The sequence below is a fragment of the Phocoena phocoena genome, chromosome 16 (genome assembly GCF_963924675.1).
Source record: "Phocoena phocoena chromosome 16, mPhoPho1.1, whole genome shotgun sequence".
Taxonomy (NCBI): domain Eukaryota; kingdom Metazoa; phylum Chordata; class Mammalia; order Artiodactyla; family Phocoenidae; genus Phocoena; species Phocoena phocoena.
Window position 1 is genome coordinate 11,081,874 of NC_089234.1, and position 60,948 is coordinate 11,142,821.

A 60,948-nucleotide genomic window follows, 5' to 3' on the forward strand; every position below is an offset into this window, starting at 1 on the left:
TAATGACTTGATACCTTATGGAAGACTGAAAATCCTTAGAACAACTCTGACTACCTAACCGAAAGATAGCATTCCCTGCACAAACAGGATGTTGTCACAAATAAGAAGGGGTCAAAATAAACAACTGACCACGCTAGATAAGGACTAACCAAAGGACTAAACATCAACCCTCCCAAAGTTAACCTTATTTTTTCTCATCAAAATCATTTATTGAGCACCAACTGGATATATGACACATTGGTCACCAAGATGTGACCCTTGCCCTCACAATTTCTTTTAATTGAGATATAATTCACACAGCATAAAATTCACTGTGCTGCCTCCCAATTTAACTATAACTGTTATACTAACTAACTTGGACAGTGAATTTACTCATTGAGTTCCCTAAGGACATACTTTGCAATTAAGTCATTTTAAAGAAGATACAAACAAGATACAATGCTTAAAGTTGTAGACAACCAAGACTGTCTTGTGTCCTGCTAAGGTCTCCTCCGCCAGGCCTCCACTGCCTCTCAGCCTCATCTCACGCCTCCCCACACAGCTCCTGGGCTCCGGCCACACAGGTCTGTCCTCAGTGCCTTCACCATCGAGCCCTTCCTGGCTCCATCCGTGCTCTTGTCATTGCTTCTTCCTGAAGGCTCTTCTCCCAGACCTTTGCAAGGTCAGTGTCTTGTTCAGTGCACAACCTAAGCGTTCCCTCCTCAGAAGGGCCTCCTCACCTCATCTCATCTTCCTCCGTCCAAGCCCTTAGCGCAGCTTGTAATTATCATTTTATTTATTCATTCATTTACGTCAATGCTCTCCATCTTCCATCCACCAGAAAGCAAGCTCCATGAAGGTAAGGAGTTTGCCTTTACCATTAACACTTAGCACAGCACAGGACCTCAAAAATGCATACACTGCATAGATCTGCTTTAAAGGCTTTCCTAGCTAAGACTGACATAAAATTTTGGGCCTTTACTCACCCATTATCCAGGTGTTAGAACACATCCTGAATTGCTTTCTAAGGAAAAATTTGGCCCTGCTGACAGGTACTTCTGTGACCCACCTCCGTGGGCAGGTGGACCAGCCCCAACTCAGGCACATGTCCTGGTCAGACTCTCAGTTTTCTTAAGAGGATGCCCACCCCATCTCCAGTCCAGGAATCTGCCCTTGAAGGATGACTTGGTCGATGCTATGTCACTACTTGTCAGAGGACAGACCATCAAACTCACTGCTAGCCTATACTTAGCGACTCTAACTTAATTGCAAGAAATAATATTGATGAAGGACTGCTTAGAGAACACACTGTCCATTCGTTCCTTTAATTTTAAATGCAACCTTTTGAGTCAGCCAGACCCTTAGAGAGAATAATTGAACCATTTTTGCTTCCCATATACAAGTTTTTACTAAACTATACTTTTCCACTATATTTGACTGACGTTGAAAGATACCGTGAGAAACAACCCTGGGAAGCGCATTATTATATATTATTATATATTCTAGCTGAATGTTTTTGAGGATATTATCTGCTACATCACACTGGGTCTCCTACTGAAGACCCACAGGAGAAATGTCTCAGCTCTCGGTAACAAAAGTAGCTGCACTTCTCCGAACCACTGGTTTGTTTTTAATCTTTTACCTGCCGTGAATCTTGTTTATTCCTGAGCTTTGGAGGCTAAGAAGCACGGCCACACACTTGGGATCATAACAAAGGGCACTTTATGTGCTAACCTCACCTTGGGCTTCGTCATATCTTTCATACCCTTATTTTCCTTTGACCTCAATTTCTTAACTCATCTTTTTTTTTTTAAATCTTGTTAAACTAAATGTATTATTATAAAGGTTCTAGTATCTTTTCTGGAATAAGGCAGGGAGTCTACACTTTAAAAGTTAAGATTTTGGCAGTTTGCTACCATGTTATACAAAAACAGTGATACGGGGGCACATTTGGGTGGCGTGACTTAAAATAGCATTCGTAGCATTCCTAGGGTTTGGTTATGAGGTTCCTAGGGTCACCCCCCCAAGACTACTGAGACTCAACCCCAGCAAGAAGTCCATGGGGTGATCTGTTGTAAAAGATGTTCCCTGAGGACTCCCCTGGCGGTCCAGGGGTTAAGACTCCGCACTTCCACTGCGGGGGGGTTACGGGTTCAATCCCTGGTCAGGGAACTAAGATCCCACATGCCACGTGGCCTGGGCAAAAAAAACACAGATATTCCATGATGCCACGAACACAAAAAACACACAGTGGCTTCTAACATGAGGTCCAAGTCAAACTTATTAGGTTGGAGGCTATAAGTTGCAGCTGTCGCTTTGTAAAAGGGCTGCTTCTTACACGGGCAACTCTGTGTTTAGCAGAGGCTCCATGTAAGTTTCTACATTCTGCTCCATGCACCCGCCTCAACTCTCCATCCCTCACCTCACTGCCCTCCAGAACCCTGCTTCTCACGTCCATTATCAACACACCCCTAAATCCCTCAGCCTCTTCTCGGAACATTTCCTTCTTGTTCCTCGGGGAATCTGATGGCCTCTAATCATATCCCTTCCCTGAAGCCAAGCCCACCATTTGAGAAAGTTCAGAGGGTGCCATTCATAGAGATGACAATGTGGTACGATGATGGTTCCACGTGACCCTAAGGAGGTAGCCCTGTCTGCAGCCATCTCAAGTGGAGGCCACTTTTCCTCTGCACTTCACATCCCACAAAGCCCGGAGGTGCTGAAGCTCTTGGGAATAGAGCGTCCATTATCAGACTTTACTTTTCCTTATGGCTTTCACCTACCAACCTCCAGGTCGATCCTCCCCATTCTCTGATGACTTGGGCATTTGCCTCACGCCCTTTCTCCTCCTCCTACTGTTACAATTATTCTCAGTGACTTCAACATCTATCTGGATGACCCACCCCACACTCTGACCACCCAGTTTCCTTTTTAACCTTAGTTTCAATCATCTTTTCCTCTACTGCATCGCAGCCTCACAACTGGAATCATCACCAATAATGGTGCCCCCACCAAAATCTCAATGTAACATCCAAACTCTTTGACCATCCCCTCTTATCCTTCCCCTCACCTTCTCTAGCGCTCCCTCTTTAGCAAAGACCTCGGGCAGTCCATTCAGCTGACCATTTTTTTCCCTATCCAGAACGCTCATCCTACCCTCACTTCCTTGCCCAGGCTAAATTCCACAGTCCAGCAGTAGAAACACTTCCTTGCAAATACCCTTAACTCCCTGGTTGCTCTTTCCTTCCGTTGTACTCCTCTCGCAAAACCCCAACCCTGTTTAACCCAAGTATACAGTGGGACATTTCTGGAGAGACTCACGTGGCTGGGATGACCGGACTCACTCCAAATTTTTATGACCGCAAATATCAAAAGTGCAGTCAACAGTGACAGGCACACACCTACACTTCTCAGGTAAATGCGCTTTCCCACCCTCTGCGGTTACGTAAACTAAGACAATTCAGGCTATAACTGAGCATCACTTGCCAGGCTGCCCAGGCTCTGGCTGGCCACCAGTGGGGTCCAATTACAATATTCACTCAGATTTTGCAGGCTAGCGTGGGACCTCAGACTCTTCTGCATTTCTGGGGCTCCCTAGGGGTATCTCACGTGTGCTCTTGTTTAGTCCTTGTAACATCATCTTCTGCACCCTCCCGTCATTGATATCTGCTCTCCAAAAGCCCCTTGAGGTAGCTCCTCCCTAGGGCGGGCCATTGATAGGACGCCCTTCAGGATAATGCTGTAGTGGAAATGTGTGTCTTGTCTGCTCAAGGCCCTTCCCCCATTCCCTATCGTGCTGGTAGAATTTCAGTCACAGCCACAAGACGGGGCACACTCCCTGGACTCAGCCAACCACAGATCCCATTCCCCGGCAACAATGATTGGTCCAAAAGTGGGCACAGCTCCAACCTGGCCACTCAGAGTTCTTCTCCACAAATAACGGGAGAGAAAAGGTAACTTTCCACTGAGTTTTTTTACCCTGGAAGGATGTTCACCTGAGCACAGCATGCTTCCTTAAAGGTGGATAAAGCCTTCATTAACGAGGCCAATCCTCAGAGAGATGGAGAGCCCAAGGGTCATCATTTGAACGTCTTCATCCATCCAGGCCCAAAGATCTGTCCTGGACTCGACAGATGCAGGCACCGGTTAGTCCCCTTTTGTGCTGGAGCCAGTCTGATGGGGTCTCTTCCGTTTGTAACCAAATCCAGCTAATGGAGTTAGTTGTCAATATGCCAAGAGTGCCATCACCTGGTGCTCTCAGTCCTGTGTCCCTGGAGGCGTCAAATCTGCTTGAAGGTCCTGGGGGTCTTCACCACATCCACGCCACGCTGTTCCATGCAGGAGAGGGAAGTGCATCACACACTGAAGTGCAACTTGCACCCCAGGGCCTCACTAGTTCCTACAGCTTCTGCCGGCAGCCATACTCTCTACGGGGCTGAGACTAAGTTCTTGATTCTGAACTGGAGGCAAATCTGCAAGGTGTGAGCCTTGCTGTCCTCCTCAACCCAAGCTCTCCCTCTGCTCCAATGCAAAAATCTCTCCTCCCCCCACTTCCAGTCTATAGCCCTCTGCCCACCCATTATCACACATGCTCAGATATGTCTGAACACCAGGTTCAGCTCAGTCTGCAAACACACACACACACACACACACACACACACACACACACAGATGCATGTACTTCTAAATTTAAAGTAATGAGAAAAATCCAAGGGAAAGGATTGTAGAATTTTTTGACTGGAAGGGTCAAGGGAAAGGAGATCCATGCAAAGAAAATGAAGAGAAGATAAATATCAATATAATAACTTGAATGACTTTCACAAGACTCAGTAGGGCAACAAGTTCTTCTTTTCAAATGACGATGACAACAACAAAATTCCAGCCTCCATTTAAAAACATAGCCAAACTATACTTTCGTGTGGTCAAATTCATTGGTTTCTGCCCAGTGCCATTCTTGAGGGATTGCCCCCTCCTCTCTATCCATAGGCTTGCAGTGGGAATGGTCATGTTGACACAGAATGACCTCTCTCCCATTCCCCAACCACAGACCAAAAGCCTCTACCCCAGGGATTGGGAGGAAGACCAAGAGAGGCCGCTCAGCCTTACTAGGGTGGGCGTGGGGAGTTATAAATTGCAGGAGATGTCGGCAGCAACCTGGCTGTAGTCTCTGCTGAGACCCCATCATGTCCCTGTTCTTGGGTTGGTTCTGCCACAGGCCCCAACGCCCTTCCAAAGAATTCTGCCTGCTGAAACCAGCTCAAGTGATTTTTGTTACTTGCAGCCAAAAGAGTGTTAATTAGAAGACATCTAATGAGCCAAAGATGATTATGAGAAGACTGTTAAAGGAAAAGAGCAAAGGATCCTAAATAAATAAATGACAGATAGATAGATGATAGATAGATAGGTGATAGATAGATAGATAGATAGATGATAGATAGATAGATAGATAGATAGATGATGGATAGATAGATAGATAAACCAAATCTGTGTCTAGAAGGAAGCAGAGATGCTGGAGGACCATGGGCACAGAATTCTCCCCAAAAGCTAGAAATGTCAAGATGACAGAAAGGTGCAGTTACCGTAAGAAAGGAAACCAGCACTTGACAAGTGTCCTGGGAACATGCAGAAAGGGGTCAATTTTTAAAACTGAGGCTTGGGAAGGAATTAATAACTTCCTTATAGTAAGTGACCTGCTTCTAGGAAAGCAAAGAGTCAAATGAATGACATTTGATCTTGTGTCTACTCCAGTCAACGGCACTGTCCCAGGGGTGGCCTCCCTTACTTATACCTCAAAAGCTCATTCCCAAATCTCTCAGCTAACAGCACTGTTCCTGGGAGGAGCCCATGGCGCAGCAGATGGGAAGTTGCTTTGCAAAGCTGCAATCACTCATGCAGTGCAAGGGAGAGAAATCAACAGTTAATTTTCATCACCCCATTTTCTTACTGAACATGTAGAAGGACAAAGAGAGAGAGGGAAACTGATGAAAGAGAAGCAATTTTCTAAAATTGAAGCAAAAAATTAACAGTGTCCAGAAATCTGACCCCATTGTTCCTGTGCGTAAAGCTTTTCTATGATTTCCTGTCACCTACGGATAGAGTTCAGGATTTGAACCTGTGGTCCCTGCCACTTGGCCCGCTTCCACTGTCACCACCCCAGCCTACCCTCCCTGTGCACCAGCAACACCAAATGCGCGAGGTTCACCTACTCACCACGATGGTCTTCGCCTCTGTTCCCGGTGGTCAGCCTCCAGCACATCTCCCTCCTTGGTGATGCAGATTTGGTTTTCTTGCCTTTTTCTCTTTTTTTTTTTTTGAGCACTTTGTTCTTTTCACTTCAAGGTCCTCGAACAATCAACTTTTCCTCTTTGGATGTCTCTTCTAATTAATACTCTTTTGGCTGCAACTAACAAAAACTGCTGAGCTCCCTTCAGCAGACAGAGAATCCACTGGAAGGATCCTGCCTCTCCAACCCCCCGGCTTATTCACCTGCTTCTTTTCTTCAACCCTCAGCTCACGGGTACTGTGGGAGCCCAGAGCAGGCTGCCCCAAAATGTGCCTCGTGACATATCGATTATTTTGAATGAAAGTGGCTTAAGAAACAGCCAGTGCAAGAGGGACACACTGACCCTCCTCTCTGTCTCCCTGAAATGAGGAAATAAATCTCTCATGTGAAAGGGACACTCGCTGCATCTGGAAGTAGAAGGACACTCTTATTGCCAGAGATAGGGAATTCGGGCTGAGAAGCCTATATAAACAAATAAACAAACCTTGTTACTTCTTTTCATTTCCTACCTCAAGGCCAAATTCTGTTTAAATTCATCACTAATTGAGCACCCAAAACCTAAGTTTTTGTGTCCTGTCAATTCCTCTCAAATTTACCGTTTCTTTATCTAAAACACATAGAAGCTGCCTGCTCTGGCCACTTCTTAGGTCCTATTTCTATAAAACCTCCATGCTCATGAATGAAAAAGGTTCTTTTTCCCCCATTAATCTGTCTTGTGTCAATTTTATCATTAGTGCAGCTATAAGAACTCAACAGGGGTAGAGGGGAAATCTCCCCCTTCCCTATGGTACCCTGCCTCAGGTAGCCATCAAGGCCCTGCAGGGTTATGTGTACCACCGCTCTGCTCCAGATGTGTTCTGCACAAAGTCAGATCACGAGCTCCTTGAGGACAGGGACTCTGCTCCCCAGTGTCAGCACTTGGCATGGCTGGTCTTGGGAATTCAATAAATGTCTGCTGGACACATATATGAATTATCAAAAAGGTAAATTCCTGCTGGTAACCTACGTAATGGCTATTGATCATCGTCAACCATATATTTTTAAAATTCCTGAGCAGTTGCTCTTGCCCATGGAATCCTATTTCTCAGCAGTCAATTTCAGTCAATTTCACACACATTCATCCTGCTTAGAATCTCTGGCACCCTCTCCTCCAGCAAAGCAGATTTTCCATTTGAATGTGGGATTGCTCCATTTATCAACATTATGTTGCTCTGGAATATAAAGCTACACTCATTGTCATGGTCTTGATGTCACCTGGTAACACGAACGCTTAATTGTAAACCATCTCATGTGTTTCAGATGCACATTTTTCTCAAAGAACTGAAGTTGAGTGACATGTTTGGCGTTTACTTGAATAACAATAACATGGACCTTTTTACTGTACCTTGTTCAATAGCTAGGACAGGGCTAAGCATTTCACATATACGATCTCACTTAATCCTCACAATAACCCCTAGGGATTACTGCCACTTTATAGATAAGGAGGTTGCTGTTTCGAGCGGTCAAGTAACTTGCCCAATGTGACGCAGGTGGTAAGTGGTAGAGCTCGGAACCAAGGACATCAGATTCAAAATCACCCACGGTCCCTATCGATGGGCGCCTAAGAAAAAGATGGACTGAGAATGGGTGTGATGAGGACCCAAAAGGATGGTGAGAAAACTGACTAAAAACAAGTGACTACATTTCATTGTGTTCCCATGCACATTTTTAATTGCTCTAAGAATATCTGTTTCTTTCCTTATTCTCTTGTTACCTGTCATAAAACTGGAAACTGGAACCCGAGGCTAAGAGTGATTGGGAGAGCATTATTCCTCTTTTCTCCACTGGAATTTGACATGAGACCATATATCTAAGACCATATTAGGAACCTCTTGAAAGCAATAACTTTGCAAACTAGATTACCAGCAGCAAAGCAAACCACTTTGGGGTTCATGAGATCTGTGTTCTCTGAGACTAGAATGCAAACTATAAATCACCAAGACTTAGGAAGATAAAGAAGATTCCTTGGGGGCTCCCTCTGGAGCCGTAGACAGAAACACTGTTCTATGCAACCCCACCAGGGATTCCTATGGACACATCCCTAAAAATTCCTATGGACACATCCCTAAAAATTCCTATGGACACATCCCTAAAAATTACAGTAAAAATTACATCCCTAAAAATTATGCTCTAACAAATGGCCAGTGAAGATTTCCTTCAGATTAACTGACAAAGATTGGTAAAAAAGCAAAAACAACACCACGTCTGAGTCTGACCATGCAATCTGCTTGACTGGTTCTTACCGAGGTGGATTTCTCCATTGGGTCAGAAAAGGAAAATTTCTATGTATCTTAAATGAATCAAGAGAGTGTATCAAAATTTGACAGCAGAAAATAGGCCAGCTCCTATATTTCTTTTTCAAGGAAAAGTTCTCAGTGGTAAGGTCTTGGAATATGCCACACACTGAAAAATCTTGCCATTAGAGGAATTAAAACTGAAGCCTAAGGGTTCCTCCATCTTCGACTTTCTGTCTCCATAAGTGACAGGAAATGTGGTTTATTTGTAGAATTTCACCGTGGATTGTTTGAGGAAAGCTGACTTGAAAAAAATCTTGAAATAAAGACAAATGTTTTGTGGCAGGCAAATATACAAATGAAAAGAAATGTTTAAGTTCTACTGAACTTTTTTTAAAATGGTAACTGTGAAGCAAGGCAGGGCTGGAAATATTGCTAATTAGTGTATATTATGCCTTGTCTAATCAATCTTGAGAACCAGGGTAAATCAGGGGTGATAAAGCAGAGCCATTCCAGTCTCCATCATGGACTAGACAATTACCAGGAACTTTCTTCTCTTTCTGTCTCCTATAGAATTATCATTTCTCCCTTGCTATGTGTACCATGGAGTGACTCTTCCATCAAAGAATCTTGCCACCATATGAGTTGCCACTTAGTGTCCTATGCTCTGGTGTCTAATTCCAAAACAAAGCATTCAACCAAAGGTGGGAACAGCCCAAATGTCCATGAACGGATGAATGGATAAACCGAATGCGGCAGATCCACACAATGGAATATTCTTCAGCCATCAAAAGGAATGGAGTTCTGATACATGCCACAACGTGGATAAACCTTGAAAATATTATTCTAAGTGAAGGAAGCAACCTAAAAGGCCACATATTATATGATTTCATTTATATGAAATGTCAGAAGAGATAAATCCATAGAGACAGAATGCAGATTGCTGGCTGCCAGGATTCTAGGTAGAGGGGGGAATAGAAAGTAACTGCTTAATGGGTCCAGTGTTTCCTTATGGGGTGATGAAAATGTTTGGAACTAGACAGAGGTGGTGATTGTGCAACACTGTGAATATACTAAATCCACTGAATTTTTCACTTTAAAATGCTTAATTTTATGTCCTGTGATTTTCACTTCAATAAAAAAAATTGCAATAAGACAAAGCTTTTACTTTATGTCTTTTAAAAATGCCATGTGGAAATTTTAATACAAAAGTAAGAGTTACGACAGTGTGATAAATGCTTCTAATAAAAACAAAATTATGAGAGCAGGCTTTCTGTCCTCCCCAGCACTCAAAAGTGAAGCATAAAGCCTTCCGGATGGGTCATAATCTTCTGAGGAGATATGGATTTAATCAAAGAACTATGGCTTTAGTTGAGCAGGAAAACTCCCAGCCACAATATTCTACCCACCACCTACTATGCAAAAAAATAATAATAATTGCAAATGGCAATACTTCCGAGAAGGTTCTTTCTCTGCTATGTCTGTCTCTTGTTGAGCCAGTTGGCAGTGGGAGATCAAAGCTGTCCCCTCACCCCAGATGGCTCTTCTGGTTCTTGGAAGCACTGGGTACCATAGCACTCACAAGTTCATCTTAAGGCATAAACCTGGCTCTGTACTCAGGGTCCAACTTCCCCACAGAGAGAAACCTGACCTTTAACAAATCAGGGAATCTGAGAACCTGGAAAGTTCACTTTGTGCTGTTTCAGGCTTCATAAGATTTGCTTTATAGCATGCCTGCACAAAATCCTACTCTAAGGAAAGGGTCTATACAAGAGAGGTGCATCGATTATGAATCCCAAGCTACTACTCCCATCTCTTCTCTCCCCACAAAGTAATACCCTGCAGTGCGAAACTGCTTGACTTGTAAATTGATTTATCAGGACTTTAATATAACTGCTGACCATGATCAGAATAGCAACAAATTGGCTTAAGCAGGTTCAAAGCTGAATCAGTGGAAGAAACAATGGGTGTGTTTTCTAGTGGAATTCTTCCCACATGGAATGATCTGGGAGTGTTATCCAAACATGCGGCCATTCCTTATACACATACTCTTTTCAAGTCAAATATTTGCATGGGACAGTGGCTGGCAAATAGACATATCTGAGAGTACATACAAAGTAATCCGTAAGTAATTATACAAAGTTGAAAGCAGGAATGCAAACCTGAAAGCTACCAGGGAAGTCCGTGCACTTAGTTTCTTAAACAGAGATGGACCACCTGAGTTTATAAACTCTCTGGAAATTCTTTACAAATTGTCGTGTTTAACTGCAACATTTAAAAAGAGGGTCAGGGGGGCTTCCCTGGTGGCGCAGTGGTTGAGAGTCCGCCTGCTGATGCAGGGGACACGGGTTCCTGTCCCAGTCCGGGAAGATCCCACATGCCACAGAGCGGCTAGGCCCATGAGCCATGGCCGCTGAGCCTGCGTGTCCAGAGCCTGTGCTCTGCAATGGGAGAGGCCACAACAGTGAGAGGCCCACGTACTGCAAAAAAGAAAAAAAGAAAAAATATATAAATAAATAAATAAAATAAAAAGAGGGTCAGGACTTCCCTGGTGGTACAGTGGTTAAGAATCTACCTGCCAAGGCAGGGGACACGGGTTCGAGCCCTGGTCCGGGAAGATCCCACATGCTGTGGAACAACTAAGCCCATGTGCCACAACTCCTGAGCCTGCGCTCTAGAGCCCGTGAGCCACAACTACCGAGCCCTCGTGCCACAACTACTGAAGCCTGCATGCCTAGAGCCGTGCTCGGCAACAAGAGAAGCCACCTCACAGCAACGAAGACCCAACGCAGCCAAAAATAAATAAATAAAATTAATTAATTAATTTAAAAAAAAAACAAAAAGCTTTCCATTTTGCACAACCTTCTCCGAGTATCCTTCTAGCTGGTAGAATGGATGCTGCCCGATTCATCAGTCACTTAATAAACTCAATTAGATCTTCAAATTTACTCACTTGAATTTTGTTTTTTAACACTTCACAGATAGATATAGCATTGTGAGAAGGTTAGAACTTAAATTTACATCACATGTATGCAGACACTCACAAAACTAAATTCAGTCATTAACATATGGTGGTTTCCCAAGACGCTAGTCCTACATACAGTTAGTTTTTTGACAAGCTACTGTTGATCTGTCTCACATGATTCCAAGCAGAACCAGTTCTGTTCTCTAGAATCTGCTCTGGCTAGTTTCTGTTTTATCCACACAAACCCAGAAAGCATGAGTCAGATCTACATGGGCATAGTTTATAAAATCATGTTCCAGCATGGAGAATTCAGGTCTCAGTCCTCAGCATGTAGGTCCCATAGAGATCTCTCCCCATCCTCCAACCCCAGTGTGTTTCTCTCATTCGCTGCTGAGAGATTTTCTAGGCTTGGAGATGCTCAAGTTCACACAGAAAGCATCAGAGCTGGACGGGAATGCCAGCAGTGCTGCAGCTGCAAAACCCACATTTCTAGCCCTATGCCATCCTAGAAAGCTGCCGTCCCATTTTACAGTTAGGAAAACAGAGGTACATATTTGTCCATAAAATGACTTAGCCACTCATAGGCCAGTTCTTCCCATTCCTCCATAACTGTTAGCCATAATAATGAGTCAACCCCAAGGCAAAATTTCCAGGTAAGCCCCAGGCAAGACAGTGAGCCTGCCCACCTTTGGCTTTTCTCCCCCTCACCCCGTCCAGTCCCTCCCCTTTCTTCTTCTTCCCAACGCCGCCCCCCTTAACAAGTCACCAGAAGCCCATTCTTTAAGCAGATCCTCTGGGCTCTGAAAATTGCCCCAGCCCCTGGTATGTCCTGACTAGGGTTCCTTGGGGCATATTCTCTGTCACTTCATGGGAAGCAGAGATGTCCTCCACAACCGGCCCTTTTCCCTCTCTCTCCCCAAGTAAAATGTGTGCATCTTCACCATGACCTTGGAGGCCAAGCCAGCAGAGCAGGGCGGCAAATCCCCTCCATGCATCTAAGCCACTGGCTCCAATCTCGCTCCTGCCATCCTTCCCTCTGCCAAGTTCCACACTAGGTATTAGCTTCTTTCCTCTGCCTTAAACCCTGAGGGAACGGTCAATGAATGGAGAACTGCCCAGAGAGCGTCAGCCACAGGCGGGGGAGAGACAGGAGCTGGAGGACTTCCAAAGGGAACAGGCTCCACCGGGCACCTGAAGAGGTGACACTTCCAGGGCCAGTGTGGGGCAGGGCCAACTGCCTGACGGCCCGAGGCTGTGACACTGTTGGCAGGCACATGACTGAGTTTTGCATCTTACCAAGACAGTTTCTTGGCCAGAAATGTAGGTGGTAAAAATTAACTATAATCCATGTAAGTTTCCACTCCCAACACCATGCTCTTCAAAGGCTCCCTGAAAGATAGCTGTACTCCCACGGGGGCTGTGTATTCCCCAAGAGGCTCTAGGCAATGGCCAGGATTAGAGTGAGGTGTTCAAACCGAGTCCCCCCTAAAGCCGCGTTTATGATGAACCTCTGTATCTAAAACTTTATATTCCCTTTCTTGTCCCCTCTGACCTCAACCCTGGGCTAACTGAACACTAATCCACAAGTCAGATGACTAAAACTGCTGCTGTCGATAGTCATTATTGTACGAAAATCGCTGTTGTCAATAACATCGTTAATATGTGCTAAAATTGCTGTTTAGATATCACCCTTAACTACAAATTCAGGTTGTTTCTCCAGGGCAAGATGAACTAACAGACCCCCAAGCCATGGACCACCCCGCCAGAGAATCGTAAACCACAGACGTCTTTACTCCAAAACCTCAAATAAGGAATGTCAAAGAAATGTCACAGGACATGATTAATCCCAGCCTCTTTGTTTTTTCCCTTTTAAAAAAAACCCCTAACTCAAAGAACAAGTTGGAGTGGATCTGAGGCTTGTCTCCCACTCCCTTGCTCGGCGCCCTGCAATAAACCCTTACTTTGCTGCAAACTTACTTTGTAGCTGCCACGGGCATACAAGCTGTAGCCTGGTTACAGGGTCAGAATCACTCCGTGCCTTCCCAGGTGGGAATGAGGCTGCCTGGATTCAAATCTAGCTCTGGCGCCATCTGCTGGCCGCTCTGTGTGCATGGTCTCTGTACCTGTAAATGGGATGACTGTTAACAGCAGCCCTCTGTTGGATGAGTCCCGTGCTTAGAGCAGCGTCTGTCTGAGCAAGCAGTAGAGAAAAGGTTTGCCATTTCTATCATTTCCGGTTTCTTCTAACAAACGTTGTGTCAGCTGTGTCCATCCGGTCACAAGACAGCACCACATTTTACTTAAAGTCACACAGCTAAAACTGAGGTGCAAACAATTCACTGATTCCAAAGAGAAAATATGGTTTATTCACAGATACACAAGGTCGAGATGAAATAGCACGATTTATGTGATCACTAAGATTCCTAGCCTCAGTTGTCATATTCAGACAAAACCCAAAATTCTTATAAGGTTTGTTAAGGTGAGGAACATTTCCTTGGTCCTCCTCAAGGAAAGTTCTGTCCATACTTCAAAGAAATCTATGCAAGTTTCAACCTCTTCTAACATAAATGGAGAAAGAGCAACAGAATTGAGAACAAAGGAAAGGAACTATACCACTTGGTAACCCTTGTTATAGGTTGAATTACATCCTGACCCCCAAATTCATATGTTCAAGTTCTAAGTCAGAATGTGACCTGGCTTAGACTCATTGCAGATGTAATTAGTTAAAATGAAGTCAGGTGTCAAGCAAGAACAGGCAGCTTGTGCTCAAAAGACCCAAACTCCCAACGGCTTTCACGGAAGGGTTTTTAAAGGCAACATTTGGGGTGAGAGTTGCAGGGTACATGACTTTCTTCTGATTGGTTGGTGGTGAGGTAACAGGGTGGTGTTTCAGGAATCTTAATCATCAGTTTCTGGTTCCAGCCAGTCTGGAGTCTGCACGCTTGTGGTCAGCATGTAGTCACCATCCTCCACCTGGGTGGGTGTCTTAGTTTCTGCAGAACAACTCAAAGATATGCATCAGATTGTTATGTATGTCCCTTGAGGGGGAGGCAGGACTGTTTCATTATCTGAACTATTTTTTAATTTTTTTAATTTTTAAGTTTTTCATTTAATTTATTTTATGTTTTATTTATCTGAACTATTGTTTAAGCTATCATTACTTTTCTTGCTTGACTGATTTCCCTTTCTGTATTCCCTCACTTCACTAATTACTTAACTGTTGGAGCCTGCTCTCTGAAACTCAGGGAAAGCCTAGGAGACTAAAGGCTTTTTTTTACAAACAAGAAACAGGCAACACAGAAGGGCTTTTGTACCCGGAAAACCCCTACAGGGTCCTGCTCAGTTTCATGGCCTCCAGAACTGAGAGACAATTTCTGTTGTTTAAGCCACCCAGTTTGTGCTACTTTGTTACAGCAGTCCTCGAAAACTAATACACCCTTCCACAGCAAGAAAGTGTAGAAGGTTATTGGAGGGTAATATATAACACTCGGTAGTCAATGGATATACATGGATTTGTTCCACAAAAATTTGGGGGTAGCTTTCCTGGGTAGGCACAGCACTGGGTCCTGGAGTTATAATGGCCCCATCACACAGGCACTCAAGCCTCCGCACTGAATTCCCTACCACCAGGGCGAGTGCTTGGAAAGGGTGGAGGGAGCTGTGAAGAGCTTGGACATGGCCCAAGAGGGATCTGCATGTAGCCAGTAGCAGCTGCACATAACTGAGGAAGCCAGAGGTGGCCAAGGCAACACATGCAACATTATCAGGAGTCTGGCAGTGACAGAAGAGGCTCCTGCCAGCTTCACATGCCCACGACAATGTTGCTGATGCAAAAATATGGAGGGAAAACAGAATCTCGTAGCAACTGGCACGACATCTTCTCTTGTGGAAAAAATGTTTTGCTAAGAATTTGGCATGGACCAGTATGGTAAAGGCCCTAAGGTTATGCTCTAGTAAAAGGATAGGGTTGCCAAACTGATTTCAGGTGAGGACAGGGTCTATTAACCGCAGGTTTTTACGTGGTTGAGCCAGTTAGGCTGAGCTCTGCCCAAGGAGGGAGAAACCCCTACTGGCAAGAGAGGAGAGATTTGGGGGACAGAATAGAAATGTCTAATCAGGTTGTTTAAGTTGTTTATGGGGTGAGGGAGGTACTTAGAGTGCTCTCCCAGTCTCCCCTGGGCATTTTCCAGTGACTGCCCCACTGCTGCTTGGTGCTTTGAGGAGGGTCTTAGAGGGGGCAACCCAGCAAAAAGGAAAAATGAATGGCCAACAGCTGGGTTAACCCAGAAATTACTTTATGATACTTTCCTTATTATCACTCTGAGTGCAACCCCTGAACACAAGGAAGGACACAGTCTGACTCCACTTGAAAACTATTCCCTGGAATAACACATTCCCCAAACGGCAAGATGTTTGCTATATTCTGAAATCCACTCTTCTTTGGCAGGGAAGCTTATCTTACTTAATGCTCACAAACACCATTTAACAAACACCATCCTGCCCACTTTAAAGAAGAGGAAAGAAGGCCCAGGAGAGCCCAAGTCACTTGCCAAAGAGTACAGTGATGAACCTGTGACCTGCATTCTCACACCCTCGACCTCCCATCCTCCCCCCACAAGCCAGGTCCCCTTTGTTCTGGAAGGTGCCTGGCCAGCCCCTTCCTGCCTCACAGTCAGTCCACCAAACTGGGAGTCATAGACGGTATTGTTTAAAACAAACATCCCAACAAATTTCCTGGGGGGATGGGGGGCGGGTAGTTGGAGTGACTATAGATTTTTCTAGAATGAAAGCACCTCGGGTTCATGGACTTTGTAGTCACGTTCTCTCTGTTGGGTCACATCCCCAGAAGCACTACTGAACATCTTCTCCTCACTTTTGGACCCGTATACAGAAAGATGACCTTCAAAAGTTGCTTTTGTCACATTCGTCCAAATCTCAGTTCACAGGGTGATGATTTTACAGCCCAGAGGAGCCCAAATTTTTCCTCAGGTGGTGGAAATCTACTGAATGTCCAGTTTTTTTTGTTTGTTTGTTTTTGTTCTTTTTGGCGGTACGCGGGCCTCTCACTGTTGTGGCCTCTCCCGTTGCGGAGCACAGGCTCTGGACGCGCAGGTTCAGCGGCCATGGCTCACGGGCCTAGCCGCTCCGCGGCATGTGGGATCCTCCCAGACCGGGGCACGAACCCGTGTCCCCTGCATCGGCAGGCGGACTCTCAACTACAGCGCCACCAGGGAAGCCCTGTTTTGTTTTTTTAAGTAATTCAGTGAGGAAGGCAGAATAATTCTTTATTTTATTTTTGGCTGTGTTGGGTCTTCGTTTCTGTGCGACGGCTTTCTCCAGTTGCAGCAAGCGGGGGCCACTCTTCATCGCGGTGCGCTGGCCTCTTCACTGTCTCGGCCTCTCTTGTTGCGGAGCACGGGCTCCAGATGCTCAGGCTCAGTAGTTGTGGCTCATGGGCCTAGCTGCTCCGCGGCATGTGGGATCTTCCCAGACCAGGGCTCGAACCCGTGTCCCCTGCATTGGCAGGCAGATTCTCAACCACTGCGCCACCAGGGAAGCCCAGAATGTCCAGTGTTTTATGTTATATGGTTTTCATTCCATCCAACTCAATAATAATTCTCTATGTATTAAGGGTTGCCCTCAGTCTTCAGGCTGCTGAACTATGTTTTCTTAACAAAGTTCATGAATTATGGTTTATATGCAATGGATTTCTATGTAGCTATTATAGAGTGCAGTAGATCTATGCATATTGAAGAGAAAATATGTCTATAGTAAGTATGTCAAATGGAACTAAGTAGGGATGAGAACAGTATATATAACATGTGCCTGTTTTTATTTACAAGACTTTCACACAAGAGCACAAAGCTGAAACTCGGGAAAGGAGCCCCAAAGGACAGAGGAGTTCTGTGGTCAGCTTTCAATAGAGCATCAGGGAACATCCTGAGAAACTGCTACTTAGCCAATGGGCCAGCCAAACTGGCATCGTCAGTCTTCTGTTCACTAAGAATTTTTTTTACCATGAACAGAAGTTTCATCAAATGCTTTTTTTGGCATGTGTTGAGATAACCCTAAAACTATTTTCCTTTAATCTGTTAATATGATAATTTATATTAACTTATTTTATAATGTTAAGTCAAACCCAACTTGTTCATGATTTACACATTTAATTGATAAAGGATTTTGCTAATATTTTCTTTGGGATTTTTGTAACTATGTTTATGAATGATTTTCCTTTCCCATTCAGTCCTTATCCAAAGTTATCCAACTTTCAAAATGAGTTGAGGATTGTTCCCACTTTTTCTATATCTGGAATAATTTGTATAAAACTAGATTTATTTGTTTCTTGAATATCTGATAGAGCTTGCTAGTAAAAACCATCTGGAATATCCTTTCGGGGAAGATTTTTAACAAATGGTTCAGTTTCTTTAGATCATAAGCCTATTCAGTACACATTTCTTCTTGAATCAATTTTGGTTAGCTCTACCTTTCTACAAATTTTCCATTTCATCTAAACTTTCATTTTTATAGACTTAAAGTGGTTTATATTATTTTATTACATTTTAATGTCTGCATTTATAATCTTTTTCATTTCTGATACTATTTGTGTTCCTCTTGTTTTTTTCTAGATCATTCTTACGAAAAGCTTGAAAATTTTTTAGCCTTTTCAAAGAAACAAATTGACTTTGTTGATCCTCTCTATAAAAATGTTCTTCTATTCTTATTGTTATTCTAATGTTTTCTATGTTGTTAATGTTTGTTCTTATGCTATTACTTCCATCATTTTGGTTCTTCCTATGAGTTTATTCTACTTTTCTTCTATTAACTTAAGTTCAATGGTTAGTTCATTCATTTTGAGCCCTCTTTTTTGTATATTAAATATTAATACATTAAATATATGATATATCGCATATTATTAATACATAAAATATATGATTATAGAAATATATCATATAAATAAACTATATTAATATATTATATTAAATATAGTATATTAAATATTAACACTATCAACTTCCTTCTAAGAAACACTAAGTAAGTTTTAATATTTTACCAGTTCCTCATGCACCACTTACCCCAAGTTCTGGGGCAGCCTGCCGGGTAAGACTGACATCAGGGCATTTGGAGTGTCCATCAATGGCCTCCAAGTGCTTTGGCGGATACTGATGCTCTCCCCTGCCCCTTCCTTGCTAATAGACCCCCAGTTTTGTTCAGGTATTGAGTGTCCTGGGCTTCACAGGCCATTCCCCAGCCCCAAGGGGTGAATGCTGATTCGTAAACCATAGTGGGAAACCAATTCCCTCTGTAGCAATTGGTACAACCCTGAATATGAGACTCCATCATGGCTGTTAGGATTGGGGGAAAGTCCAGGGTTGGAATGGGGGGATTCACAGAAAGTTTTCCTTCCAATAAAAAGACATGCAAGGGAGAAAACGTTGCTCCCCTTTTCTGAATGTTGTTGCATTCAGAACCCAGACCTCCCAAGGTTAACTTGCAACTATGGGGAGAAATATTACCAACAAGCTGAGAATGGCAGAGCTGAAAGGTAGGAAGCAACAGAGACTTGATGACTTCACTGAAGACCTATGTCTGCATTTCTTGTTATGTAAGATAAGAAGCTCCTTATTGTTTAAGTTATTATTTGCAGCCAGAAGTGTCCTGCAGGTGCCACATGAGGCCAGCCTCCTGCCTGCTGAAGGTCACTTGATGGCAGAGAGTTTTTCAGTGATACTGCAATGTGACCTTTGTATGCTTGCAATGGATCAGGCAACTGGACAAGATACTCACGTGTTATTACAGCACTCCTTCTATCATCCTGGGAAAAGCGCATCATTCCACATTTTTCCTTTGTTCTTAGGAACTCAAGAAAAGTTTTCTTTCGTAAATTCATATTAAAATAATAGAGGGTCAGATTAAGCCTGTGAGAAGAAAAGAAAAATAAATGAAATGAGGCCAGAGCTTGTGCTTGCTACTGTGGCGATCCAGAGCAAGTGGGCATCTCCACGTGGCCTGGAAGGTGGGAGCTGTCCCTTCACGCACACGTCACTACCTGCCAAGTAAACACAGGCACATTGGAGTGAACTTGGCTAAGTTACTTTCTGGGAGATTGCGTTTCCATTTTAGGGTCCTTTCTCACAAAATCTTAGAACATCTTTAAATTGTATTATTTAGGGCCCTTTGGTTGCGAATGACTGAAAAATTATCTCACACTTATTAAAATAAATTTATTTATTTATTATTTATTATTATTATCTGCGTTGGGTCTTTGTTGCTGTGCGCGGGTTTTCTCTAGTTGTGGCAAGCGGGGGCTACTCTTCATTGCGGTGCACAGGCTTTTCATTGTGGTGGCTTCTCTTGTTGCAGAGCACGGGCTCTAGGCACATGGGCTCCAGTGGTTGTGGCTCACGGGCTCAGTAGCTGTGGCTCACAGGATCTAGAGCCCAGGCTCAGTAGTTGTGGCACGTGGGCTTAGTTGCTCCACAGCAGGTGGGATCTTCCCGGACCAGGGCTCGAACCCGTGTCCCCTGCATTGGCAGGCGGATTCTTAACAACTGAGCCACCAGGGAAGTCCTCAAACATGTTCAATGGCTCATGTGAGCAAACCAAGGAAAGGTGAGTCTGGATGTAATGATCTGAACATTGTCAAGACTGTCTCCTCCTCTCTCTGCTTTTCTCTGCTCCTGGGCTCCGTTCTCTCAGACAAGTTTCTCCCCAGGCTGGAATCATCATGGCCAGCAGCACCATCACGATTCTCTCAAGCAAAAAGCAAGAATGTCCCCCAAAGCTCCAATTAGAACCTTCAAGGGGGGGACTCCAACTGGCCCAGTTTGGGTACCATGCTTATCATTGGACCAATCACTATGGGAAAAAAGGTGTGGTGGGTTGAATTGTGTCCCCCAAAAGACATGTTCAAGTCCTAATTCCTGGTATCATGTGAATCTGACCTTGTTTAGAAACAGGGTCATTGCAGATCTAATCAAGTTAAGATGAGGTCATACTGGATTCGAATGGGACCTAATCCAATGACTGGTGTCCTTATAAGATGAGGGAAATTTGGACACAGATATACACACACAGGGAGAACATCATGTGATGACAGAGGCAGAGATTAGAGTAATGCATCTACAAACCAAGGAATGCCAAGGATTGCCAGCAACTACCGGAAGCTACATGAGAGGCGTGGAGCAGGTTCTCCCTCAGTGCCTCCAGAAGGTGCCAACCTTGCCAACATCTTGATTTCTGACTTCTAACGGTGAGAGAGTAAGTTTCTGTTATGGTAAGCCACCTGGTTTGTGACATTTTGTTACAGCAGCCCTGGGAAACTCATACAGAGATGCAGGGCCCAGGTTGATCAGGTGCCCACTGCAGTGGTCAGGAAGGTGGAGCACTATGAAGGGCAGCCCCCAGTATTACGGTTGCAGGGGAGAGAGGGCTGTACCCCAAGGAAGGGGGAGGTGGTCCATTAACAGAGGAAGAGGGTAAAGGGGGCCGGGCAGGCAAGTACAGCGGCCACTACATTAACATACACTGTCATAATTTTGGCTGGATTTCTTATAGGTGAAGAGAATGGAATACGGTCTTGCATTGCAGAAAATGTTTATTCCCTCTTCCAAAGTCAGGAATTTACAAGCCACTGCAATTTGAACAGTTTTATTCCTTAGATAAGGACTGAAGTAGTTTGATTTGCTTTGACACACACACACACACACACACACACACACTCACACACACACACACCCTATACGAACACACACCTATGCACATCCATACGAAGTTTTCTTATTTTAGGGGAAAACCTCATGCTACACATTATTTTTCATTTGAGATATAAATTCATTGGAAGTATACTCTAAGATAAATTTACTACTTGGTGGTTCTTTTTTCACCATGATTCGCTCAGAGTTTTAATGTTTCCTAATTTTACTTAGCCAGTCTTAATCAATTTCACAAAAAATGGGGGGCGGAAATGCCTTCAGAATAAACTGATTGATAACAATCAAAAGATAGTTTTCAGGAATGGTAACCCTCATCTCCCAGACATGCGCCTAGGGAAGCCTAGATAAGATAGGACAGGACACAAGCAACAATGGGACTCTCTGCTCTAAAGAACAAGGCCCCTGTTAACTGTGCTACCACGTTGCCACTTGAAGATGGAGGGTGGGGGGGGGGGTTGGGGGGGTGTAGAATTTTGTGTCATGGATTGATTGGTGAAGGAATGCAGTGCAGGACAATTTAAGTCAACAAAAATCTGTTAGCACGCTTCAGTAAGTGGAACAAAATGGTTGTGAATGCTCCATTTTCCATGTTGATGTTGGGGAAGGGAACAGCTGAGGCTCAGATAACTTGCCAAGTAGTATATCATGTGATCCACCCACCTTTCCTGTGTGCCCTGCCGTGACACTCTTGCTCTGTGTTTTCCAAAGGAACCAGCGGCCAGCTTGGTTAATCATGTCTTTGTCTCCTGAAATAGACCATGTGCTCTGGGGAAATAGATTCAGACTATGAATACTGATGCCCTCCTGACCTGACTCAGCTTTGTACTCAGCTCCTGAGTTCAACCTGCTTCTATGGAAGGCAGGTGGCAAATAAATACACAATTATGTTGTCCTATCCACTGAAACTGGGATGCATCACAGGTAAGGGTCACACTGTCAATCAAAGACCGTAGAATTGGATCCTAGGCATCTGGTAAACAGAGCAATAAATATTTTTACTGTTCATATCAGCAAGAGGGATGCCTACTCCATCTTTCTTTACTTGATAAGGAGTCCTGCAGAGAGATTGCAATTTAACCCCTAACACGTCACCTCTGATGGGCAGCAAGCACTGACTTCCTGCCATTTCATATCTCCAAGCTCAGTGTCATTGTTTAAGGTTTGATTTATTTTAGGTGTCCCTAAATACACAGGTACCCCTGAGTTTGGATGTCACAGAGCCCCCTTATAGAAAAATTTACCTGAAGGTTTAATCCCAGACTAGAAATTCTCTTCACTGCAAATGAGATCATCAGTGTGATTTGGGATGCCCCAAAGTACACACTGGCCACTTGTCGTTCATTCATTAGAGTTTTATTTCTGAGGTCCCTGAGGCTTTTTATTCCCCTGTTTAGTATCTTCCCAAACTTCAGTCATTTAAGATAGAGTAGCATTTACAAAAGGATAAACATAGATATCAATGAAATAAAATACTCTTCAGAATTAGACATATACATATATGATCAGCTGGGTTTTAACAAAGTTGCCAAGGTAATTCAATGGGTAAAAAGAACAATCTTTTCAGAAATGATCCTGGAGCAACTGGTCATCCATATGCAAAAAAAAAAAAAAACGCACACTTCAAACTTTACCTCAGACCACACAGAATAAAATAACTCAAAACATATCATAGACCTAAATATGAAGGCTAATGCTATAAAACTTCTAAAAGAAAACACAGAAGAAAATTTTAGGGTTTAAATTAGGCAAAGATTTCTTAAGACACAAAAAGCAAGAACTGTTTTTTAAATTTTTAAAAATCAAGGGATTTCCCTGGTGGTTCAATGGTAAAGAATCCCCCTTACAATGCAGGGAACTTGGGTTTGATCCCTGGTCAGGGAAATAAGACCCCACAGGCCGCGGGGCAACTAAGCCCACATGCCACATCTACTGAGCTCCACACCACAACTACTGAGCTCTGCGCCTCAACTAGAGCCCGTGTGCCACAAGCTACAGAGTGAACGTGCTCTGGCACACGCACTCCACAGCTAGAGAAGAGAAAACCCACACGCCACAGAGAGAAGACTGCGCACCACAACGAAAGATCCCGCATGCCTCAACAAAGATCCCGCGTGCTGCAACTAAGACCTGACACAGCCAAAAATAAATAAAATAAATAATAAATACATCTTTTAAAAAAATACAGCAAACCATTTTTTAAAAATCGATGAAGGGGACTGCATCAAAAATTCAATATTTTGCTTCAAAAAACACTTTAAGACAATAAAAAGACAAGCCACAGGCTGCAAGAAAATATTTACAAAACGTATATCTCCCCAAAATATATAAAAGAGCCCTTACAACTCAATAAGAAGAAGACAAATGGTCAAAAGATTTGAATAGACACTTCACCAAAGAGGATATATGAATGGCAGATAAGCACATTAATCATCAGGGAAATACAAATTAAAATCACAATGAGATGCCACTACACACCCACTAAATGGCTAAAACTTTCAGATTGACAGTAACAAATGTTGACAAAGATGTGGAGCAACTTAACACTTACACATTGCTGATGGGAGTGTAAAATGGTATGACAGTTTCTTATAAAGTTAATATACCACATACTATAAGAACCAGCAATTCCAATCCTACTTACCCAAAAGAAATGAATGCATATGTCCACACAAAACTTGCATGCAGATGTTCAAAGTAGCTTTACTCACAAGAGCTCAAAACTCATCATACCCAAATAGCCATCGATAGGTGAACAGATCAACAAACTGTGGTATACACATGAAAAAGACTACTACTCTGCAATAAAAATGAGCAAACTTGGGAGTCTCATGGCCTAGTGGTTAGGGTTCCAGGCTTTCATTTCCATGGCCTGGCTTCAATCCCTGGTCAGGGAACTGAAACCTGAAATCCTGCAAGCTGTGTGGTGTGGCCAAAAAAAAAAAAAAAAAAAAAAAAATTAGCAAACTACTGATACACACAACATAGATGAATCTCAAAAATATTATGCAGGAAGAAAGAAGCCAGGCACAAAATACATATATCCTGCATGACTCCATATAATGTTAAATTCTTGAAAACGTAATCAAATCTATAGTGATAGAAACAGATCAGTTATTGCCTGGGCTTGAGGTAGACAGAAATTGACAATTAAGGGCACAAGGAAGTTGGACGTGATGGAAACGTTCTGTCTTGATCTTGGTGGTGGTTATTTGTATACATTCATAAAATTCACCACAATTAAAATTGCTGCACTTTATTTTATGTACATTTATCTCAATAAAATTGATTTAATTAAAAGAAAACATTCAAATTTGAAAATTAAAATTATTTTTATGGTTTCAAAATAGGTTTTTTTAATAAAAACATTCCAAAGTGGTGGGGGAGGGCTTCCCTGGTGGCGCAGTGGTTGAGAATCCGCCTGCTGATGCAAGGGACACGGGTTCGTGCCCTGGACCGGGAAGATCCCACGTGCCGCGGAGCAGCTGGGCCCGTGAGCCATGCCCGCTGGGCCTGAGCATCCGGAGACTGTGCTCGACAACGGGAGAGGCCACAGCAGTGAGAGGCCCGTGTACCACAAAAAAAAAAAAAAAAAAACAAAGTGGTGGGGGAGTAGGGTATATACAGACAAAATAAAACTTTTAATTAATGAAGATAAAATTTTTAAGTCAAAAGTTCTTAAAACTAGTCAGTTAATTTTTTGAAAATGCAATCAAAGCATATTAAATATATCTCATAGAAGTAAAACTATTCATAATTCTAGCATTCAATTTCCATCTAGTTGCCTATATAAAAAATAGACATCATGCTTCATGATGTTATATCTAGACCTCCATATAGACAAATTTAAGAATATATGCATTGTTTTAATATTGCAGAATATCCCTCAGCTGCCGTGCATAACTACTGCAAATACCGCGCTAATTTGTGAGTACCTCTGGAAGCAAGAATTGGAACACAAAGAGAAGCAAGAAAACGAATGTTGGCACTGCTGGGAAACAATAACTCTTTATGCAAGAATCCATTATAAGTTAATTAAAGATAAGTTAATTAAATTGTCTCTTCTTTACCTCACTGCTCTGCTGCTCAAATCACCCTTAGGCAACAAAGCAGCTCCCACACAGGCAGCAGCACAAGCCTCACCCTTCCTAGCATTTGGGGGCAGTCGCCTTTGTTCAAGGGCAAGAGGCATGGAGAAGCGTTTCCCTGGGGCCTGAATGGAGTGAGTCACAGAAGCAGGTGTTTGGGTTTTTAATTAGCATTAAATCATACCATACCCATGTTGGGTACCAGTTCCTAAGTGACAGAGCTGCCGATGTGTTCTCTGAGATGCAGGACTCTCTAGAACACGGGGCTCAGGGCAGGATCCCCTCTGCCCAGGTCCAATGGCAGCCCTGCTTGTGATGTCTCTCTTAAATTTTTATTCAATATATCTGCTTTTATTTTAAGATCTATTAAATTCCTTTTCAATTCTACAAGTAATTTGTGAACATATTTTCCTTATTGCAAAAGTATTGAAACATTAAAGATCAGGCTACAGTCCAATTCATCCATCTATCCCACCCCACTGTTACAAGTTTGGCTACAAGTTCAGTACAAGTCATTCTAACTGCATTACATCATAGTAATAGCTAACACTTGTGACATATTTACACTGTGCTAGACATTGTTCTAGGAATTTTATACCCATCATCTTTTTTTAATCCTCATAACAACCTCATGAGACAGCTACTTTTCATACATATATTCAAGTATTTACTTACAGAGGATCTATAGCAGTGTGTGTGTGTGTGTGTGTGTGTATCATACTTAAGGCTTAGTCCTGAAACTTATCTTGTTGACTTAATATATCTTGGAGATCTACTTATGTTAGGACATTTAGATCATACTTTCTTTCATAACAGAAAAAGGTAAAATGTAAGCAAAATTTGCCTAGGGAGGGAACCAAAAGTTTCCTAAAGACTTTCAGAATGTCCCATTTACTGAGATTTCTAATTAGCTTCAGCTTCTGAGATCCACAGGCAATTAGCCACCAGGTGACAGGTTAATGGCACAGCTGGCCAGGGCAAAAGCTTCCCTGTGCAAACCTCTAATTTGCTGTGCATCATTTTTTCCCCACCAGACAGCTCTCTAAATGAAAGGACAAAAGTCTCACAAGGCTATTTCAGGAGGATTTTCTAATAAACACAAAGGATTACTATACATAGGATCTAATAAATACAAAGGAGCAGAAATTATAATGTCCATACAATTATTTCTTAATTAAACTTACTCTGGGCTAAATCACCAGCCTCCTCAACCCCCTCCCAGCACCAGCATACCAGCACCACCAGCAATTCTCTGGTGCATTCTGAACTGCCAAAAGCTCCCCTATGAGCCACAACGACCCCTTCCCCACTCCCAAATAGGCAAATCTCTTCCTAAGTGTAGCTTTCAACTTGGTAGTGGAAGAAAAATAATCTAAGTATTTCACACTAAAAAGTGAGCGTCTGATACTTCCCTTTTCAGAACTGTCTCAAGGATGGCTTGGTTTTCTTGGTTTTGTTTTTAGTTTTTTATTTTTATTGGAGTATAGTTGATTTACAATGTTGTGCTAGTTGCAGGTGTACAGCAAAGTGAATCAGATATATATATATATATATATATATATATATCTCCACTTTTTTTTGGATCCTTTTCCCATATAGGTAAGAACGGCATGTTTTAATCCAAAGCCTCTATTTGGTGAATTGAGACTCATTTGGGGAGACATTTAGAGACAGAGAGAAGACCCAAATACTTCCTCCTCTTCAGTGTTTTCAGTAGGAAAGATTAGCTCATTAATATTTATGATGTATCAAACAAGTTGGGCCCAGAGAGAGGTACAGAGTGGAGCTCAAGATAAATAAACAAAGTGAGCATCAGGAACTAATCAAGGCTGCTGGGACCATACACCTGCAGGCAAGAGAGGAAGAGAGAAATGGGGCACAATACGCCGAGATTTATTCAAAATGGATATTTTTATCCTTTCTTCTTTGCAATAGCAAAGTAGAATTCAACCCCTTTATAAATCAGGGGTTTGGTTTTTAGCATGCTAGAACCTTTCTGTTTCTTCATGAAAAGAAGTACCAGGATAATTTTTCTAATGCTTATTTGCCCCCAGATTCTCACTGGGGGAGTTTTCCACCCTCACCCAGAGTCAGTTAGGAAAAGAAAACTCCTGAACACCTCAGCCATCTAGGTCCTGTGTCTAGGTAATTCTCCGTGGTTTTAAGGCTCTCTCACCTTTATGCATTGCTGGGGAGGGGAAATTTCCCCCTCTACCCCTCTTGAGTCCTTGTGGCTGCACTAATAATAAAAGTAACACAGACAGATTAACAGGAGAAAAAGAAACTAATTTTAATTTGTGCACGTCAAGGTCTTATAGAAATGGGACCTAAGAAGTGGACAAAGCAGGCAGCTTTTATACTTTTTAGACGAAGAAACAATAAATTTGTGAGGAATTGACAGGACAAAGAAACGTAGCCTTTGGATGCTTAATGAGTGAAGAATCTAAACAGAATTGGGCATGGGGTACTAAATTTAAAGAATTATTCAATACTACCAAGCTGGGCAATTTGGACAAGTTGGTGAACTTCTGTACAGCTCTGTGAGAGAAAGAAAGAACAAGAAGGAGAAGATAACTCAACAATACCTCAGGGCTTCCCTGGTGGCGCAGTGGTTGAGAGTCCGCCTGCCGATGCGCAGGACACGGGATCGTGCCCCGGTCCGGGAAGATCCCACCTGCCGCGGAGCGGCTGGGCCCGTGAGCCATGGCCGCTGGGCCTGCGCGTCCGGAGCCTGTGCTCTGCAATGGGAGAGGCCACAACAGTGAGAGGCCCGCGTACCGCAAAAAAAAAAGAAAAAAAAAGAAAAACAATACCTCAGGCTTCGTCCAACTCTAAAAACTCTACAATTCTCCATGTAGCCCTACCTAAACAGCTACAATCAAAAAACTCTTCAAGTTTGGGGTTGACATGCACACACTACTATACTTTAAATGGATAACCAACAAGACCTATTGTATAGCACAGGGAACTCTGCTCAGTAGTATGTAACAACCTAAATGGGAAAAGAATTTGAAAAAGAATAGATACATGTATGTGTATAACTGAATCATTTTGCTGTACACCTGAAACTATCACAACGTTGTTAACCAATTACACTCCAATATGAAATAAAAAGTTACAAAAAAGATTAAGCATAAAGTCAAGCAAGTAATAAACATTTTTAAAAATACTCTCCCAGGTAAGAATATATAACATGCTTAATTGCAAAAAATTTGATATCTTACAAACTTTTTTAAGAATGAAATTGCATCCTATTGAGGTGGTGCTAAAGAGAATGGAAACCAAAACCTCATTTTCAAGTGCCCTAACCTAGAGTTCCTCTAAAAGATTCCCAGGAGAAATGTAGTTCTTTTTCTCGATATACAGACTATCATCCTAAAGTATTACACATACTCTTTGAAATATTTGCCTTCAAGAATCCTGGGCTAATTTACATTACCATGTGAAGTGACTTTCTTCGTGCCAAGTCATAGTGAGAACCAGTGAAAAGAAATGCCTGTCAAATCTTATATTACTTAAATGTTTCCAAGAACAGCCTCACATTCAACCCATTCCATCCAAAAAATAGAGATCTTAAAAAGCAGTACATTTCACAGTAATTCTTTGCTTCACAACGGGGCTCACCAAGCGTTTCTTTTCTTTTTCTATACATTTATTTATTTATTTGGCTGCGTTGGGTCTTCGTTGCTATGTGCAGGCTTTCTCTAGCTGTGGCGAGCAGGGACTACTCTTCGTTGTGGTGCACGAGCTTCTCATTGCGGTGGCTTCTCTTGCTGTGGAGCACAGGCTCTAGGTACGCGGGCTTCAGTAGTTGTGGTACGCAGGTTCAGTAGTTGTGGCCCAAGGGCTTAGTTGCTCCATGGCATATGGGATCTTCCCAGACCAGGGATCGAACCCATGTCCCCTGCATTGGCAGGTGGATTCTTAACCACTGCGCCACCAGGGAAGTCCCTAAATAGACTCTTCTGTGGCATGATAAATGAAATTTTAGGTGTAAACCACTATATTTACACAACCTTTCAGAAACGTAAAATAATAATAGCTAATATTTATTCAGTACTTCATGAGGTAATAGCCTAAATCCTTAATGTGTTTTCGTTTATTTAATCTTTAGAAGACCCTCCCAAGCCTGGTACTATTTTTTCCCCATTTTACAGGTGAGAAAAATAGATTCACAGCAGTTGAATAAATTTGAGTTCACACAAAAATTAAGTGGTAGAGTCAGGAGTCCAGAGTGTACACTATTATATAACATAAGGTGCCTACAACATTAGAACCTAAGATACCAGATGGTAAAATGGGAAGCTAAGCTCCGCAACTGACTTATTCTTTTCAGGCTCCATGCTAAATCATTAGGATTATCTATGTTAACCTTTGAGGTCCATCTAATCCTAATTTGATTGAAATTTTAAAGTTAAAAGATAGTATCACACTGACAGACCCAGTGAGACTTCATTAATTCAGTTTCTCATGCTTCAATCATTTCCAAACCATCCATACGATTTTTTTTTTTTTTTTTTTTTTTTTAGGCTGCGTTGGGTCTTCCTTGCTGCGCGCAGGCTTTCTCTAGTTGCAGCGAGAGGGGGCTACTCTTCGTTGTGGTGCACAGGCTTCTCATTGCAGTGGCTTCCCATGTTGTGGAGCACGGGCTCTAGGGCGTGTGGGCTTCAGTAGTTGTGGGACATGGGCTCAGTAGTTGTGGCTCGCAGGCCCTAGAGCACAGGCTCAGTAGTTGTGGCACATGGGCTTAGTTGCTCCGTGGCATGTTGGATCTTCCCAGACCAGGGCTCAAACCCATGTCCCCTGCATTGGCAGGTGGATTCTTAACCACTGCACCAGCAGGGAAGCCCCATCCATATGATTTTTGCTGTATTTGTGTATCACCCAAGCCATTATTTACTTAATAATTTCATTTAAATCATCTACTTTATGTCAAAAGAATGACATAAGATCTGAATTCACTGGTTTGGTGTGCTAGTTGTATTTTTTTCAACTACCTTAAAATAAATATATAGCCACTAAAATTTAAAAAAGCATTCATATATCTCCTAAGATCATTTCTTGTTATATTAGTGGCAGTATATATCACAGTAGGAACACACTGCAGTTGAAAACCTGTGACTTCTAGAACTATGATAGAGTTAAAAGCAACAACAAAGTCTTCATTGGATGCTGATAGGAACCTTGTATTTAGAGAATGTCTTTACCGATAGAGACAAGTGCAAGCACAAGTTCAGCCCAACCATCTGTGACTTTTAAGCCACAACTGATTGTCATGAAGAACTGTGAAAAAATAAATATGGTTCCAAGAAACAGGTTTTGTGACCCTCTAATGTATGGTTTATCCTTACATTAAATGTAATACTGCATATCATTCGGAATTAGATATTATTAAGCTCTACCCAACCCCCCAAAATTAGAAATTTTTTCTAATTGTCAGATATTCGAGTTGACTTTGGAAGGGAAACTTCCCATTGTTCAATAGAGGGGCACAGATTCGAGGTCTCCACTGATCTGGGAACTGAGTTACTGACACATGGAGCCTCCAGACTCCTGTACAAAGAAATTCCCATAAAAGAAATGGATTTTATCATAGTGTGTCACCCCAGTGACAAGAACTTAAAGCAGTGAAGCCAGCAACTATCGCCAAATACCATTCACTCCCTTTTCTTATCATCCTACAGAATCAGACTTACTCTTAGTTCTTAGAGTCCTGAGAGCTGATTAATCGCTCCGAAGAAAAAGGTGATGAGCCAGAAAATAGATAAATCAGCAGTTAGTACTGACAGCTTGGAGACCACAATATATTTCCTGTGGACCCTGCAGGCAGTTTAGAACGTACTGAGGGGGACTTCCCTGGTGGTCCAGTGGGTAAGACTCCATGCTCCCAATGCAGGGGGCCCCAGGTTCGATCCCTGGTCAGGGAACTAGATCCCACATGCCACAACTAAGAATTCTTCATGCCACAACTAAAAGATTCCACATGCTGCAACAAAGATCTCACGTGCTGCAACTAAGAGAAAGATATGGGGGGTGGGGAGCAGGTAATAGGGAAAGCATCTGATGTTTTTCTGTATAATTGACATCTTTGTTCCACATAGAAAAAGGAGTTTTAGACTCTAATAATGGAAAACATAACCGAACAACCTTTTAATTTTGTCATGTATACTACCGTTTTACTCTGTCCAAAGAGATCAGTAGCATCATGACAGAGTCTTAATCAATGTAGGCTTGGATTTATATTATAGGAAGGTAACCATGCTCACTGATATTTCTAAAGTAAGTTTAATTTCCATTTAGCCTCTCTTTACAAAACCACAGAATTTGTTCCTTAAACCAAAATCCCTTTAGCATACATTAAAAGTATATCCAAAACAGCCACCTTTTAAGTGTTTTAAAGTCAGCCCCTTAATCCTCTTAAAGAGTACGCTAAAGGGTATTGAACATAACTACTTAGCTGATTGGCCTATAAATCACACGAGATAGGCAAGATAAGGACTTTGGGATTTCAGAGATAGATTTTTTTTGAAACTATGAAAGGACAATGTAACTTGATGGGTAGGGTGGAATTTAGCCTTACAGTGCCATAGGCGCCAAATGTAGCCCACAGATGTGGGTTTTTTCCACCTGCGTGGAGTTTTGGAAAATTAAGTTAATGGATTGCATTTAAAAATTGGGAGAGCATACAGAAAAATGTGGATTTCCAACTACACTACCCTCCAGCATGTCAGAGAGAGGAAGGGAGGGGAAGCGGGGAGGGGCGGGGGGCAGTGAGAGTGAGAGAGAGAGAGAGAGAGAGAGAAAGTCACCAGCTGGTGACAGAATTAAGAGAGCGCTGGGAATCACCCGTTCTTCTGTCAGTGGCCAAGCCAACGTTAACACTTGCCACCATCCTTCTTAGGAGGTGGGTAATGTTTGTAAACAATGTGTTGCCAGGAGATATTAGATTGTGCAACTTTCCCATGCTTCCAGACACCACCAATACTTTTCAGACACGTTAGACGTCAACTCAGAAGCTACCTTTCTAGAGTTTCTGAGAAGCTGTACAAGTTTGGAATACATACAAATGTGCAACTACAAACGTTGAGACATAACATATCTTTCATTTCTTTAAATCAACTTAACTGCAGGTAGCCTCTGCTAAACAAGCCACAATCACCACACAGAGCATCGCTGTGACAGGGTGGGAATTACTGAGCACGATGGCCGTGCACAGGGAGGACGGGGGTGGGGGAACCTACCTTGCTCCTGGGGTCCTCTACCGACATCCCCGTGAGAAGTTCTTTCTCCCAGAAAGGCAAGTGGACTTTTGCTCTCTTCTCGCGTCCTGGAAACCATCCCATCCACGTTCAGGGGCCAGGCCAGTGGGAGTGCCCTTATGGGCTATGATTCCAAAGGGCACTAGCTGGGTATGGAACCAGTGGCCTCAGTTTGTTCAGCATGGTGAGCTCATTAACTGAGCCAGTCAGGCACCAGCACAGGGAACTGGAAGAAGATATTGGAAATCTAGGGCCAGGTGGCTGTGAGAAAGAATAGATAAGTGAATAAAATAATTTGCAGAGAGTACATGTGTGGACAAAATATCTGGGAGGATGCACACCAAATTTTGACGCTGACCCTCCAGGAGGTGGTAGGGGCGACTGCTGGCTTACACAGTCTGCTCTGCTTGAGTTTTCTACAGCAAGCATGTATCGCTTTCATCATTATAAAATTTCTCTATATAAAATATTTATAAAATATTAAGTATAAGATATTCTTATATAATATAATATATGCTACATGTAGGAATATGTGCATAGATAAAAGCTTAGCTCTGGGTGGTGGAATGGTGGGTAATTGTTTTCTTCTTTATAATTACCTGTATCCTCCAAATTTTCTACTTTTATTATCTGGGGAAAATAATAAACATTAACAGTAAAATTTAAGGTACATTTTGTACCTTAAATCATCTCTCAGAGGCTTCATCCTCTCACTGCTAAAAATCTTCATTAAAACGGAAAGCACCCATCGGCCTCCCCTTGCCCCACGCCAGTGACTTTCAAATCCTGTGTCCCCCTACAACAGGTCATCATTCGCAGCTATCCGTCTCGTGACAACCTCTGTCGACATGGCCAGCAAGTGACAACTTTCAAACAGAATCTCAGTGTTAAGACGGGCACAGAAGTAAAGCTTTAGAGGCAACTGGCTCAGGAATGTAGGGCTCATCAGGCTCTGCTCCTTGTCCCAAATGTCCACAGCCACTGTGTTCAGATCTGCGACTCAAAGCATATACCGAAGATGACTACAGACCATCAGTAAAAAGCAAATCCCCCCAGAGCAGTCCTATTTTGTGATATCCCCCAGTCAGGGGCTGTTGGAGTTTCACATGGCTTTATCTAGAGTAGATTCTGGATAAAAAGTGTATGGTAAACTTGCACTAGATAATACGGCTGAACGATGCACTACCCTCACTCATGAAACCTGCTGCTGGGGCTTGTCCTACATCCTATAAAGCTCTGACGAATGTGTTTGGTATGAAAGATGGCCTGTGGGCTCTTGGGAAAATGCCTCCAAAACTCTTTAACACAGAAAAATTCCTACTGGTTACAAAGTAAGAGAAACATATATAGCCACACTCGTTTCTGTACAAAGCTGCGGGACTCGGTGGAATTTGTCTCATCATTTTAAGGATCCATGAGGCAAAGGAAGAATTGAAACACACACACATGCACACACACACACACACACTCACACGCACACGCACACACACACACACTCACACGCACGCGCACACACACACACTCACATGCGCACACACACACACACACATACACACTCCAAGCAAAGAAATGCAGCAGGATGATCTTGTGAGATAGGAATCACGCCCTTTGGCCCCAGGCTCCCTCTATACAGTCTCTTTGGATCATGAAAATTGGCCCATGTTCATGTCCCAGGGGCTGTGACCAGGTCATGTCCAGAGAATGGAGACAACAAATTACTTGCTTCTAAGTGCAAATGGCACAGTCCAAGTAAAAGAAAAAAAAAATCTGAAAAGAGGTGCCATCTGGCAGAAGCGGTTCCCCATCCCATGCCCTCCCCAGCCCTCACGCATTCTCTTACCCTGGAGCTAGAAAAGGAGGGTGGCAGAGAGCTGGAGAGGAAGGAAGGGAACTGAAACAGTCTGGCTTTGGGCTCTGCTCCCAGAAGACAAGGTGCTGAAATCTGCTGGCAGAGACCCAGATGGATTAGAAATCCCAGAGTGGAGAGAACGAGCGTCACCTGTCCCACCTGGAACCCTGGGCACCTTCTACCTTGTCCCTTGTGCCATAAAAGCCAGGAAACAACAGCAGAGGGAGGGCAGAGAGAATGGTTAGGAACTGAGAGGGTCCTCACAGTCCATCACAACCCTCCCAGAGACCCAGAAAGGCAAGAGAAAGAGAGCCATGTTTTCAAAGAGCTCCCGAAAAGTGTGGCCAACTCAGAGCCCTCTTCCCTACGATTGCAATGCTCCCAGTGACACCACAAGACTGTGTGTGCCCCATGCTGGGAGACACCACAGTAAGAGTTCTCCAACTCTAGCTGAGGAGGGAAAGGGGGTGTTTATCCCTAAATGACTGAGAGATGATCAGGGTCTGGAAGATCCAGGGGAATAGCCCCCAAGGGATCATCACAGGGTCTGGGATTATTTCGCTTGGGCGCCTTCCGGGACAGTCGAAGGCTATCAGAGGGGCAGGGGGTGTCTGCTGACACCCACAGGTGGGCAGGGACCTCCAGGTGAGTCAAGCTCACCGTCCCCCATTCCTGCCTGGCTCCTTGGCCCTGCTACTGGCACTTCAGCCAGAACGAGACTGAACGGTAACTCAGAGGGTGTGTACAGTAAGTTCCAGGCCAGCTGGGTTACCTTCTCTGAACCTCACTTTTCTTGACCGTCAGAAGGGACACAGTCACCTCCCAGGGCTTTGGTGAACCACAGAGAAGGCCTCAATAAAAGGCAGCTACTCCTATTTCCCTCCCCTGACACCAACTGAAATTCTCTGTATCTTTGCCCCAAAATCCTTACAAAGATCGCCAGGGCAGCAGAGTGTTTAGCCAAACACTTACTATTTCACTTGTGCCCATGGCTTCCTCCCTCCCTCAAGTCTGCACTTAACAAAACTGCGTGTGACTCTTTATTTGCCTTAGAAGTACATAGGAAATGTATGGGGAAATATATTTTGGAGACTTACTTCAAAATGTGCTTAATAATGTGTTGATCCTACTGTTAAAACCTGGCATTTTGCAAGTGCTTTATGGACATAATCTTATGACCCTAATCTTATGACAAGAAGATTAGTATTATCACCTTTGTTTTACACATGCATAAAACTGAGGCCATTAAATCACAAGAAGTTGTGTCATTAAAAACAACAGTCATAGGTAATATTCATTAAGTATTTACTATATACCAGACACTATTCTCTTTATATACATTAAATAAATATATAAATATATTTGTGTGCCTGGCACATACTAAACATTAAATATGTGTTAAAGACAATATTATTGGACTTCCTGGTGGCGCAGTGGTTAAGAATCCGCCTGCCAATGCAGGGGACACGGGTTCGAGCCAATGCAGGGGACATGGGTTCAAGCCCTGGTCCGGGAATATCCCACATGCCGCGGAGCAACTAAGCGCGTGCACCACAACTACTGAGCCTGCACTGTCGGCCCGTGAGCCACAGCTACTGAGTCTGCATGCCACAACTGCTGAAGCCCGTGTGCCTAGAGCCCGTGCTCTGTAACAAGAGAAGCCACCACAATGAGAAGCCCATGCATGCAACGAAGAGTAGTCCCCGCTGGACGCAACTAAAGAAAACCCGCACACAGCAACAAAAACCCAACGCAGCTAAAAATAAATTAATTAATTGATTAATTTAAAGAAAAAGACAATATCATCAGGAGTTGTCACTTAATCTCCTCAACACTCCTCAACCAGTCCTAAGAAGTGGGTACTTTTATCCCACGGGAAATCAGGTCACAGAGAGGTTAAACAAATTGCTGTAGTCACATAGGTCCTAAGTGGTGGAACAGAGATTTGAACCCAAAGATCCAGATCTCAGCTCCTACAGTCTTTTGCTCACAGCTGGGAGGTAGTATAGGCAGAATCTAAACCCCAACATTTGTCTGACCCCAAACCTCCTGACCACCTCGATAATTTGCGAGGGCTGTAATTCATTTACCTAGAGAAAGCTCAGTCGGCCTCTTTGTCCTGGTGCAGGCTGTGTGCACACTGACACCACCACCCATCACCCCAGACCCTCAGGAATATCTGTCTGCTTTTCCCAAGTCTGAAGGTGGCAACTCTGTGCCAGACAGACAAGGTAAGCCAGGCAGTTAGGGTACCATGAATAAGAATATCCATGGCCATCAGATACTAGAGTAATGCTGCTCTCAAAATTCAGATATCCTAGTATCTAAAGCACACCTGACTTGCTCTCCTGATGGATGTGGACCCTCCCTCTTCCAAACTCTCAGAGCATTTACTGAACTCTCATGGAATTTCTCACATCCTGGCTTATATTATGGTTATTTGAGAACTTCTAACCCCTTCTAGAATTAAGTGCCTTGAGAACTGTATGGTTAAAAGACAGATCTGGCTGCTGCGTAAGAAACACCTCCAAATAACAATGGCTTTAAAAAGATGGGAGTTCATTTCTCTCTCACAGATGCAGTGTGTGGGGCTGGAGAGCAGGGATCCAAGCACCTGCCACCTGTGACTCTGCCATCCTCAGAGCATGGCCTTTATCTGTCTACAATGGCTCTACATCTTGTCTACATTCCAACCAGTAAGAAGGGGGAATGGTGGCAAGGAGAGGGAAAGTCCCTTCCTTCTAAAGGCAGAGCCAAGGTAAAAGTTCTTTCACTATCAAAGAAAGGGAGAACATGTAGTGAAAGAAAATGAGCATCTCAAGTGACCATGGCTTAGGAAACACATTCAAAACGATGTTGCGTGCATGCAGACAATATTTTTTCATCCAACAAATATGTATCCAATGCCACTATACGTCAGACACTGAACTAATCAATGGGACTCCAGTGTAAAGCGTTTGCAAACAATGGGTGAATAAATGAATGAGCCCTTTTATGGAAGAGCAATCTGGAAGTAAGGCCACGAAAATTTCATGAGGGAAAATAATTTAAAATACGGGCACATGTAATTTCTTCCCATAGAAGGTCATAGATAAAAACAGACATATTTAAAGACGAATTTTTGTGGCTTGCTGAAAAATATGGAAAATCAATTATAAAGAAACTAAACAAATAGACCTGATTTATTGGGCTATGCTGCTACTAGCAAAATATATTACAGAGTCCCAACCCTGAATTTTTACTTTAATGACTTTTCCTGTATTTTGCTCTGAAGCACATTTTTACTTCTTACCTACACACACACACACACACACACACACACACACACACACACACACACACACAAAGTGGTCACTCACTGCATTTAGATAAATATACAGGTCTAAAATTGAATTCTTTGTGTGTCTTCTATATGATAAACATTAAACACTCAAGGGAATTAATCTGGGAGAGGAGCCAAAAGTCCAACTCCAATTTATTATTATTTCTGAATTATATATAAAGCACCATGTAAAGCTTTTAGTAATAATGTCAGTTGAGCTGCCACTGGAAAGCATTATTGTTTTCCGCCGTAGACATCACCAGCTCAGCTTTTCGTATTTCCCAAATTCCATTAAGATGGAACTTCCCAGATGGTGCCATCAACCCTCCACCTCTCCCGACCATAAGAAAGTCCAACAAATGATTTGCACTTATCATTTTAACTAAAATGCGAATAGTAATATGAATAGTAATACTAAAGAGTGAAATATTAAAATTCAAATGTTAAGAGTTGGATGAAAGTTTTGCAGTGAATTAAAATGAAGTTGCATTTAATTAGAATAAAGTTTTCTGAATTTAGGCGTTAGGTTTCAAAGTGGCAGAGGTGAGTCCTAGGAATTTGTATTTTCTTCCCTTGTGTCATTAACTTGTGATGTTTTTCTCTGCATACATTGCTCCTGAGAAACTGACAATTTCTCCTTCCACTCCGTGGCACCCGGACACACCATACTTACTCAGTGTGCTCTTTCTAAGAGAGCAGCCAGTGCCCATTCTGACATCTTTCTTCTCTTCAACTGCATTAGGCTTGACTGAAAGGACAATTCATAGGCATTAAATAAGAGCTCCTCATCTGGAAGAGACAGAGTATTGTCTCTTAGAATTTTGCAATTCTCATTTTATGTAACTTAATTGTATGCTTATTTATTCAGCTAAGGTAGGTAAAGCATTTGGAGTGTGTATGGCAAACAGTTATTATTTGTTTAGGACTTACTATAATTAAGGCACAATTCTAAGTCCTCTGAGGACTACTGAGACTCATTCATTCGTTAAAAATGCTTATGATGCAGGCTTCCCTGGTGGCGCAGTGGTTGAGAGTCCGCCTGCCGATGCTGGGGACACAGGTTCGTGCCCCCGGTCAGGGAAGATTCCACGTGCCGCGGAGCGGCTGGGCCCGTGAGCCATGGCCACTGATCCTGTGCATCCGGAGCCTGTGCTCCACAACGGGAGAGGCCACAACAGTGAGAGGCCCGTGTACCGCAAAAAAAAAAAAAAAAATGCTTATGATGGGATTTCCCCGGTGGTCCAGTGGTTAAGGCGTGGGTTTGATCCCTGGTTGGGGAATTAAGATCCCACATGCTGCGTGGCCAAAAAAAACTTAAGGATCATTAACTCTGGATGTGTGCCAATATGTATAAGTGAACATATTCATTCAACATATATTTATGGAGCAAATACTATGTGCTAGACATCATGCTGGGTTTACAAAAGCAAACATAGCCCCTACCATCATGGATTTTACAGGCTACTGGGGAAGGCAGACAACCAAAGAATTGCACAAGTAAATATAAAACTAATTATCAAATGGGATAAGTGTTGTAATTCTTATAAAGCTTGGGTTCCTGTTGTTCATTTTCCTAGCAGTGTCACAAAGAAACACAACCCAGCAAATGAAAGTCATTTCAATATAGCTCAGATCTCTGTCAAGGTGATGAAAAATAAGGAAAGACTGGGAAACTACATCTGGAGGCTGCGGGGATGTGATAACTAAGTGCAGTATGGTATCCTGGATTTGGATCCTGGAACAGAAAGAGGATATTAATGGAAAAACTGGCAAATCTAAATAAAGTCTGAGTTTGGTTAATGACAATGTACCCAAGTCAGTTTCTTAGCTTTGGCAAATGTACTGTGGTGATGTAAGATGTTAACAACAGTGGAAATTGGGTGAGAGGTATATGGAAACCTTCCCTGTCTTTGCAACTTTTTCATAGATCTAAAATTTTTCCAAAATAAAAAACGTATTTAAAAAAATAGTTCATATCTTTACTTGAATTCTCAAAAAATTCATGATGGTATCTAAATATAGGGATAGTTAACATTTATAAAAGTCTCCATTTGTAAATTACCTCTTATATTAGTTGCCTGTTGCTGTATAACAAATCAGCCCAAAACTTAGCAGCCTAAAATAGCAAATAATTATTACCTCACACAGATTCTGAGGATGAGGAATCTGAGAGTGGTTTGGCTGAGTGAATCTGTCTCAGTGTCTCTCATAAGGTTGCAGTCAAGCTGTACACTCATCTCAAGCCTCAACTGACACTGGAGAATCAGATTCCAAGCTCATGTAATTGTTTTTAAGTTTCAGTTTCTTGCAGCTGTTGGCTGGAGGCATTAGCTCTTCACCACGCCAGCCTCTCCATAGGGACGCTCACAAAAATGGCAGCTGACGTCCCCCAAAGCAAGTCATCCAAGAAAGCAAGAACACATATCCAAGACAGAAGCTACAGTCTTTTTATAACCTAATCTCAGAAGTGACATATCATCACTTCTGCCATGTTCTACTTATTAGAGGCAAAATACTGAGTCCAGACTACATATGAGGAGAGAGGAATTCAGTTCCAACTCTTGAAGGGAACAGTATCAAAGAATCTGTAGACATGTTTTTAAAACTACTATGTCTCTACTCCCTCCTAGTAGACTCACTAAACTTACAGAAAAGGATCCAAAAAAAACCCCAGTATAAATCCAGAAGGACAAGGAAAACAGAAGAGACAACAGCAACAAAAATTCAGAACCAGGAAATCAAATCCAACAGCAGATCAAAGGAAGCTGAATCCTAAGTCAACATTGGGGATAACAATGATGCCACATAATTTGTGCTTCAGAACCTCAAAAAGTCTCATGAATTGGCAGCACCAGGTACTCATGGAAGTGGAGTAGAGGTTGAAAGTCTGTTTCAGAACCAGTTAGGGTAGCTTCCACTCCATAGGCCTGGGCTGTGCACGGTGCCTCCCTTCCCAAGTGCACAGTATGGAAATGCGGAGGGGTCGGCGGAAGAGTCACTTTACAGTGAAGAAAGCTAACAGGGACTAGCTCATCCATGTGACCACGGGCAGCAACAACAGTGACAAATCATGTTAATAGTACGTACGCTTGATATGATGCAACGAAAACGGCACTTTACCTGTGGTCTTCCTCCCAATAGCCAGTAACCCCAGCCTTATCATGAGAAAAACATCAAATTTCAATAGTGGGGCATCCTACAAGACAGCTTACCAGCAGTGTTTATTCGAGGTCATCAGAAACCAGCAAAGTCTGAGAAACTTCCATAGCCAAGAGGAGCCTAAAGAGATATGACAGCTAAATGTAACATGGTATTTTAAATGGGATCCTAGAATGGAAAAAAGACATTAAAAAAAACCCTAAAGGAATCTAAACTATGGACTTTAGTTAATAATAATGTACCAGTAACAGTTTATTAACTGTAACAAATGTTCATACCAATGTAAGATGCTAATAGTAGTGGAAACTGAGCGCTGGGTATATGGAAACATTATACCACCATCTCAGTTTTGTTCAGGTCCCCTGGATGCTCTCCCCCACTTGATGTATTTCAGCAGCTGCTCCTGCCCCACCCTGGCAGAAAATGAGAGGTTTATTCACTGGAGTGGGTAAAAAAGATGGAAGCACCAACCATGGTTAAGGGACAGAGTAAGATACTGAAAATAAGATCAAGTAAGAATTTACATATTAATGTTGAAATATTCAGCTCCCCTCCCTGACTCAGAACCCAGAGGAAACAAGGCTTCTACACCCCAAGAAGGGTATTTGAAAATTCTTCTCTGGCCAACTCAAGAGAAAAGACACAAAGATAGTTAGGAGAATAGGAGAAATTCCCCGATGAAATAGTCCCTCCACCCATGGTGAGGCTCTCAATCAACAAGTCCAATCTCACTGGGGTTCTTAGTGTCTCAATCTTAAAAATAATTACCAGATATTTGAGGAAAATCCTTAACATGAAAGACACCAAAAACAGTAAAAAGCAATTGAGAAGAAATAGACACCACAAGAACAAAAGCTTCAAAGCCATATTTAATATTCTCAGAGCAATAAGAGAATAGTTTGTCTCCACGAAATTAGAACAGGATGCTATAAAAATGAGCACAAAGAAGAAAAAAGGGGAGGTGCTCTTGGAAATTAAATTTTTAGCAGCCAAAATGAAAAACTCAGATGACAAAAAGCCAAAGGGATGAAAAAATATTAGAGAAATAGAAAGAATAGTCCAGGAGGTTCAACACTCAAATAAGAGGGATGCCCTCAGAAGGACAGTACAGAAAAACCAAAGGGAAGAAAATTAATTTATTTATGTTTCAAGAACATTTTCCATAATTTAAAGAATGAGTCTGCAGGTTGAAAGGATCAACTGACAATGGATACAAATAGACCCACACCCAGACACAGGATCATGACATTCTGAAACATGAGAGACATGGTCTCGCCAAACATGTTAATTCCACTCCCCTCCTTGCCAATGACTGGCTCAGGACTGGGTGTACAGTGCAATTCTAGTCACTGAGACATGAAGGGAAGTGTGCATTAGCTTTCTGAGAAACGTCTCTTAATAACTCACATAGATGCGGGAAGAACGACTCCCTTTTGCTGCTTCTGGGTGTTCGGAACTGCCTTAGCCATCTTCAAACCACAGAACACACAGCCCAAGAGGACACACATTTGATAAGTGGAAGAACTTGGTCTCAAGCCTACCTCCAAAGCCCATGTTCTTTTTTTATTTTTCCCAAGGGGAAAAAAAGGGGGAGCCCCCCGCTTTCTTTTCTTCTTTGTGATCATAGTTATAGCATCCTGTTCTAATTTCATGGAGATAAACTATTCTCTTATTGCTCTGAGAGTATTAAATATGGCTTTGAAGCTTTTGTTCTTGTGGTGTCTACTTCTTCTAAATTGCTTTTTTTCCAAGCAGCATGTGGGAATCTTAGGTCCCTGACCAGGGATCAAACCCATGCTGCCTGCAGTGGAAGCGCAGAGTCTTAACCACTGGACCACCAGGGAAGTCCCAAATCCCATGTTCTTTATTTAGCTCATAGTCTACACTGAAAGACTATCCCCAGAAAACAGCCTGAGGGAAAAATCATACCTGTGGCTCCTATTATATCACAATAGTTTATACATCAAGTGCCTCTAATTAGCTGTTGGCACTTTTCTGGAACCTCTGCAACTTGAATTTGTATACTTATTAGTGCTAGAAAGTAACCCTAGATCATAAATCTTTGAATATCAATAGCCTGGAAGTTTCAGCAACAGCAATTATCAGTTTAACCTACAACTCATTCAAAATGTCATCTAATAAACAAGTACATTAAGAAGGCTCTTTCACTTTCAAGTTCACTTATTTTCATGCCAGATACTGTATTCAGATATTAAATCTCTGGCTTATTAAAGCAATAGTAATAAAGAAGCCAAAGTCATGAATTTGAACTTCCAGGTAAACTGGTTTAATTATCTCCACCACTAACTTCAATCAGTAATATTTCAAAGAAATGAAGTTTGTTTGAAACAAGAGGCAAGTTTTATCATGTTACCAAAAAAAAAAACAAAATGAGGAGATGGTCAAATTGGGGGTGGAGAATCATCGTATTCCAGCAAAAAAAAAAAAAAAAAAAAAGTCATGCCAGTAATCAGAAAGCACCTTTATGAACAAAGGGAGCTATTGTGTTTTATGGTTCAGGCAACAGTCTCACTGAATCAATGGTGTTAACCACTTCCTATGGAGTGATGACACCCGTAACCAACACCTCTGTCCAGATCACCCTTCTAAATGCCAAGCCTTCCTAGCCAGCTGCAACTGTACATCTCCTCCTGAAGTTCCTATGGCTGTCTGAGCCTCATCATAGTGAACCCTGATCTAGACTTTCTCCTTTCTCGATGCATGGCACCACCATGCAACGAGTTGCCCAAGACAAATCTCAGAAGCCATTCACAACCACTCCCTGCCACCCAACAAAGGTCTGTATATCCTTTCTCTCTCAGTGTTTCTTCGCTTTGACCCCTCCTCTGTATCCCAATTCAGGCATCTCTTTCCTAGTCTATTTCAATGGTCTTCTAAGTAGTCATTCTTTTTCTAGTATCTTCTCTCTCCAATCTCCATAGTTATTAGAGTTATACTAAAATGCAAATCTGATGGGAGGAAGCAAAGGAGAAGAGTGGAGAGGTGGGTGTGTGGTCCATCACACAGGCAACATGGGTGTGTGTTTTATCTCCTAAATAGGGAACCTCTGAAAGCTTTTACATGGGAGTGACGTAAGCATAAAGATTTTGTTTGTTTGTTTGTTTGGGGCTTTCTTTGCTATCAAATGGACATAGGATCCCATTACTGTTTAAATTTGTGTTTTTCTGACTGATATTGAGCATCTCTTTGGATACTTATCATTCATTCAGGCTTCCCCTTCTGTAACTTGCTTATTCATATAATTCCCTTTTTAATTTTTTTCTGTTTCCCTTTTTTCCATACCGATTTTTAGATGTCTTTCTCCACACTCTAGAAGCTAAAGCTAATTTTTTTTCAGTCATAGATGTTGCACATACATTACCATTTGTCACCTATTCATTTACTCTGATAATGGCATTTACCTGTTAACAGCAGCCCCAAAAAAGCCTATTTTTAATGTATTCAAATCTATTGTTTTCTTTACTGTATACACTTTGAGCATCTATTAAGAAATCCCCCCCCACCCAGGATCACAAAGAATTATCTACATTTTTTCCTATAACGTTGCACTTTTATCTTTAAATTTAGGTCTTTAATCCACCAGAAGTTTATTTCTGGATATGGTAGAGATGAGGACCCAACTTCATTTTTCTCCAGATAACAACCCAAGTTTCCCAAGATTATTTACCAAATAATCCATCTCTTCCTTGGCTCTGTAAAATACCAAATCCTCATTTATACAGAGTCAATTTCTGTATGCTTTTCTGTTCCATTGAGCCTGGTTTTATGCCTGGTTCTATATTAATATCTGGTAGTGCAAGTCCCCTTTCTTTGCTCTTTTTTTCCCCAAAAATGTCTTAGTTATTCTTGAAGTTTTATTCATCTATCTAATTTTCAGAATCAGTTTATTAAGTCCCCTTAGAATACTCTTGGAATTTTAATTGGAGTTGCATTGAATTTATAGATTAAATGGAAATCAATAGTTTTATAATGTTTTCATCCCATCCACAGCTTTTATTTACATTTTATTTTATATCCTCTAACAGAGTTTCAGACTTTTCTTCATAAAGGTCTTGAGAATTTTTATTATGTTAATTCCTAGAAACTTTATAGGTTTGTGGAGTTTGAAGTTTTTTTCTGTATTTTAATTGGTTTTTTTTTCATTTTATAATGAGTTATTTCTAGAGTAAGCGAGATGCTATTAATATTGATTTTGTACCCCATTGCTTTCAAACTCACTGAGGCTTTTTTGTGGTATGATACATAAATCTCTTTGTGCCTGCTCTGTGTGTGCTCAAAAGAATGTACATTCTATGTTGCTTAAATTTATCTCTGCTAATCTGGGTTAAGTAATCATGTTATTAAACTCTTCTGTATCCTTGGTTATTTTTTCTGCTTAATTTATCGGCTTTTGAGTATATGTTAAAATCTCCAACTATAATTCTTGATTTATCTATCTCTCATCTTAAATCTACCATATGTTGCTTTATATGTTCCAAAGGTATAATATTAGGGGCATACGTCTATGATCATTAGATCTTCTTGGTCTATTGTGCCTTTTATCAGCATGCAACACCTTGCTTTGTCTTTGATTTTTTTTCCATAAGTTTGTTTTGTCTGACACTAAAATTGTTCCTTGAGCTTTATTTGCCTGGTGTATCTATCTTCACCTCTTTATTTTCAGTTTTCCTGTGTCCTTTTGTTTCAAGGGCAACTTGGTAGATAAAATGTCACTGGATCTCAGGATTCTCTCATTCAGCCCACCCAGAGTCTCTAACTTCGGCAGTCATCCTTCTTTCACAGGGCTCCTGATCCCCAAATGTCTCTTAATTGTTCTTCTGCATTCACCATTATTCCCTTAAGACTATTCATTGGCCAGTGATGGCTCTCTGGTAGTGAGAAGAGGCCCTACCTTGAGCTTCTCCAGGTGAGTTGGAGGTACAGACACAGAAAGCCCCAACTTCGGCTTTCCAAGCTCAAGCAATTCCTGCCTGGGCACCCTGTGGTGTGATAGAAGCTCTGGACACATGCAGGTGGGAACTCAATCAATCAGTGTGTCCATCTGCCTGCTAGTTTATGAGCTGCTTTAGATTTTAGGGTTTCAAGCACCCAAAGTTCTGGCCCAGCCATACAATCAAAGGTTTGCTATTGCCCTGGTTTGGTGGTGTAAGAGAGAGAAAAAGCCCAAGTATAACCAGTCCCAGTCCAACCCTGGCTTTGGTTTCCTGCCCTGAACCCAACTCTCCCCTTTCTCCTGAGAGTTTAGGGTCAGTTGTAAAGTAAGGTTTTGAGCACCATTCCCTCCCTATCTCCTCTCGGCCTCTCCAGTGTCGGAATCAGAAGTTGTTGGTTTTCCTAACCAGAAGACAAATTCTGAATAGCCTGTAACAGACATTTGTTTTTCTTGCAAGATATTGTGCAACTGTTCGTTGCCTATAAATCAACTTAATTTAGATTTTGAGCCTTTCCCATGGTCAAGCTGGTGGAAAAATACAAGCCCTTTCTCTCTTGATTTTCAAAAGGTGATCTATTCACACGGCTCAGGAATATCTAAAAAGTGACACTGTGAAGACCTCCTTCCCACCCCCAAATCTAACCACCGATATTGGTTTATTATGCATATTCCAGAGTTTCACTATATATACACAAGAAGCATAAGAATGTATTATGTGTACACGCACGCACTGTCTTATTTGCTCCCTTTTTCTGCGAAGGACAGCATACTATACAATCTACTCAGCATTTTGCCTTTGTTATTTCATTTAACTTTCTGGTAGATCTTTCTCTACCGAAGGGTTGAGCATCCTTTTTATAGCTCTACAGTCTCCCACAGTATGGAGGACTGTGATGTATCTAACATCTCCCCCTGACAGACATCGAGGTTGTTTACGGTCTCCCCTATTACCAACAATGCTGCGTTGAATAAAATAGAGCGTTTAAACAAAGGGGGGAAACAAAAGAACAGCCAAGGCATTTCATTTTGTGAGTGTTTCCCAGTAACTTATTTCTCCTGCTGCTGTTTCTTCCTGCTGCATTTTTATTTTCCTGGAAGCTTCATGTTGATGCTTGATTGCAGTTTCCACATTGTACAGGGTCATTTTAGCAGTTGGAATTACACAGTAAAATAGAAAAATGTGCATCTGTGGGTAGCAATTTAAAGGGTAAAAAAGATAAACTATTGGCAGCCCCTTGATTGATGTCAGTCTCTCTGTATCAGCAGTTGTAAGCAGAGCCTTTTCTGATCAAATCATTTCTCCATGATCCATTTCTCCACAATCAGTGGAGTCGCACAGAAAAAGATCTTATCCCGAGGACGATGGTAGTGAGACCACAAGTTAATATTAATCAAGCCCCCACTAAGCTCGGCTCCTTTAACCCTTATTAAAGCTCTGCAAGGTCAACACTATCTGCATTTTGCAAATGAGAAAACCGATGTTCGGTAAATCCAAAAGATAAACAGCAAAACTATTAGCACTCATTAGAGTGAGGAGTTAGGCAAGGGGCATGAGATAAATGAAAAATAATCAATACTTCCCCATGTACCAAAAATTTCCAACTCGAAATTGTTTTTAAAAAATCATCCCATCCACAGCAACAACAAAAACTTCAAAATACTGGGGAAACATTGCAAAAAATCTACTGAAGAAATATAAATAAGAGAGGAATTGGGACAAGGGGACAGAGTGAAAAATTCACTTTTTACCTGGTGCAATGGACTGAACATAAATGTTCCCCCCAAATCCATATGTTGAAATCATAACCCCCAATGTGATGGTATTAGGATGTGGAGCCTTTGGAAGGTGATTAGGTTACGAGGGTGGAGCCCTCACAAAAGGGAATAGTGCCCTTATAAAAGAGACCCCAGGGAGCTCCCTCACCCCTTCTGACATGTGAGGATACAGTGAGAAGACAGTCTTCTATAAATCAGGAAGCAGGCTCTCACCAGACACTGAATCTACTGACAGTTTGATCTTGGACTTCCCAGCCTCCAGAAATGTGAGAGATAAATTTCTGCTGTTTATAATTCATCCAGTCTGTGGTAGTTTGCATAGAAGCCCCAACAGACTAAAACACCCAGTACTACCTCTGTATAATTTTATATTCATGGGGACTTCCCTGGTGGTCCAGTGGTTAGGACTCCGTGCTTCCACTGAAGGGAGCATGGGTTCAATCCCCGACTGGGGAACTAAGGTCTTGCATGCCATGTGGTGCAGCCAAAAATAATAATAATAATAATTTTATATTCATATTAAAATGAAATTTCTGCCTAGTGAAAAAAATAAATGATGCCCTGGGCCTAAAGTAAAAACCTCTCCCAGTTGCTGTGAGGACCAGATTTCCAATCTTCTTCAATGTAGTTAAAATTACAATTTGATTTGTATAAATATATATTTACCTAAGGAGAAGGAACACAATGAGAATAAAATACATTGCAGTAAAATACCTAGTGTGTGTATATGTAAAAAATTATAGGAAATATGTATGAATTCATATGGATATATTTAAAATACATTAACCAAGAACTTAACAGTAGTCAGAAGGCAGTTGAATCGGGAATACAGGAGTTAATTAATACAATTGTTAATAAAGAATTTTCTGATAGAGAAAATGGTACATTTTATGCATTTTTTTAAGGCAGAAATAGTAACCAAATTTAAATTGGGTGCAAACTCGATCACTAGCTCTGCATGATGTTGCAGAGGTGAGGGGAACCAGGTTTGCTAAAGTAATTGTGGTGATAGAAATGTATTAGCCTTGGATGCTACCGAGGTGGCCCATTCTATCCCAGTACATTGTAACTGTCAATTACTGCATTTTTTAATAGGCTAACTAAGGAAGAGAACAGGTGGAACCGTCCCAAAATGTCACTTGCCCAGAAGAAAGATCGAGTAGCTCAGAAGAAGGCAAGCTTCCTTAGAGCTCAGGAACGGGCTGCCGAGAGTTAATAAACCAAACCACAATTTCTATGAAGATTTTTCAGATAAAGACAGTAATAAACTTATTGAACAAGTAAAAAAAAAAAAGTTAAATTGGGTCAGGGTAGTGAGAGTGGCAATCTTTACTCTAAGGAAAAAAAGAAAAAAAAAAAAAAATCCTTTAACCCATCCAGGTGTTTTATTTGATCCAATCAGGGTCTGATTTCTCTGGTTCTTCAGAAACTTTTCTACCTTTAATGTTGGCTTCTTCCTTTGAAGGGCGAAGTCCACCAACTCTTGTACATACTTAAGGAGATTAATTTTTAAGCTCTCTCCTCTGATATAAAATGTACACCACCTCCTCTCCTTTCATGTTAGTTCCCACTGGGGCGAGTCAGGCACAAAAATTTGAAGAAGCCTCAGCTATTATTAAGGAAGGAATACATGACTACCAATCAGGCTGAAGACATGGGTCAAGGAGATTTAAAAAGAAACTCATTCATTAATTCCATTAATTCCTGTATGTTAAACACTTTACATCCATGAGCTCATCTAATTCTCATAACAACCCTAAAAAGTGTAAGTAACTATTTTAATCCTTATTGTACATTTTAGGGCTGTAAAGCTTCAAGAAGTGAGATTACGTGATGAGTAAGTGGTGGAACAAAGGCAATTTCTTTCCACAGCCTGTGCTCTTAGCCATTACCCTATACCCCATCCAGCCCCTCAGTGGGAGACCTGCCAGGGCACACTAGGCACTGAGTGTTTTTCCCCTAGGATTATAGACAAAAGTGCAGCGAGAGGAGAACTCCAGCTCTGGGTGCACAGAGACCTTACTAAGGGCAAAAGCTGGTCCTTGGAAAATGTTCCCCCAAAGAGAGATGTGTCTGGTAAGAAATTAAAGGCAAAGCTATGTAAGCAATTGTGGAAATTCATAGCCATGGTGCTGCCCATTGAGGTGAAGACATTCCTGTCAAGTAGTGACTTAAGCAGTGATTTTAAGCCACCCAGCATTTTACGACAATGTGCCTTAGTGTGTGGTTTTCTTTGTATTTATCCAGCCAAGGGTTTATAGTGCTTATTGAAACCATTCATCACTTTTGGAAAATCCTCACTGTCTCTTATTATTGCTTCTGCCCTATTCTCTGTCCTCCTTGCCTTCAAGGACTCCAATTACACATATTTATATCTTCCATCATATTCCATATATCTCTTACACTCTTTCCTGTGTTTTCTATCCTTTGTCTCTGTGAGCATAAGTCTATCTCTTTCTGACCTACCTTCCAGTCCACTATTCCTCTCTTCAACTATGTCTTATCTGGTGTGAAACCCACTGCTGAATTCTTATCTTCCACTGCTATATTTTTCAGTTCTAGAATTTCCATTCAGCTTCTTGTATATCTCCAGTTCTGCAAAATAAGTCTCCAAATTGTCATCTAATTTCTTGACAATATTAATCACCGTTATTTTAAGTCTGTGTCTAATAACTCCAACGTCTGGATCTACTATACATCTGTCTTTACCATTTTTTTTGTCTGTTTGGTTTTGGTTTTCAGTCATATAGATTGGTCATTAGGTATGAAAAATTATACAGAAAATTTGAAGCTCTGGGTGATGTTATCTTCCTCTCCCCAAAAATGTATTTTTCTTCTTGCAGGTAGTTTGGAGAGGGATAGATCACCTTACAACCAAGGATTAAGCTGATTTAAACCTGGGCTTTAGTCTTTGTGAGGGCTGCTCTTACTTCTGGTTCATCCCTATCTGATGGAATAGACTGTTAGAAGTCCCAGCTGAAATCCTGGAGGTATTTATAAGAATCCCTCATCCTTGGTGTGCCTTAAACTTTAATTGTTGTCTCCTCAGTCATGAGAATGCCTGAAGAGCTCAGCTTAGTACCATCTCAGTTGGCACTTTCTGCACTGGCAATTACCTCGAGGGGAGAAGTGGCACAAAATGTCAGCCTTCCCTTCTCTCTGGGATTTTGATCTCTCAAGTCCTTGCTTCTTTGGTACGTCTCTGCTACCTTCAAACATTTTTCCCATCTATTATATTTTTCAGTTGTTTTTGGTGGAAGGGCTGGTGTACAATAAGCTAGTCCACCATTACTGAAAGTAGAAATCTCCCTCATGGCATTGCAACTGAAAAATGTGATGAGTTGGGTACTAAAAAACTGGGTGGGGAAAAAAGCCAAAAAATAACAAGAATATTCTGGAAGGTAAGATTTCTTGTCAAGAGGCAACATTGGATGGGCTACTCTCCTCCCCCTCTTCCCCTGTCATACACATAATTTGGATTTAAAAGATTTTGGAAGGTAAATAGAGAGTCTGAACAGGTTTGTGAGGAAACAATACCTAAAGCCAATTATTACATTTCCTGAAATTAAAGTTTTATGTCCGAAGGCAAATTTCATTTTTAAATAAGTGAAATGCCACAGGTACTACAAAAGGAATTTAAAATATTGCTAATGCTAACACTGGCTACATAAGTCAGACCAAGTTCTAAAGTAAGACATATGACCTGAATGAAAACAAATGAATGCAATACAAATCATATACACAGCATAAACAAGACAACTCAAAACTTCCTGAACTAGGGAGCCTTTCCGGAAGATTCAGAAAGGTTCAGGAACTGGAACATTAGGTTTACATGGCATCCACTGATCAAATCAGTTTGTGGTTTAGACACAAAATACCACCTTTTGGTTAAAAAAAAAAAAAAAAAAGCCAATGTGTTCTAACAGAGGAATGCTTTCTAGAATTCACATTTCCTATAACTGTTTCATTTTTTTTTAAATTCAGCTTTTTAGCAGGATTTATTTTTGGCTGAAAAATAGAAAAACCACTTTACTAGATAGCTCAGTGACTGAGAGTTAAATCTACTTGAAGTGTAGGTTTGGGGGGATACAAACACTACCATTTAGGGAACAGAATCTTGAGGGTGATTTTGAGCCTGCAAAGAGGTTGTACAAAGACTCAAATAAAATCAAGTGAAGGAAAAAATAAATAAATCAAGTGAAGAAAGTCTGATTTTCTTAGCAACTTCCTATTTCATTTGGCTCAGAGAAATCTTATATCTATTCAGTGACTGAATTTAAAACCTAATTCAAATGTTCACAAAGCTTTCTCTGAAAGGAGGTTCATCAAAAGGTTGATCTATCTGATGTATCTTTCTATCCATACACACACACTTATATACACATACATATTTGGAAAATTGGAAACAATCAAAAAATAGGTGCCTAAGTAAAAACTGATTTGATTTTATAGAAGATTGTTTTCATAACATAGAAAAAACTCAAGACAATAGTAAATGAAAAAAGCAAGTTCCAAATATTATAATGTGATCCCATTTTTATTAAGGAAAAGTGCAAAATGGTGAGGGTGGAATACATGTGATTGTTATCTTCTCATTTATGCTTCTTTGCATTTGCCAAATTTTCAAATCAAACACAATGCCAAGAGCTATTTCATATTTATACTTTCTTTTTTTTTTTTTTTTTTTGCGGTACGCGGGCCTCTCCCGTTGCAGAGCACAGGCTCCGGACGCGCAGGCTCAGCGGGCCTAGCCGCTCTGCGGCATGTGGGATCTTCCAGGACCGGGGCACGAACCCGTGTCCCCTGCATCAGCAGGCGGACTCTCAACCACTGCGCCACCAGGGAAGCCCCATATTTATACTTTTTAAGGCCTGTCAGAGTTACCTATGTTGATAAATAATGTACTTCCACACAGAAACAAAATGGTGCCACAGAAAGAGGACTGGACTTGGAGAAGAGTTGAGTTCAAGTCCCAGCTTCACCGCTCACTCCTCTGAGTCACTTTGGACAAGTCACAGCACCTCTGGGAATCTCGGTTCTCTCATCTATAAAGATGGAGGGACTTCCCTGGTGACGCAGTGGTTAAGAATCTGCCTGCCAATGCAAGGGACACGGGTTTGAGCCCTAGTCTGGGAAGATCCCACATGCCGCGCAGCAACTAAGCCTGCGAGCCACAACTACTGAACCCACGTGCCACTACTACTGAAGTCCGTGCACCTAGAGACCATGCTCCTCAACAAGAGAGGCCACTGCAATGAGAGGCCCACACACCACAATGAGGAGTGGCCCCCACTCACCGCAACTAGAGGGAGCCTGCATGCAGCAACGAAGGTCCAACGCAGCCAAAAATAAATAAATAAATTAATTAATTAAAAAAAAAAAAAAGATGGAGCTGCTTATCCCTGTCCCGCCTTCCTCCCTTAATTAGTGCAAAGGTCAAACACAAAAAGTTCATGAAAAAAAAAAAGAAAAAAAACAGTTCATGAAAGCCTTCTGCCAAGAGGAAAGTGAGGTTCAATAAAAGGAATAATCAGGGCTTCCCTGGTGGCGCAGCGGTTGAGAGTCCGACTGCCGATGCAGGGGACACAGATTCGTGCCCCGGTCCGGGAAGATCCCACATGCCGCGGAGCGGCTGGGCCCGTGAGCCATGGCCGCTGAGCCTGCGCATCCGGAGCCTGTGCTCCGCAACGGGAGAGGCCACCAACAGTGAGAGGCCCAAGTACCGCAAAAAAAAAAGGAATAATCAATAACTGCCAAAGATGCTCTTAAAGTTCTTGTGGATCTGACTCAAGCTTATAAAGTTAAAGGCTCTGTATTTTGTTTCAGAAAAAAATATCCATCATTGCCACACACCTGTTCCCTCAGGTGGGACAAACGTGGGACCCTGACAAAGCACCAAAGCAGGAGTGTTGGACAGGTAGGTAGTATCAGCCCATAGAGAGAAAAAACAAGATGTTTTCACAAACCACTGGAGTGAAGAAACAGCTGTCCCAGGTCCCTGGTGGTACCTCGTCAACAGTTACATGAAGCAGAAGACGACAAGGTAAGGATGTAGTGGGAGAGACATCCACGTATGAGAATAGGGTAATTTTTTAAGATGATAACACACTCCCCTGCCTTCCAAATCCACTAAAAAAAAAAAGAATCTTGGGACTTCCCTGGTGGTCCAGTGGTTAAAACTCCATGCTTCCACTGCAGGGGCACGGGTTTGATCCCTGGTAAGGGAAGTTCTGCATGCCGCGCAGTGCGGCCAAAAAAAAATGAAAGAATCTCGATCAACAGGCTGAAAGAGTTTGTCCAAACATTGGAGGAAAAGTAAAAGCTTGAATTTTCATCTTATTTTTTAAATTTTGCTTTCTGTACTCTGGCCACAATTCCACCAGTTACTTATTATGTAATCCTGGACAAGTCACTCCATGTTTCTGACCTCTGTTTCCTTATCTATAAAATGGGCCTGTGCCATTCCTATGCCACAAATGTCAGAGTGACCTATGAAGCTGTTATTCCACTTGGGATTCAAGGTGGACACAAATGGACTTGGGCACAGGAGACCAGGACTCCAACGCTGGCTTTGTCATTATCTGCAACGGTGACCAAGGCCCCTCCTCTTTAATCCTCAGATTGCTGGGAAGGGTTAGAAGGATTCCTGAGCTCCCAACCTAGCCACAGTTCAGGCTACGCACATCCACTGTTCTCCCAGACTGGGCTGTTTATATCAAGTGGCCACCCTCCCCCTGCAGTGGCATCGGTGCTAGGACACCACCTTTGTCTGACAAGTTGAAGTTGTACGGATAGTGCTGCCAGCCTGCCACTGACAGCAATTGGCTGTTTTTATAGTTACAGAAATACGTAGATTTACATCGACCTGCCCACGGGCCCTTACTGTCCGATAAGACTCCTTGTGGCCAAGACTAGAAATCTGTGAAATTCCAAGTCTTCCTCCCTTTTCTCCTCCAACTTCTTCCCAAACTGACCGTCTAATTTTAACAACACTGAACATGTGTTTCCAGATTTTCACTCTTCAACTCTCCCATGATGAACAATCCAGTGTATATAAATCTTTGTCTATTTTTTTAAGACTATTTCTCAAAGCAAAATTACTGGGTTAAAAGGTGCAGACCATTTTAAGGCTCTTGATACACATGACAACAAATTGTCTTCTGGGGAAGAACAAGCAATTGATATTCCTGCTAGCAATGTATGAAGCCGTGGGCCCATCCTTTTGTTTTGTTTTGTTTTGTTCATTTGCCAGTATGAGCAGTTAAAAATAAAAAGTTCCCCCTTTTATATTTTAATTTGTATTTTTGAGATAAGTCACAAGGATGAACATTTTATTTCAAGTGTACTGGCTTGTTTTGTTCTGTTTCAGTGAATTATCTGTTTGTGTCCTTTTCATATTTTTTAAGTTCATCAAAGAAAATCTGTGAAGCAATTCCTTCCATAGCTAAACAGGGGGGAGACTTAACTCTAGACACAAAAATAGAAATGTGAAATTGATTAATGTGAAATGAAAACTTTACCTAAATATCCTGTTAACACACATATTGGTTACAGAAATTAAAGCATACACACTTCCAGTTTTGTAAAATATTTTTTACCTTAAAGCAATTTGAAGAAAAATTGATCTTTTTCTCTACTTTGCCATTCTAAATCCACCTTATGAAAAACTGTGACTTTTCTTTAGATGTGACACTTTCAGTCAAAATGAAATATAAAATAAAATTCAAAAGCAAAGTAAAATAAGATAAAAACTAACCACTTTAAAGTTGGCTGGGATCTGAACTATACAAAACTAAACAACATCCATAAAATGAAAACTTCTTTAAATATTCATTTCGCTTTGGGGCCTGGCAAATGGGAATTTAGTTCCAGCTTACTGCACACGATCACTCCTGCAATTCAAGAAAGCTCTTTCCGGAATTTTAAGATATGCAAAGAGTAGATGTGATGTTCCCTTTTTAAAAAAAAAAACAAAACAGTTTTCACATTTTTTCATTTAAATTTTATTTATTTATTTATCCATTGCAGTGGCTTCTCTTGTTGCCGAGGACGGGCTCTAGGCGCACAGGCTTCGCTAGTTGTAGTGCATGGGCTCAGTAGTTGTGGCACACGGGCTCAGTAGCTGTGGCTCACGGGCTCTAGAGTGCAGGCTCAGTAGTTGAGGCGCACGGGCTTCGTTGCTCCATGGCATGTGGGATCTTTCCAGACCAGGGCTCAAACCCGTGTCTGCTGCACTGGCAGGCGGATTCTTAACCACTGTGCCACCAGGGAAGTCCCTTGATGTTCCTCTTTCAGTTCCAAAGAAAGTGGTGACAGACATGACTCTACAATCCAGCCAGCAGACTAGATTTAATTCTCTGCAGATCAGTAGCACATGTTGGACTGGAGACACCGAGGATTCAGAAAACTTCATCTTTACGTATTTCTTCTGGAGGAGACTGAGGCTCAAACTCATCAATTCAAAACTCATCAGATTTGACAACAGTCGAGGTAAACTATAATTTTCAGTTGGCAAAATATTGTCATTTTATAGAGAATAAAACTCCACAGGCCCCAGGCAATAAGAAGTCATGAAAGAGGGAGAGAATCATATACAGTCATCCGAAGACCACGGCCCTACTAGAGATTCAGGGGTTGACAAAACTGATTTGGGAAAGAGGAAACAATGTGGAGACGGCGAGGGCTTGGTTCTGAAATTTGTTGGAAAATGAAAAATGGCATCAGAAAATGAACTTTGAAAGAAGTTAAATGAAAAGTATTTGAGCTAAAAGATATGAGGTATAGTCTCAAAAAAAAAAGTAACTTCCTATTACAACTGTATGTTTCCAATATAAGACTGAAGAGTTTGCCTACCCAAATGCGGAATAACAAAATCTCTTCCTTTCACGCACATGACGCAAACATGACCTAAAGAAGTTCTAATGAGAACTTCTAATGACAGAAAAGCTACTTCAAAACTGGCCAATTAAGAATTTCTGGAAGCCTGTCTAGTAAAAGCTATCATGGGTATTATTTGAAGAAACTAAGTATTTTGACACAAGATGAGGGGGTGGGGTGGATTTTATATGTATCTTTCCACTGGGAAAGCTTTGTTCTTCTTTATTCAGAGGAACAAAAAACATTAAATACAGATCCTTAAGGTGAAAGTGAACTTCCAGCCTAAAAAGGACACCTTGCCAGGTAACTGCACGTTTAGAAATGGACATCTCCCTCCGTCGCCAGCCGCTTGCTGAAATCTACTCATGCAGGTGCCTTCCTCTTACCTAATGGATGTCCGCGAGGGTCCAGGTGTAACTATGAGAAACTCTCTCACGTTCTCACTGTGTTTGGGGAGGGGTGCAGGTTGAGGACAGCGTGGCAGAGGCTGTAGGTGTCAGGGAAGAGGATGGAAATGGGGTTCTTATTCGCGTTTCTGTGCCCTCGGGGTTTGCCTCCCTTTGAGGGCAGAGAATGGAATCCCGTTAGTCGTTTTCCCCTGTTGAACAGTGCTTTTTGAGTTAAGACACCTGAGACCAAACCAGGGTAAAACAAATGTCAATTAAACATCACTGAGCGGCACTGATACAGGGGAAGCAGGCCCACTCAGGGTTTCTGGAGGGTGGAGGCTTTGCGGAAAAGGCGGGAGCCCGAGGTTCTGGTCTGCTGCAGCATCTGGAAAGGATGATGATGGAAGAGCAAATTTGGGAGGATGAATGACCAGCTTGGTTCATACAGAGGGAGCAGCAGGCAAGGCCAGAGAGAGGCTGGGGAAGCAGAGCAGGGAGGACAGGAAATTCTGAACCAGGGAAAGCCACCCAGAGGTAGAAGGGAGCTGGAGATGGCTTCTGAGGACAAGCTGGGAGGGCAGAGGATTCAGGATGGACTGCAGAGTTAGGACGGTGTCTCGGCTGCCTAGGCTTAAGGAAAGCCGGGGTGATGGCAGTGAGAATGGAGAACCAACCCCAGAGAAACAATAAAACCTGGGGGTGGTCACTGAGACCCTCAGGAGGGCACACAAGCTAGGACACTTCTACAAACACTCTTTTGTAAGGACAAAAGACCATTTTTGCGTTTATCCCTTCCTTTTCAGCTCAAAGGGTAGCAAACATCTAGGTCCTGTTTAGACCAATATTGGGGAATCTTCATTAACACGAGGTTTTACGCCCCACATAAAAAAAAAAAAAAAGCACTTCAGGCAAAAACAACAGAGCAAATTATAATCTACATCTCCTAAAACTTATCTTTTTCTTTCAAAGGTTATCCTTTGAAAATGCTTTTGCTTGTGAAAAAACAAGCTGGGGGTGGGGAGCAGTGTTGTGACTGCCTAGGTGTTTCCAGAAAGAGGCAGACAGTCAATTTGCAAGCATCTTTCTATAGTAGAGGTTTCCCTTTATTTTTGAGGCTTAAGCGTACTTTATTCTCCCCTGCCATTAACTGAGTGGCCCTGGCAAGATGGCTAGCTTCTATGAGCTTCAGTTCTCTCATCTGTAAAATGGGGAGAATAAACCTACCTCCATGGGGGTTCTGTAAAGATTACATGAAAGAGCTTGCACAGTGCCCGAAACACAACTGACACCCCAAAAACACGAGTTCCCCTCCCCAGTTCTATTCCAGGGAGTAACATTCAGAGAACAACCACAGCCTTGTTCACCTGAAGTTTCTTCAGGAGTCAGAAGTGCTGTTCAAAACACCTTTTCACCGCCTGGGAAAGAGAAGCAAACAAGTCTCAGAGATACAGCTGAGCACAGGCTTTGAGGGGCACAGGAAAGAAACGCCTCTTAGTTGGTAGTAAGCACTTCCCAATATTCCAAACCATGCTCCTTTCAACAAGAGTGAATGCTATTAAGTGACTTAACAGAAAGAAAAGGCACCACAAGAAACGTTGTCTTTAAAACAACTTTAATGAAAACCATTCTCAACACATTCAAACAGCCCTTTTTGTGTTTCATGAACAACTTAATCTCGTCCAGTTGCCCCAACAGGTGATGCTGTTTCCCACCTCAGGTCTTTCCACCTCTTGAATGCACTTTCTTTCCCACCTTGTCCCTGGTTGCCCCTGCTTACCTGTCTTTTAAGTTACAGAGAGGCCAACCCTGGCACCCCTACTGAGCCTAGGCGTGGGGTATGGACAGGGGGATTCACTACCCATTCTCCACACTTTTGAGTATTTGAAAATTTCCACAATAAAACCTTTCAAAGTCACTCTTTAATATAAGAAATGAAAGAAAAACATGGTGGGTCATCCCAGGTACACCAATTCCACCTGTCCATGAACCTGAACTGCAGCTCACCCCCTACCAAAGACGCAGCACTGCCTACTTTCTCACGGATGCGTCCTTGCTGATCCCTGGTCTAGTTTACAGGTCGCTACAAGTTTCCTACATTGGACACATATTGTGATAGTTTACTGTCATATTAAGTGTGAATACTGCCCAAACGTGTTTCACTTGCTTTGAGACTGAAAAAAGGAAGCACTAAATGGAGAGGCTCCACTATCTCACGAGCACCCACTAGTGTCAACAACATAAAGTCATTCTCAGAGTTCTGTGGGGCTGATAGGTTTGGGGAAACCTGCAATAGCGTTGATGTTTAAAGCAGGAAAATAAATACCAGGGTGAAAAGAAAGCAGAATTTAGGGGACAAACATGTTTTCTGGATCCTTATCCCAAAAGGAACTTAGAGAATCAAGGCATGTAGAAGTTACTCAAAGTTGCTCTCCAAGAGTCCCACTGATCTGTGTGAAGACAGCCACATGAGCATTACCATCCCCCGTGCCCGCCCCGACTGGCTCCACAGCTCCTGTCCTCCCTTCCAGTCACCTGCAGACACCTGGGCCTCTGTGAAGGATGCTCAGCCCTCTCTGGCAGCTCTCAGGGACAAGAGACCTGGCCAACTGCAACCTAGGGAGGACTGGAAGTGGCAGTGACCTAGCAACAAAGACGTGGGTCTTCCCTGAACCTGAGTGGTCGTGATAAAAAGAGTAGCAGTAGAGTGACGGTTAGCTTATGTTCTGAGTGCTTACTATGTACCCAGCATCGCTATATGATCTTCACTCATATTTTCATTTAAGCCTCACAATAACTCTATGAGGTTGAGGAATTTCATGAAAGAGGAAACTGACCAAAAATCAGAAACACTTTGCCGAGAGGTCAGAGGAAAACAATCTTGCACGGGGCCCACAGCTAAGAGGTAGAGAGCTTGGACACAAAGGCAGGTGGGCACCAGAGCTCTTCAACATGCTGTCAAGTTTTTGGTAAGCTCACTTTAGGGGTGAAATAACAGGACAAGACTGACAACCTGTTGCAAGTCTTATACAAATATCAAGGAGACAAGTCAAGTGACAGTCCATCCAGCGCTTTGCAGGGAGACAGACAACAGCAGGAATGCCGTGTCAGCGCCTCAGCTGTAAAGAAATGAATTCTACCAACTCACCTTAGAGGACCCGCCCTGGGGAACTAACTCATACTGACGGGTATTATTGCTACAATGAGAACCAGTAACTTGGAGGAAAACCAGAACATTCAGTGCCTGCAGCTCAATTCACCCTGTTCCCAGATGGCAAAATCTACATGGGAAACAAGTCACCACCAGAACGTTGCTCGGTAAACACTAAGTCTCAGCACTAAGGTATGACACCTCAAGTCATAAAAACCTGAAACAACGGTAATATACCAAGATCAACCGCTCTGGAATTTCCGGGACAGTCCTGAGCTCCAGCACTCTATTTATAATATTGTGAGTTGCTATTCTGCATATATGATCCTCCCTGCCAGAGTAGTGCTATCTATGCTCTAAGGTCCTCATTTTCAAGGGTCTACGTAGAGCACACCTTTCCAATAACATACCTACGTCAAAAATCAATATAATCTGTTAAGTCCTTCTACTATAATCACACTCTGGTTTTGAGAAAAATCCTTATCTGGTGGATTCATGAACCACACAGGCCCATCAGACTCGGAAAGGAGTTTCCTCTCGTTATGGCCACATTAACAAACCAGGCCTAGGCTGACCTCATTGGTTTTACGACGACTCTTTGACCTTCAGTTTCAGACACTGATGCTTTTTAACTTTAGTCCCAAACTCTGCACAGAAAACAATTTCAGAATAACCAGCGACTTGACTTTCCTCATCTGAGGAAGATGAGGGCATTAATCCAGGTTAGGGCTGGGTAGGAGGGTCCCAGGAGGCGACGAGCTACTGGGAAAAAGGAGGTCAAGCTTTACTCAGCGGCTATGCTCTCATCTACAGTTTATATACTGAAATTTGAAAAGGGTTCAGCTACTTTTTAAACGTTTGCAAACCACTGACCTGAATGGCCATTCTAAGGTCTCTAAGTATTTAATTCTATTTCT

General features: G+C 42.1%; 2 non-coding genes across 2 annotated transcripts; both read left to right on the forward strand.

Moving 5' to 3' along the window:
- Positions 1-31,151: 31,151 nt before the first annotated feature.
- On the forward strand, positions 31,152-31,225 carry TRNAW-CCA (transfer RNA tryptophan (anticodon CCA)). The gene has a single exon. It is a non-coding gene; the product is annotated as a tRNA-Trp (tRNA).
- Positions 31,226-48,550: 17,325 nt separating this feature from the next.
- LOC136136775 (small nucleolar RNA SNORA66) lies at positions 48,551-48,683 on the forward strand. The gene has a single exon (XR_010656704.1). It is a non-coding gene; the product is annotated as a small nucleolar RNA SNORA66 (small nucleolar RNA).
- The last annotated feature ends 12,265 nt before the right edge of the window (positions 48,684-60,948 follow it).